General features: G+C 38.4%; 4 protein-coding genes across 6 annotated transcripts in view; 2 read left to right on the forward strand and 2 right to left on the reverse strand.

Moving 5' to 3' along the window:
- The first annotated feature begins 25,881 nt into the window (after positions 1-25,881).
- LOC111603532 lies at positions 25,882-44,923 on the forward strand. Its single transcript, XM_023321165.2, is given in 7 exon segments — positions 25,882-26,255; positions 29,159-30,120; positions 36,917-37,119; positions 38,085-38,220; positions 42,564-42,826; positions 43,304-43,430; positions 43,555-44,923. Coding segments are annotated over 6 exon segments (1,134 nt in total). The 5' UTR covers positions 25,882-26,255; positions 29,159-29,990; the 3' UTR covers positions 43,830-44,923.
- Positions 37,226-37,876, forward strand: LOC111603533 (PH domain-containing protein YHR131C). The gene has a single exon (XM_023321166.2). The coding sequence runs from the start codon at positions 37,310-37,312 to the stop codon at positions 37,799-37,801; it is 492 nt and encodes a 163-aa protein (XP_023176934.2). The 5' UTR covers positions 37,226-37,309; the 3' UTR covers positions 37,802-37,876.
- Positions 44,924-55,836: 10,913 nt separating the features above from the next.
- Positions 55,837-56,399, reverse strand: LOC111603537. Its single transcript, XM_023321173.2, has one exon. The coding sequence runs from the start codon at positions 56,298-56,300 to the stop codon at positions 55,917-55,919; it is 384 nt and encodes a 127-aa protein (XP_023176941.1). The 5' UTR covers positions 56,301-56,399; the 3' UTR covers positions 55,837-55,916.
- A 15,671-nt stretch (positions 56,400-72,070) lies between these two features.
- LOC111603535 overlaps positions 72,071-72,089 on the reverse strand; it is a 970-nt gene continuing 951 nt past the window's right edge. For all 3 annotated transcript variants that reach the window (XM_023321169.2, XM_023321171.2, XM_023321168.2), the window contains exon 3: positions 72,071-72,089. This exon is cut by the window's right edge. The gene's annotated coding sequence lies outside the window, so the exon portion shown is untranslated.

Raw genomic sequence — 72,089 nt, forward strand, 5'->3', positions numbered from 1 at the left:
GAAACTTTGCACAAGCCGCTTATCTCCCACTGAAGCGAAGTTCAACAAGCCCGCAAGTGTGTGGCATTAAAAAGTTTTTAAATTTACGCAAAACGTTTCGCAATGATGCGACTTAATTGTTAGCTGTTAAGATTTAAAACACACACGCATAGTGCTCGAAACAGCGACAACTGGCAGAGAGTATGAGATAGGCAGAGAGTGAGAGAGGGAGAGTGGGAGAGGGAAAACACATGCATACACTAAAAGAAATGTATTGTTTAAGCTTTGTTATATATGGATTTTATATGAAAATCTTACTTGAGTGAGAGAATAAATATCAAGAAATATGAAAAATAAATTTTAGCGAATATAAGAAAAATTAATCAAAAAACTAATAAGAGAAATATTGAAGTTAAATAAATTGATAAGCTAAAAAAACTAATTTATATAAAATTTATAGTACTGTCTGAAAATTGGTCCAATGAAATAAAACTATAAAAAAATATATATATTTATTTTAAAAATAAATATAAACAAAACTTAAAATGCCTAAAAAATATTTCATATAACGAAAAATAAAATGTGCTAGAATTCTTGTAAATTGAGCTATGTAAATACGAAATGATAATTAATATATCTAAAGGATTAAAATAAATAAAAATTTAAAATAAAATAAGAAAAATATACAATTTTAGCAATAACATTTTTGAAATATTTCTTTGAAAAAATTTAATTTAAAACCAAGCCCATTTTTATTTACATACAACAAATTTAGAAAACAATATATACAACATTTTTCAATATATTTCCGAAATATTTAACAAAAAAATATTTATATATAAAAAACAAGGGGAACCATATAAATGTAACTCCATTCGAGTAAAATATGAAATAAATATTAAATAATAAACTAACTAAATATCCCATTGCATTTTCATGTCGTTCAGTGTATTTATGCTGTTATGTACTTTATGCCTAGCGGGTATCTAAAAACTTTATACAGCAATTCTGAATATTTTTAATATTTTACATTTTTTGCTCTTAACAAGTATTTATTCTTTATATTGAACAATTAATTTTGCATGTTAAGAAAAGATTTATAAATTAAAAACCAATAAGCCAACAGAATTATAATAAATAAACAAAATGTAGCTTTATTTAAATAAATTTATTAAATATTTATATATATATATATATATATATATATTAAATATTTATATCTTAATTAATATATTTATGCTTTATATATCTATAGATATATTGTGCTGCTCTGCAAATATTCTGATTGCTCTTCAGTTAAGGCTTATATTTAGTTGCCAAATTTAATAGCTCGTTAAATGCGTAAACATGAAAAATGCTGCGCACACGCTTTTAAGCTCTTTGTATGAATAATATTTGCGCGAACTATAACAAAGGGCGGGAGGGTGAGCTAAAGAAGAGGAAGAAATACGAACTGCTCTAAGCCTCAAGCAAAACAATTGAACAATTTTTGTGCGCTGTCAACGGGTTTTTCTGGTTAAGTTTTGCTGTTTAAGGATACATATGCCAGCTGCACTTAACTATAAAGTAGCTAAGGCAAACAATATTAAAAACAAACACGAATAACGCACACAGAGACATGTATTAGCTGAAATATATGCACAGCAGGTGCCGCGAGCTACATGTATATGTGTGTGTGTGTGTTTGGCTGTGTATGCTCGTAAGGTGCATCCGCTTTTTGGTCGAGTAGCCGCAGCACTCAGCGCCAGCGCCAGCTTCAGCTACAGCTACAGCTACGGGCACATTAATGTTGTCCAAGTGCTTTACTAAATTATGTATGTATACGTTTCTTTCGCGCCGTATGTGTGCGTGTATGCTTGTATGTTGGTGTGTGTATCTATGCGCAAATAGTTTTTCAAAGTGCCTGGTAAAGGTTGGCTGGGTAAGTTTTTACTTGCCGTAGACACCAACTGTAATTATGTTGAAAGTAAAATGCTTGTAAAATATTAACTGCTGCATGCCATATGCTGCACACACACACACACATATAGACGTGTGTATGTATGTGTAAATTTAATATTTAAAATGAGTTTTACGCTGCTGCTGTTGTTGTTGCAACATTTAACTAACAGCGATTTGCCTTGGCCGCAGCCAATGCGCCTGCCCCCATTCCGTTCGTTCATTGAAAATTGTTTTTGCCCACAGTTCTTTTTTCTGTTTTTTTTTTAAGCCCGCATATTTGCCATCACTCGCACTTGCATGCCGCATGCCGTTTGCCGCATGCTGCACTTTTCATTTGGCGAGTCGGCCAACTGGTTTGCTAATAGAAATAAAAACACAAACTAAGCCAAGCTAAATGCTCAAAGGCTTCAACGGGTGCCCCAACCTCCCAGTCTCTCTCTCTCTCTCTTTTTCTCTCAGTCTCTCGCTCCTCTACTCTGCTCTCTCCATGCCAACCATTCGTCCTGCAATGAAAACAAAAAGCGATTTGCAAGTTTTCTATTGCGCATAAAAGTATGCTGTGGAAAATTTTTTCCCATGACGTTTTGCTCAACATTCTCGTTTTCTTTTGGTCTCTCTCTCCCTCTCTCTCTCTGTGGCACGCTTTCCATATTTTTGTTGTTGGTTTTTCTTTTATTTTTGACGTTGTTGTTTTTGCTTTTCATAAAACCAAACTATTAAGCCAAGTGTTAAACTCATTTAGCGCGGATTTATGCGCCCGAGTGCCCCATACAAGATGGTTTGGATGAAGGCTAAGGGGCGAGGCGGGCCTTGCTATTAAGGGTCATGCATATATGCCATTGAGTGTGTGTGAGTGTATTTGTTGGGCTGTTTGTGCATATAAGCGTGTGCGGCTAGCACGTGTGCGTGTGTGCGCCTGCTTCGTAAACGTTCCGTTTTCTTTTATGCGTTTTTAATAAGCCTTTTTGCAGCGCTTGTTGTTTTTGTTTTGTGCCTGCTTTTACGCGGCTTTATGCCATTTTTTTTTCGACAGCACACACATACTCATATATTTCCATTAACAGCTATGCATTTGGTTAACAGCTAGCTATTTTTGTTTACCGGCAATCTTCGAGCGTGAAATGGCATTGAGTTCAGCATTTGCTGCTGCTGATTACGATTTCATTAGTGACTGTCGTTGCAGGTCGATTACAGGTTTAAGCTATGAACTTTTTGTATTTTATTGTATCTACTAATAGAACTAATTTATTGATAATGTCACTTAAGAGAGTAAAAAAGTAAGATCAGGCAAACTCAAGCAACTCCGGAGCTTTCTTGTTTCACGCGTCAACGTTTTCTTGTTTTATTTTAATACCTCGATTATCGAGATTAGTTTTAATCGGCTTGTATCAAAAAATTAACTTTTTGCGAATCTTCTCAAATATTTAAGCAAATATTTAAGCAATGTCTTTAGCAGTTGCTGAAATAAAGTTATCCAAAAAAGTTTCACTCTAGTGTGGTCACGTTTAATATTAATATAAAGAAGTAAATGCAATTGCCGAATATTTATTTGAAATTCAAAGTTAAGTATATATATTTCCTTAAATTTAATACAATTTTATTTATAGCATTAAAAATTGTTTTATTTATTTTTGTCTGAAAACGCACATTTTTACTTTTTTACAAATATTTTTAATATTTTATGTTAACACTTAGGTAAAATAAATACATTGAAATGCTTTCGGAAACTGTTAAATTCGTAAATTATTCTGAAAATCTTAAAGCTTTTTTGTGTAACTTTTTCATGGTTTATGGTTTATGCAATTGTAAAACAATACAAAATTCATTAAACTGAATGTGTGTGTGTGTGTGCCGCTGTGTGAGTATGTGTATGTGTGCTGGGCAGAAAAGTCATTATTTGCTTGATGTCGTTACCTGATATTGTCGTATTAATTTTTGATATGTAATCTGATTTATTGGCAAATTTTTGCCAGCCAGGCCAATGTGTTTGTTAGTATGCATATATTATGTATGTGTGAGTGTGCGTGTGTTCGTGTCTGTGTAAATTGACATGCCTTTCTGTTGTTGATTCACGAAGTGAAATAATAAATCCCAGCTGCTGCTCTGCTCTGCTTAAATTTAGCTCGGTTACAAAATTTTTGCCTGCCTACACGATTTTTGCATAAATTCTCAAGTGTAAAAGTCTATCATTTGAACAGGTCTGTGGCCCAGACTCCCAGAGCTGAGTAAACCGCAGCAGTTTCCATTTATATAGACAGCCCAGGAAGCTGGATGCCTCTGTCGGGCTCTGCTAGCCAGTGAAGTGTATAAGGAAAAGTGCCAATCAAAGTTAATTGAAAATTCATTGAATGCTGTATATTTAAGTCAGGCATAGTATATTGTTGCTGTTGCTGCTACTGCTGCTGCTGTTACTGTTTGCTGTTGAGCTTACAATGTAAACATTTTGATCAGCACATAAATAGCTCAGGCACAGACAAACTGTATAAATTAGTCAGACTCTCAGGAAATTTGAATCAATTAAAATCCAAAAACTTTCTAGGAACATGTATTAAAATCGAATATCTTTATTTAAAATCAAATTTGTGTATATTGAATTTTATATTTAGAAATTTGTAAGACTTCAATTAAATAGTTTGCTTTCCAAAATGTTATGTCTGCATGAATAAATATTTATTATAGCTTAACAGAGATTTTGCTTTATGTACTTGGCTTAAGCTAAGAGCTGCATTTAGCCAAATGTAAGCAAATAGGCGCAATAGGAAGAGAAACTCCAATACGTTATTATTGATGTTACTTAGATGCTACAGACATGGAATAACTATTCAAATGTCTAACTGGGCTGTGCTTCACAAGTAAGTTCGAATTATGGATGACTCAGTTCGTTGGGTTCGGTTACCTTTTGTCTGAAATAATGGGCCTATATGGTTAGACGTAGCTGAAGACTTGACGTAGCCTCAGAGAAAATAGGCGAAAAGCATCGAATCACATGATCAACTGATGAACGCTTCGTGCGAAATGAGATGGCTGAAGCGGTCAAATTTCACTGACACAATTTTGAGCGTTCCATTGCGATTGAGTGAACACATATTCTATATGAAGATCTTATGAACTTATTGGGCAACTGTATAAATTAAATTTAATAAATTTTAATTTGATTAATAATAAAATTAATTTAATTATTATAATTTAATTATAAATTAAATACGACATTTTTTAATAGTACAGTATATATGAATTATTTTTTATTGTTATTATTTTTATTTCTTAAGTCTAGTATATACTAATTATTTAATTTTTTTTCATTATTTTATTGCTAATTTTTATTATTAATAAATAATTTATATATTCGCTTTTAATATATTTATTATTTATTTATTACTTTCTTTAATATATATTTAATTGTAGTATTTATTCTTTATTTATGTATTATAAATTTAATATTTATTTATTATTCATTTTTTATTATATGTTTAATATTGTTTTATATTATATTTGTTGGTTTCTTATTAATTAATTATTGGCTAACTAATTTCTTTTTTATAACTATATAATTCTTATTGCTATTTATTTTTTATTGTCATTTATCTATAATATATTTATTATATTATTTTATCGCATGAATATTTCATGTTATTCAAAGACTTTCAGTTTATTTTTTTCCGTCATTTTAATCTTGAATATTTTTCACTCAAGCAGCTGTCTTAAACTGAAGTCGAATGTGGTTGCTTGACGCCATGAAATGGGCAACATTAATACTCGCCTTACGCATTACGTGTTATGTACTACGTATTACGTATTACAGCCATCAATAGCTGTGCACATTACGACACATTTTGGCATACAATGTGTGCTTAAGCGACTTCCTCTGCTCTGGAGCCCAGCCGCAACTTGTAATGCGATTCCGTTCTTTTGCAGTGTAAAATCAGTAAAAATGTTTTTTTATTTTCCATTTGCTTTGCACAGCACAAATTGAACTGCAAATAGTGAAAGTGTGGTTGAGTGGTGCAGAGTGGTGGTGCGCACCAAACTTGGCTGTGTTGTAAAGTAGTCGAAGAAGGAGTAGGCTGCCGTTGACGTTCAGGCCAAAGGCCCGCTGGCCAACACCGCCTGCCACATCGTCTGCCAATGTCATTTGCATTGAGCTCGAGCTGGCTCTGGCTCTGGCTACATTTACTGTGTAGCCGCTAAAAGTGTTTACCTTTTACTTAAGAAATTACACTTGGGCAAACAGAATTTGCGTACGCTCTGCGGTGGTGATGGTGGTTCGGCTGCTTGCCAAAGGCAAGTCCAAGTGGCTGTGTAAATTTTTCAAGGAATCAAACGCAACATCCGGCGGAAGGTGTAGAAAGTACTGAGAAAGACCCGAGTTCCGAGCTCCAAGTTCCAAGTTCCGAACTCCAAGTCCCAAGTCCCGAGTCTCGTTTGTGAAGGCGGCCTATAAAATTGAAAAGTTTTCTTGCGTTCGGATTATTTGGTTTTGTTTGATGTGCGCCCGCCTCGAATTCAGTTGTATAACTGTGATTGTGGATGTGTGTATGTGTGCATTAAATGTTGACTTTTGTACGCTAATAGCCAAAAGCGTGCACCCAGTCGTTGGCCATTGTGGCTCACAGCAAAAAGTTCAGAAACTTTTGCACTGTAGATAATTTGTGGCTCTTAAAGTTTTTAATAAGGGGTCAATGATTTACATTTACTCGACAACTGTGAACTGCTTTGCGGCTGAAATTCTATACCGACTACATTTGCTGATTGTCGGTTGAATGTGGCGTATGCTTAATATTGGGCATATTGCGCATACGCCAGGGAAGCCAACAATCGTTGTAGAATCTATTGCTTATTCTGTTTCACATTGCTTATCGTTAAAGTATGTGTAAATTTCCCGAAACACTTGTCGATTGAGCATGGCGTATACTTAATATTGGGCATATTGCGCATACGCCAGCATAGCAGGGTAGCAATCTATTATTTATTCCCTTGCGGGTGTGTTTAAAGTCGGCATCGAGCTCATATATTTGCCTGATCCATTGCTTATCATTAAAGTACTGGCCAATTTCCGCAAACACTTAATGTTAAGCCTCCCAGGGGACTCATTGTGTCAACTGGCCAAGCAATATAAACGGGTTTTATTTTTAATGCGCCACCCACGAGCTGACTTGACCCATTGACGAGGCGATGGATGGCGATGGATGCATAGCCGAAAATAAAAATACCCGTCAATGGCCGACACTCTCGATATTTATGACCATTTGAACCGCAAACAATTGAAGCTTAAAAGCCAAACAATGAAATTTGGAACTTCCAATTAGAAGCTGACCAAGCAGCGCCAGCAACAACAACAATAACGAGCATAATAAAAAAATGTTTATGGCAGCACAAAAGGCGTGTCGTGTCCAACAACGACAGCAACAACAATAACCAGGTCGTAAATTTTTTGCTTACCTGCAGCAGCAGCAGTAAATAGCAATGAGCATGCTTTAAGGAGCCAACCGAACCGAAAGCAGTTAAAGGCAATGTCAAAGGGCGAACGCCTGATTGAGGCCCGATGCCATTCGACAATTGCATAGAGTATGCATAGAGTTCAGCCGCAAATTGTTATTTTTTTTTGTATTCGTGCTCCAATTGGAGTCGGTCAAAGCGAAATGTGTGAGGCAGCAAAACATCAACTGGAGTTGGTGACTGCAAAACCAAAGCCATTACATTCAAATCAGAAACTGCAGTTAGTTAGTGTCCATTGTGTACGATTCGGCACTCGACCAGAAGAAGAGGCGCAGCTGAAGCAACAAAATCATGTCGAAACTGTATTGAAACTAGCAGATGACCTGTATATTAAAATATAATATAAAACAGCTGCTAAAAGCAGCCAGGCGGAACCTTAGTCTAATGCTCATACATTAGACCAGGATTTAAGAAACCTCAAATTTTCAACTTCAGTTCATCAGTTGCACAGAAAGCTGTACTCCCTACCCCAGCTTTTACAGGGCATGCCAGCTAGCAAGGCAACTTCATACACGCATCCGCACACACACATACCCACTTACACCCTCACGACTAGGCACATATTCACGCATATCAAGTATACGCAGTGTGTGCACAGTTTATGCTCCGCACTTTTGTGGGCTTCAGTCAGCCCGTAATGGCCACATTTTATTGATGCCACTCCTGCACATGAGCCTCTGTCTGAGACTGAGCCTCGGCCTAAGCCCAACCCTGATCCAGAGCCCAGGCTCAGCCCACACTAAAAATTGTCAGAATTGTCTGGGTGTCTGTTAATGCAGTTGCATTGAGCTTGAATATTCAGTTAAAATTTTGTTATTTTTGCCGAGGCAGGGGCAGACCATTCCATTCGATTCGCTCGACCGGCACACAGTTCAATTATAAACTGCCAGCATTGTTGTTGTTGTTGTTGTTGTTGCTGTTGTTTGCTTTGGTTGTTTGTGGCTGCTGTTTCGCTTGTTGTTGCTGCACTTTTCAGCTTCAGTTCATTGTTTGGCAAATGGGCTTGTAGTGGATATCTTTAAAGAGACTTTCCGCACTCTATCTCTATGCAGCATATGCTCACTGTGACATACCCCCAGAGCAGAAAGCTACCAAATGATGCTGCTGCTGCTGCTGCTGCTGCTTGCCATTGGCAAGCGGAAATGCAAATAGTCCCGAGCGCGCATGTTGTTACAAATTCAAAATAGCGCTGCGAGACGCTCTAACTAACCATGCAGTCAAATCGAAACAGGAGTAGCTCTAACGTTGCTCGACTGGAGCATACCCTGCAAAGATTTTTATAAATATATGAGTAAGTAAATAGTGGCATTTTAAGGCCTATTACTGCTAGAAGATAGACGGTAATTAAATATATTATTGCATTAATCTAATGCATCATTACATTCATATACATTTTAGAAGGAGGACACCCTTTGAACGTTGCATAATTGCAGGGTATTAGAGATACTTGTATGACAGTCAAGTGCGGCAATTTCTCTGCATTCTTTTTGGCATTTGTCTTTCTTTTCGCTGGTAGCATTTGAAAATTAGATAGAGTCAGCTGACAGCAGAAAAAGCTTGACTATTTCCTTAACAAGGCAACTCAGCGGCAGGCAGCATTAACATTTATTTGCTCGCAACTCGACGAGATTCTCATTTATTAAAATTTGAAGTTGAAGAAGAAAAAAATGCGACTAATCTATGCATAGAGTTTTCCTACGCTCGCTAAACGCTGGCATCTTAAGCTCTGCGCATGCTGGAAATTATTTTTCTTATGGCTTTTTTCGGTGCAGCAACTTCGCGGCAAGTTGGCAGCCAACTTGACTTCAAGTTGGTTTAGTTAATGCACATTTCTCAATGTACTTGGCCATATTTTGTATTTTTGCAGCGAGTCCTGGCAATTATTTTTGCTGCTGCTGCGCTGCTGCAAGTGGACAGTAATTATAAGGCCATTAGCAGAGCTTTGGCATGGCCGTTCGCATGGTTATTGTGTAAGTGCATTAAGCGTAATGTTAAACAGAAAATAAGCAAGTGCTCGCACAGCAATTGCCACTCGAAATCGCTGCGAGTGCGCGAGCAGGAATAAAGCTGAATTTGAAACCAAGTGATAAATGGATAAATGCGAAAATGTTCATATACCAAACAACATGTGTACATATGCACATAAATAAGCTTGCATGCGCGGAAAAAGTGGCAGCAAACGGAAAAATTATGTTTCAGATAGAAAAAGAAAATTGTTTTTGATATGCGGAACTTTAAGCTGAGCAAAGCTGATTGGGCTATATTAAAATAGAAATTGCTATGCATGAATTTTTTTGTAGTAATCAAAAAACCTTTGCCTAAAAGATACTTGTGTGGATGATATTTGGCAATCTAAAACATCTCATCTCAAGATGCGTTCATCAATATTCTAGCCCAACCATATAATTTGACACACCTATGACTATTTTTCACTGTCCAGTTCCTAGTTAACGCCACGTTGGCAGAGTTCATTATTTGAGCTGCGTTTGTTTAAATAACAGTGCTCAAGTCTAGCTGAATTACTCTACACTTAGACATTCCTACTTGAGGCGCTTTGAGCAAAGTTTATACAATTATTTATTTTATTTATTAATTCCCATATAATGGCAAGAATATGGCATCAAAATATAATCGAATAAATTGACATATTTCAAACCAAAGTTTCACTTCTTTTCGTATTGCTCTTAAATTAATTTTATATAACTAACTTTCCTCTGCAAATATAACCAATAATATTTTCACCTTTCCATCACTGCTCTTTCCATCACTGCTCTTTCCTAACTTTCTACGAACCCATCTAACTAGCTCAAGGTCAGCAACATGTTTACTTTGCACAATTTCGCGTTAAGTTTCATGCGTCATTAAAACGAACATAAAAAGCCAACAAAAGCAAACATGCAAATTAACTCTAGAAAGAGACGTAGCTACGAATAGAAAGAGTACACAAGTAAGAGAGAGACGTCAGTATATGTGGGCAATCATTATCAAAAGAAATGACTGCAGTTTGGGTAAACATAAAAATCACTCCAATGACAATGCGCACATGTGAGAGTTGACTTGGGACGGGACGGAGTGCTTCTAATTGCCGCATTAAAGCAAATAAACGAGTTGCACACAGTCATTATAGTTTCCAACCATTTCGTAATTGTCATCAAATTTCCAGCAATGTTTCGTGTTATCCACAATATAAAACTGAGCTAGAACCAAGCACAGGCAGGTGCCTCAAACTAAACTTGGCTTGGCGAATTATTTTATCTCGCCTAAGTTTTGTGCGCTTCAATTAGCTCAAGAAAGTTTCGAGGGTGAGAAATGTAAATGAATTGGGAGTTATGACAGTCGTGAGTTGCCTTTAGAAGAATATAATGTAGAGTAAAAAGAGAGAGAGAGAAAGCAATGTAATAGATTTCTATGAGAAGGTCTATATAAGGAAAAAATATATAGAAAGAAGAGCCAGAGATTAAATGGAAAATTTTTGAAATTTTTATGAGAAAGCTCAGCTTTACCTTCAAGTCAAATATTTGAGAATTTTTACAGAAAATATATGAGAGAAGTTTCTGAAAAATTTGTATGGAAGACGGGCTTGATTTAAAATTTTCTTAAATTTTTTTATGACAGCTTAGAGTTTATTTTAAATAAAATATTTAAATAAAGTGAGCTGACAACAATTTCTATATAATTGGACTATTTTGAAAAAAATTTATAAATGAAAATGCTTAAATATTCCCAACTTAAACAGAAGCAAGCACAAGATAAATTTAAATATACAATTGAAAATTTTTTTTATTTTTAGTAGAATAGTAATATTTTAAATCTTAAGTTTGGGCTCTTGTCTTATCCATACCCTCAGCGTGCTCTAGACACGCAGTCAGTCTCTCTAAAACCTGACCCACGCGATCATTTGCAACTCTAGTCGTCTACTCCCTGCAAATGCGATTCAGTTGCCAGCAGGGTATAGAGAGTAACAAAACTTAATATGATATTGTTTAAAATTTATGCGCTTATCAGAAAATGGTGGGGGTTTCGGCTTAAGCTCTATACAGCTTACGCGCTTTCGCTTTGACAATTTGGCCATTTGTTTTGTTGGCTAATTAAACCAAACCCATTTCATGTTCAAAGATAAGCAACAAAAGGAGGGGGAAAACTTGACTTTTTTAATGTGAAAAACTTTGTCAAGTGTGTGCGAGAGTGTGTGTGTGTGTGTAATAAATATGAAGCACAACGTTACCAAGTTGCAAGCGAGCTTTGGTCGAGTGGGGTCCACAGCTGTGGGCGATATAGTGCGGGCAGCCTGGCTTCCGTTTCCGTTGCCATTGCCATTGGCGTTTCCGTTTTCGTTTCCGTTGACTATGACAGCAATATAAAAATTGCATTGCCAAAGTTTGTTTTACTGCTCCGCATCGGACGCTGGCTGTAAAGGATGTTGCTGCTACTGCTGCTGCTGCTGCTTTGATTTGTGCTCTGTTTGTCTTCGCTTTTGTCATGCATGCAAATGCATTTTCTGAGCAAATGCAGCTCAATCAAATTTCTGTGTGCGCCATCTTTAAGTTGGTCGCTTTAACTGCTTCTCTCTGGCTGGCCGGCTGGCAGGCTGGCAGGCTGGCTGGCTGCTAGTTGATTTATGCAGCAGTCCGAACGAAAGAATAACACAGTCAAGTGCATGGCAAACACTTGGCCCGGCACACTAGACTCTTGGCTTTTTGTATAATTTTTCACATAGGCAGCCCAAGCACAAATGCATAAAAAGCCAGACAGCTGAGCATAAAATATTGTTGTTATATGAAAAGCAGACCTCGCTGCCTCTCGCTCCCTCTCTCTTGCACTTTCTTCTCTAACTGCTGCACAAAGGCAGCTGCATTGCTGCTACTTTTACTGCTACTTCCACTGCTTCTTCTTGCTGGGCAGTGTCTGGCGCGTCGCTTTGTGTGGCCATTGAATGCATGAAAAATGAACTGGTCTCCCGAAAACGCGCTTGGCAAGTGTCGCTGGCAGCCAGTTTTAGGCTGCATTTTGCGTCGTCATTGCATATGGCCACTGGCAAACATTACGTATACGCAACGTTAGCCGCCGCCAAGTGCCTGTAAATGCTTGATAAGAGCCAAACTATTGATGCTAGCTCAAGTCTCCCACACTTAAGTGTTTGCTTTTAGTTATATAACAGCCACAAGTTGCACTCGATTCTTTGCTACAACAGAAAAATACTAAAATAGCGTTCGATAGAAGTCTGTGAGTGAATAATGACAGCTTTGTTAAGTATATTAGATATATTTCATCTCAAACATGAATATATTGTGCTTGAATTCAAATATAATAAATAATACAGTAAATGTATCCAAAATATATTTGAATAATGATTTGGATTATGACTTCTTTCTGTTGCTCGAATAACCGTGTTTATGTTCTATAGTGTACTATATAGATACTACAGCTAAAGTTCTTTGCTTAACAATAGATCTGGAATTATATTCCTTCCTTACTTGTCGAGTATTGCGTGCTGCAGCATAAATCTGATATTAAACTTTTGACTCATTTTTATAAAAAATAATCTCTGCTTATAGTAATAAATATACTAATGAAATTTAAAGAAATAATATTCAAAAATCATAAAATATTTTAAGCTTCTTACGGCGATATATGCGACATATCTTACTTCGCTTGAGCTAATTTTACGTTTAGAATTAAAATATATTTTTATAGTCAATGAATAATAATAAAACGTGCTGAGTGCTAAAAATAAAAATAGATTTCTCACTTACTTAGAAAATTTTCTTCGATCAAGATTATGCTGCAGCTTTGTTTGCCTTGGCACAATAATCGTGCCGCAAAAAGGCAGCTCAGCTGACGTCGTGCCGTTAGAGTTTAATTTAGCTGCCAGCATTCGTGGGCGAGCGTTGCTGCAGGTGAAGCTAATGCCGCAACCAGCGTCAAATTGACACGCGCCACTATTTAAGGCCGTCGCAATGAGCTCATTGTTGCTGGCTGGCGCCTCCAAATGAGCGGCATAACTCAATAAATGCCATTGTTGACGTTAGCGGCGCTGCCAGACTGTTGGCATGATGGCGGATATCCAGGCAACCGTGAACATATTAAATAAGCAATATAAACAGTCGCGGCTGCTGCTGTTGCTGCTGCTGCTGCTGAAAGGCTAACCGTCCACCCACGTCACAGCAGGATGATGATGGGCGGGGGCGTTTGGTTTGCCACAACATAAATTACGACCAACGCTTGGCTGCCTCATCAGTCAGGCATCGCGTAGTTTGCAGCGCGTTTTATTAGCTCCGAGCATAATTTTGCAGCAAAACAGCTTAAAAATTTGCATACCCAAACACACACACATGCCCACGCCTACGCATATGTGTGTGGCAAGGGCGTGGCTGTGACGTCTGGCGCCTAATTGAAACTATGCGACTGCTTAAATTGAGACAATTAGAGGCAACACTTACTGAAGTTTCGTACAGTTTGCAGCAGCTAACAAAATCTTGATTGCCTGAGCCTTGCAGATTCTTCAATTTACATTTCATTCCCCAGCTGCGTGTGTGAGCCCAAAATGAAAATAGCAAAATATGGCCATGTAAATAAAAGTAAATTGAGTAAGCAAGAAAAGCTGTCAAGTGCTGCTCACTGCACAGATTTTGATTTGATAAGTCTGAGTTACTCAGCTTTTGGTTTTGTCGGAGCATTTCAAATGAATTAAGTTTCAGCATCATGAAATCAAACTTTGCTGTTCCAGCTGAGAGAATCTTGGCGCAGACTAAGACTTCTTAAGGCAAAAGTTAGCTTGATTAGTTGGCAGTTAATAAAAACTTACAAAAAAGAGATACGAGTATATTAAGTTATATTTCAGAAAAAAAATATAAAATAAAATTAAACATTTAATTTAAATTAAATATTCGGATATTTCTGATTTCTATATATAGCTGTAGCAGCTGAAAAAAAAGTTGGACTGATTAGTTGGTATTTAATAAGTTAATTTATATATGTATATAAATAATATTTATAATATATATAATAAAAATAAAATTTAATTAATAATTTAAAATTTTAAGAAATTAATTATTATTTATTGTTTAATTTGCTGATATCTCTTATTTTTATAAATCTACAAATTAAGTTATTTACTATACAAATATATATTAAACAGATTTGATCATGCTTGTTAGTGTCTGTGATGAGTGATCCGAATAGCAGCTGAGAGAGAGAGAGCGTGCGAGAGTCTATTTGAGCTAGAATAAACTAGGCTGAACTCTCGTCGCTCTGAAGATTTTTTGTCAACTAGGAACATCATTTTTACAAATAAATCTTAATTTTCCTTTAAAACTAGTTTATTTTTATATATTTATATTTACAATTTTCCATAAAATACTTGAATTAAATTTAATTAAAAAATGTATAACTTTTTTATTATTTATATTTTCCTTTATATATATATATATATATATAAATTTCTTTTTGTATTTACAATATATTTATATTTAAAACAAAAATATATTTTTAAGCTACCTCTACTCTAAACTATTCTCACAAATTCACATTTTTAAGCAAAAATCTCTTTGTCAAAAGAAAAGAAAATTCTAAGGAATGTCTTCTCTGATTAGACTGTGCATTCCATGCATTTGTAGTGCACATGTTGTGGCTCGTGCTCGAGCTTCATAAATTATTGAAAAGCCACAATACTTCGGGCATAGAGCTTTGTGGAGAGACCTCAATTGGGCTGTTTAAACTTGTCTACACGTAAGTGGATCCTTAAGAGTTGCCAAGTTAATTTGCCACAAAATTGTCTTTTATTCAAATCACGCACACACACACACACACACGCACACACACTCACTTTATTTAATGGCGTTCTGAACATGCATAAGCTGAGCTCAAAAAACACGCATATTTTGCAGTCGAGTGTGTCTATTTGGTGGGCTCTGGCTTGGCCAGTTCTATCAAGGACGAGCACATTCGAAGGACATTAGCATAAAAGCGTTACTAATACACACAGCTGCAGACAGCTAACAAGAAACACTTAATGAAGCAATTTTTAGCAGCACCAGCAGCAGCAGCAGCAGCCACAAGCAACTGCAGCTGCATAAAAAGCAACAACTCAGCTTCCTGCCAAAGCCGAAAAGCTTTTGCTGCCAACTCTCTCCCTCTCTCTCTCTGAGGTGTGCTTGCTTGTGCGAAAGTGTGTACAGGTGACTTAATCAACATGCAACTCATTTTGTTTTCCAGCCAGGTGAATATATGTCTACGTGTGTGAGCGTGTGTGTGTGTGTGTGCATATGCTGCAGCTTGTTTGCATAGCAGGTTGGCTGCCTGTGAGCTAGTATTTAGCAAATGCTGCTGCTAGTTGCATGCAACAACAACAGCAACAACGATAACGACAGCAACAAAATAAGACACTAAATTGTGTTGAAATCAACAATGAGCCCCAAAAACAGAGCACCCTCACAATCAGGCAGGACCTCTGCCACTGCTGCTACCAAGACAAAGACACCAATACGTACGTGCCCAGCAGCAAGAGCTGCCAAAATCCATACAAATGGTCTAGGCAATAGCACTAGCACTAGCAGGCGACGCAGCAGGAGCAGCCAGCAATGTGAAATTATGCACATTGACAATATGGTATAACCCAGCCAAGGATGCCACTGCGTGCTGCCGACATATCGATGCAGCTAGTTAACACCACAGCTGCAGCAGTCAGCCAGTCAACCAGCAATCGGCTTGATTTCAACTGTCCTCCTGCGGCTGCAAATATATCATCAAGTGAGGGATTGTCCTTAATTAAGGCTACAGCCGAAAATGCCAAATCCAAGCTCCTGAAAAGCAACTGTGGCTAGTTGCAGTGCAGTGAAAAAAATCAAATATGAGTCGTTGAGTGTATGCCAGGCGCTTCAATGATAGCAATGAAATGCCGTCAAGTGTGCTCTTCATGTCAAATAAAAAGTTGTTTCCGGCCAAAGTGGAACGAAAGTGTGCTTGGCCCATTTGTTTTGGACTATAAGCCTTGTCTTCAGCGGAAGAGGAAACGTATCTGGGCTGTTCAAGTATTTTAATTTTATTTACTCTTCTCCTTTGAGTATTATTTGTATTGAATAGCTATTTATGGTACACTTTATAATTTATTTACAAATTAGCATTTGCTTCTGAGAAATTATTTTTAAAAATATATTGTATATACAAGCAATGTTTCCAGCTATAACATTTAATATATGCAAGCAGTTAGGCTTCTATTCTAGTAGAGGAACTGATACTGGCGCTTCGTAAGCTTTCATAGAGACTTAAAACTTCTATAAGTAAAGGATAGAATTGCTATTTACTATTGGAAGACGGGCTTAAAATGTATCAAACATGTAGTCAGCAATGTAAATCTAATTAAATAATTTACTCCATGCTTTTCTCAAAGTAAGAGTTGATTATATAATCGCTTTACCCTCACTATTGCTGGCATCACTTATCCTAAAGCCTAACTAATGTATATAAATATATTTATGTCAACACATTTATTTAATTAAAAAATTAAAAACTTTATTTTCAGTCTAAGATGTATTTATTTACGGACAAAAAATTTTAATAAACTTCATGTGATATTCTAAGCATAAATCATCTAAGCAATAACATAAATTATTCTGCACAGCTTTATAAATAATCTTAATAACTGTTTCAGCTTTTATTTGCCGAATTCAGTTTATTATGCGCTCTCTTTTTCTAATGTCTACAATTTAACTATGATTCACTTGTGCAAGCCTATAAATCTAGCTGCAAATGTAATTTGTAAAGCTGTCCGAGAGCCCAATTGTAAGTTAAAAGAAACACTACAGAGTGCCGAGCATATTAAAAGAAAGTCATGCCACCATACGAGGCAAGTGACAGGCTCATGCCATGCAGCAACGGCAAGTTAACGGCACTCCATGCAACACTTATGCCATTATAAGGCAAAAATTTAACAATGTCGCAAGTCGACTTTGCTCAAACTAAAGCTCTCTCTACCTCTTACTCGCTCGCTCTCTGTGTGTCAGAGCAATGCCACAGGTCATAAATTCAATTTGACTAGCAAATATGTATGCATACATATATACATACTGAGATATATATATATATATATAAAGCAACAGAAATGCATTTTCCTACCTTTGTTTTACGCTTTTATTTATTTTAAAAATATTTTATTTTAATTTGTAAGCTCAGTAAACTAATTAAGATAATTAAACATATTTCTTCTTTTTCGAATTTTTATCCTACTATTTTTTTGCAGTGTAATTGGCAAATAAAACGTAAACTGCACATGCAGTTTGTAAATTCGATATGGAATTGAATTTATTTATATCGCTTGTTGACTCGCTCGCAAACGGAATCTGTGAAAATCTATGGGAACAACAAGTTGTCGAAAACATATAAAAAACTTAAATAAATGAAATGAATGCGCCAAAGGCGGCGGAGGCAGTGCTGGCAGCGCAGGCAGCTACAAATATCCGATTAAATTATGCTCAAAGTCAAAAGCGCAGACAAAATGGCCAGCAAAAATGTACGAAATAAGAAAAGTTTGCAGAGACGCACAGAGGCACACACACACACACACAGAGGGACACACACAGTGAGTAAAATAAATCAAATAATTCAATTTTAAGCTAAACTTATTTTCGTATTAAAAATGAAAATCAAATAGAAGATAAAAAAGGATCAAGCTGTGCTCGCTTCGCTACCGACCCCGGGCCAACTCTGACCGCGCCCGCCTCTCAGCTCTGTGACAGTGGGCGTGGCTGCAAGCAGACAGTCATGCCAACGCATAAAACTGCAACCGCATGCCATCCACATGTGTCTGTGTGTGCGCAAAGTCATATCCTTTAGCAATTTCGTTGCTGCTGTCCACTAACCTCACTCATATAACATTGTGCATGCTCGAGTGTGTGTGTGCGTGTGTGTGTGCTCCTTACAATAAAATTGTTTGTCGTTTGTATGTTGAGCAAACTGCTCGCTGCTTGCCTTAGATTTATGCCCAGTGTCTGAGGGCAAGGGCGCGGCAGGCAGCTGAAAGTAGTTTGCTTTAGCTGTAAATTGCATGAAAGTTAAGCAGTTTCAGTGTCCAGCTTAGCTAATACCGCGCCCGGCTGCACAAAGCCACAAAATTCGAGTGCCACAGCCGAGGGCCTGGCCAGACAAAATCAATTAACAATTTAAACCAACTAAGCTCCAACTTCGGCTTTGATATAAATACTTCAAGCAACTGGACTGCACTTTAGCCAGAAAGTTTTGTCAATTGATTTTATTGCGCATACGCCGCGTGTTTGCAGCAAACTTTTACTCACTTTTATCAGCGGTTGTTTCGAGTTTTCTTTCTTTCCTTTTATTTAACAAATAATAAATAACAATATATGCATAATCAACAATAGCGAAATGTATGCGAAAGCCGGAAGGGAAATAAAATTTTTCATAATCGAAAACGTGACTGTAATTTTGAGCCTAGCCCGAAATAAGCTGTGCGCGACGGTTCTCAAAAGTATTTTCTGCCGGAAATCGGCTTAAGATATTAAATAAATTTAGAAAAACTTTAGATTTACTTATTTATAACTACTATTAATAATTTTCTTTTATATTAAAATTTTTTATATAATTTATTTTTTTTGTACATTTTTGAGAACTTCTTAAATTTGTTGTCTTTTGTCTGCATGAAATAACGATTTATGTTTGTTTCCATCTTCCATTTTTTTATGATTGGCATGTGTTAATAAATTTTCAAGGCTCACGGATTGGCACGTTGTTCGTTTTGCCATTTGCCACATAACATTTGAGCTGACACGTGTTTTCGAGTGTTTTGCTAAGCAGCCCAGCGTGTGTGTGTGTGTGCGGCGGTGTGTGTTTGCTATGTTGCTGATGGCTGCAAATTAACTCACACTAATTTTGTGGTTGAATGAGCAGATAACAGGAATGAGAACTAGCTGGCAACGAGGTGTGAACAGCTGACCCAGGGATTCCCTTATCACAGTTGTCATTGAGGGCTGAGCTTGACACAGCTTCAAAATGATAATGATAATATGATTTGCTTTTTTTAAAACATTTTTATATTTTAAGTAATAAAAATATTTATTTAAGGACATCTAAAATTTGGTTTTCTGCTTTGCTATTCTGTAGCCCCCAAAGCTGTTCCCAGCAGAATTTGGTGTCAACTTTATTGCAATTATCAAAGTATTTTAAAAACTAATATTTTGTGATCTTGTGCAGCTTGTCAATTGATGCTCTCCTTATCTACTCAATCTTAGTGAATCATCGTCTTTTCATGCGCTTCTTCAATTTTGTAATCAAGTAAAAGCCACAGGTAACTAGGTCTGTGGGTGACTGCGGCATCAATAGTGTCTACTATTAAGCCAAAAATTTTATTCAAATTCTTTGCTACATTTTTGAAGAAAAGTAAAAACATATGCAAGCATAATAGCTTTCAACAATTAACTGAGTATTTACAATGGCCAAATTTCTATACTTAACTGAGGTACAGGAGTACCAAAAGCATGCGTCAAAAATGAAAAATAGCAAATATTATATTGACTTAACCCGCGCAATTTCAAATTTTGTAAAATATAAAAAATTTACAAAAAATATCCATATAAAAAGTAAAAGAAACATAAATAAAATTATGTAAATAAATTTATTTCGTCAAATTAAGTTAATATGTTTATTTGTATTTGGGTGAACACGCTTCATGCATTTTGATGTATTTATGAAATTTTTGTTTCTCGTTTTATTTTATTGCCGCATAAAAGTGAACGCCAAACGCTGCACAAATATATTTTCATTTATGTGTTTATACATTTCGATACGCATTCATCAAACATTGACAATTTTATCTGTGTGAATGCGACTGCGAGTAGCAATTCCAGGCAGGCTATCCTGGACCCTAGCTGCGATGGGCGCTCTGGCCATTGGGCAGTTCGCAAAAAAAAAAAAAAACAAAAAAAAACAGAAGAAAATTGAAGTAAATTTATGCCATGAGGCGGGCAGGAAATGCGTGTTTAGCAAATGTTTTAAATTGTATAACGAGAATTTATGACGAACGGCGGCTGGGTGTAGGTAAAAATTGCATGTTAAAATTCGTTTAATATTTTTATTTCATATATTTCCCACCAATTTTTTTGGGCTTCTTCTTTTTTATTATTATTATTTTTTTGTGTGTGAGCGTTTTCGGGTGCCTGGCCGAAAATATCGCATATATAAAAATGACAGCCATAAATTGTCATTTATTTTTGGGTAGCTTCTGGCATTTGAAGTGGGCGTGGGCGTGGTCGTGGTCGTGGGCGTGATATTTGTGCAGCATTTCAATGAGCAAATGCAAATAAATTAAAAATACACGCAAATAGAAGAAGGCAAATGGAAAATATTGATGCTCTTTGCGTTTCGTTTTCTGTTTTTACTTTTTCATATTTTCATATTTATTTTATGCCTACATTTGGTGAACGTGACGAAATGCGTTTCGCTTACCGGACAGCAGTTGAATAATTTGCGCCACGTTCTATAAATTAGATGGCATTTCATTAGAATCCACCGTCGGCTAATGCGTCGTATACGCAATGTCCCAAGACGCACACACACACGCGTGAAGAGCTGTGAAAAGTGAATGAATGAATAGAATACCCAAGCAGCCAGCCAGCCAGCCAACCAACCAGGCTGCCAGGCAGGCAGTGAGCTAGGCTAGGCAGCGACTCGTTGCTTAAATTAAAGACGCTGTGGTTGCTGCGTGTGGTGCAGTGGGTGGCTTGAGTGGTTAGCGTGGCACGCTGATGAATGTGTGCAGACCGCTTAATTATTCATTGAGGGCAATGCATTGGAATGCCGGAGTATTATGGCTCCGGCCGCAAGCTAATAAATAGGCAGCACAAAACTGTACTGTAAACCGTGCAATTGTGGTGCGCATTGCCGAATGCCTCGCATTAATCAGTGGTGCACATTGATTAGAGCGCTCGAGCGTAGCAAAAACCCGCACAATGGCTGCAAATAATCATGAAGTTGTCTAAAACAATGAAGAGAGAGAGAGAGGGCTCGAGAGAGAGAGTGCGTGCGAGAAGTCGATTTTCTCGACTCATGTGTGTCGCCTATGCAACGGCGACTCTCGCATTGTTTTTGTCTGATGAGCGAATCCCGCGAGGCATCTAATGTTATTTTTATGGCAATTTTATGTTTCCTCCCTCATACACACACGGGGTCCTGCATTTACACATCATAAAGCCAACGATAATTGCAGTGAAAAATAGAAAAATTCTTGCATTGTTTCTGCGTCGCTCTGTCTGTCTGCTGGGCGCTGCTACGCCCCTTCGAGTCGTCTGTGTCAAGTAATAATAAGTCTGCAATCATTAGACGACAGCGTGCAATGACTTTCCATACACACACACACACGCACACACACGCACACACACGCACACACACGCACACATACGCACACTCTTTGACGTAGGCTACAGTAATCATCATCCGGACATGCACACAGCCTGCATATAGTTAATGCCGACAAAAGTTTCAAAAGTGTTTTATTATATAAGAAAAGTCTTTCTCTTCCTATAATTCTGATTCCTTTGAGTCTTTGAGTGATGTTCGTTATATATATAAAAAGTGGAAGAGCTGCTTTAAGACAGCACTTCAAATCGCTCTTGAAACCTTTGTCGCCTGTGCCAAGCGGGTGTGTTTCTTGGCGTGAATGTGATGTGTGCTCGTATGCGTGATATTCCCTTCTTTTTTCTGCTTTCGTTATAATAAACATGAACAAAAATGCGAGCGTGCTCTGCCTGCGTTTTGTGAACCCAATGACCGACTTCTTTGTTGAGTGGTTGAGCGGTGGCAGGGCGTGTGTGTGTGAGTGTGCGGGTCTATGTGTGTGCTTGTGTTGATGTATGTGTCCAGACGAACCAACACTTTCAATTGTGCCCAGCGAAAGCACAAAACAAAGAGAAATTTGGGCTATTAAAAAAGTATAGCATACTTATGGGGGCCCGCTATTTTTAGTCCAATAAGAACTATTAATAATTGCTGTTTGCTAGGCATAAATTGTATGCATAGAAAGACAGAATAAATAAATAGAACTAGTGGAATTTCACATGAATTATATATAAACATAAAGCTGTCAAAGTATTTGAGCTTTGCCTCACACTCTGGGCTCGAACTAGTTGATGGTCTGCTTATCTGTTGATCTAGTAAAATGCATATTTTTATCTAGCTAGTGAGACGCAATTAAACTCGAAGCCAGTTTTAGTCAAGAGCACACAATTTGTAATCAAATGAAACATTTAAATTATTTTGTAGGCAGCTGAAGCTGGAGCAGCAGCCAGCAGACAGAGTCAGAGCCAGAGTCAAAGCCAGAGTCAGGGCAAAAACATAAAGAAAAGTAATTTGTATGCAAAATAGATGCGACTTGAGTTAAAGGGGGTTGTGGAACGGGCTGTAGTGTAAAGGACTTGGTGTCTCACTATTTGCCAGTGGCTCACATTTACATGCTAAATAGCTGCAACTGGCTAAAATCCGTTGATGGCTATCCACACTCAGACTGTGACTGACTGTGTCTGCCTGTGTGTGCGTGTGTGAGTGCTGGCACCCATTGTCTTGTCTGATCTGCCCGAAATACAAATTTGATTTTGAAATGCCTTCGTCTCTCGAGCTTCTTACGGCACTTCTAATTGAAATGTTAAATAATGAAGCCTGTGAAGCGCAAGAGATTCAATCAGTTCATGAATACGGCCATGCGTACGCCAATTAGCTACGAGTTACATGGATTTAAACGAATTGTACTTGCTTCAAAGGACGACACGTATTACCTACCTACGAGCTCTACGAAATTCGATAATCAAATTTATGCAATTTGCAAACAAGCCGAAACAAAGCCACGCACACACATGGGTCGATGTGCGTATTGAAAAAGTTGACGCAATCAATTTCCGTTAATTTGCCAGCTCTTTCTCTCTCTCAGTCTTTCTCTACATGACTGTCTCTTTCCCTCTTGCTGCTCCAAATTAGCGCGCATCGCAACCTGCCGTGGCAAACTTTTTCGCTTAAGTAAAAGTGCAAATTCTTAATTCAACTCGTTGTCTCCCTTTCTCTAGCTCGCTTTGTGTCTCTGTCTCTCTCTATCTCTCTCTCCCTCTCTTTGTCTCTGAAGCCCCTTTTGAGTATTATGATTGCCAATGAGCCGATGCTGTCTGCCTCAGCAGCACTTGTTGTTGCTGGTTTTTGGCCAAGTTTCCAGCTCAGTCAGCACTTTTTCGTTTTGGCCTAATGATGCGTGCGTATTGTTGTTATTGCTGCATATCAATGAAAGCGATATTGATGCAGGCCCACGCGCTTCAGCTACATATTTATGTAAGTGTTGGCATTGAATACTCTCAATGCATTTGAAGTACAGCTATTATTGAAATTGAAAGCTGATAGCTTACAACTAAGCAGTCAATGAATTGTTTTAAATGAGACACAATAATAAATTATTGCTGCACATATTTATCATGAGCCAAGAGCTCTACAAATTGAAACTATTTACTTTAATTATGCATTTTATGTTAATTTCGATGGAGTTGGGAATTAATGGACTATACATGATGCATATATAAATGGAATTTATATAGTCAATGAAGATATGTTATTTATGTATTTATGATTCATGGCGGTTGGTTTATATGCTGATAAAGGTAGATAAAGATTGTGTTTATTTGAATTATTTTTTGTATATTTTTTGACTTGTTTTTTTTGCGTCTTTTGCATTGCGTTAAAATTTACTTGGAAATGCGATGATAAATATATCGAATTGATCGATTTAAAGACTTCACATACTCAGTAGGAGTATTTCGAGCTGCTTTATATATATTTATCAGCTACTTCATATGCTGCAGCAATTTGCCATCATATAAAAATAGTTGTCAACAAAGCGAGCATAACTCCTCCGCAATACTAGAAAGCGTGAGGACTCTTAGTCCACTTCTCTATAAATAATCAATCACCATAATTATCATTTCACTAACAAAGTTACCAACGCATTCAACTAATCTAACTATAAATAACAGCTTAGGAACATTTGTATTAATTATTTTTACTAATTTTTACAGTTCTGTTACGAAAGTCTAAATCATAATATATTAAAAAATTGCATACTTAATATAAATAAAATGAGATTCCTTACATAGAAATGCTTTTGACAGTAATGATTTAATAAAATTTTGGCCATCTAAATCCAAAAAATTGTTGCTGCATTTTCGGCAGTCGTAGACAAAGTGACATTATTTCTAAAGAATATAATCCAATGGTGCTTAGTCCCAGAATGTTGTTGACCAGTTAGACAAATACATTAAAATACATCTGTCATGAAAAGTTTATTTGAGTAGGTCAATTGTTTTTATAAGTTTGAGGAATGGAATTAATAATTTGATAAGAAATTTAACAGCGCTGCCTGGCTGCAAGTTCATTCATATGAATAATAAAATGTTAAAACTTTCAATTAAGGTTGATTTAATTAATTAATGCAAAAAGCAGCAGAAATCAAAATTTCATATTTATTTTTAATATTTAAAACATTAATAAATATTTAAAAATGATCAATCAAACTAAATCAGGGTTCATTTAGCTTGTTGTGTTTGACAGCTTTAAGAATTATGTTAAATTCAATTTAAGGTTACTCTGCTCAAGCTCATTCATATATATATATATTTATTATAAAAAATATCATTTTATACTTTCTTCACTAACTTTATTTGAATATTTAAACCAGCGCCGTATATAATTTCCCATTATTTTTCAAACTCTAACAGCCAAAGAGCTGTTAAAAGCTATGCAACGAAATGGAATTGAAACATAGGAGAGCAGCAGTAGAACACAGTCGACACACGCACACACAGACAGACACCAGCCGAGCACCCACACTCAGCTTAAACGACCTTTGCTTCGTGCGTATTCGCTCAATTGAACGCGCTCTCTGCTTAGCCAACGCCATCTCGCTCTGCAGCTGTCTCGCTTTGTGCGCCTTCGCAACCTCAGACAACGCGAAACAGAGTTTTGGATGCGAGCGCACACATACATATATACACACACACATATATATATATATGTATGTAGTTTTTGGGCAAGTTGGCTCGGCTTTTCTTAGCCTCACATCCGTTCGGCTGGAAGTCGTGCGTGCGACCCAAGTGGAAAACCAGGTAATGAGGAGAGCAAAGCTTTTAGTCTTGGTCGGTTATTGGTGCTGTGTGGTTGAGACGACGACAAGCGCTGCGAATACCGACAGAAGAAGCGACGACTGCGACGACAACGACTACGACTACGATTCTTAGTGTCTCAGCATGACTGCGTGTGTGTGTGTATGTGCGGGTGTGCGTGTGTGAATTAGCAGTGAAAAGGCTAAATTAGGTGTGTGTGCATATGACGAGGCAGAAACAAAACAAAAACTAAAGCAACAACAACAACTGCTAACTGAAACACGTAATAAGAACTCTATGAGTGAAGCACTGCATTAAAAGTAGACGAAAAAGTAAAAAACATTCGCATTCACGTGTTGGTGGCTCGTCGTTTGACAAATTAAAATGCATAAATTATGAATGAAAGTACCGTTACGTGCGTGACAACTTATAATTTGTTATTATTCTAAACGCACGTGGCCAGCGCTCGAAACACTTCGCGTCAACTCTAACGTGGCAGACAAGGCCAACAGCCAACAGTCCTCACCTCCTGCCAGCAGCAACTACTCAATAAGCCGAAACAAACAAAAAAATATGCCAATTGCCGGCAGCAGCTCAGGGGCAAAGCTGCCTTTTCATTGCCAACATCGTCGACTTCCTGGCCACAAAGCATAATAAGACGCAACAGCAGCAGAAGCAGCAGCAGCCGCAACAAAGCCTCCGCAAGTGAGTATTAGAGTGAGTCGCACAACTTAAGCCATATTTCCCTTGAGGGGGCACTCGGCTGGGCAGGATGCTCTGCACCATTTTTATTTTGTTTTTTTTTTTCGTTTTGCGTTACAAATTTCTGTTGAACTTTTGTGTGTTGCGAGCGCGCCTCAGGTGTCAAACATAAATTACAATAATTATGAAATTCTAGCTATAAAACGGCCAAAACACTGCCCATTTATCTAGCCTCAAATTGAGGCCATTTATGACCAAATTAAATATAATTCTAAAAAAATATTTAATGATACCTAAAGTAAATGAACGAAAAATTTGAGTTGATGTAGAAGTTAAAACTTTTGATAGAATTTTAAATTATTTAAATATATAAATAAGACAAAAATTGTGAATTTTAATGTTGAAGAGATTTTGAAATTTATTTTATATTTTTAAAATATATTTTTTAACTGGAATTTAGTGAAAATTGTAGCTAAAGAAATTTGATGAAAATGTGTTTGCTTATATATATATATTTTTTGTTTATTTAATATATATTTATGTATTTATTTGCAGAAATATGAAGCATAAAAATGCTTTTTCTTTGATAGAAAAATATTATAAAATAAATTGTAGAGCCGCGCAACTGTGCTTAAAGTTTGAACGGAAAAACTTTCTAAAAAAAATATTGCATAAATTTAAATAAATATCCTTTTGCTTACTCAAAATTCAGCTGAAAATGGTCAATATTTAAATACATTTTATATCCTTATTTAGCAGCAGCAAAAAGTGTTAGTTATTTGTATTTAAATGCTAAGCATTTCTTTTATGTAGCAGCTAAAGCTTACATTTTAAAGCAATAGCTGGCTTAAAAGCCTGCCAAAGGGACAGCATTGGCCATGGCCACACACACAAGCACACGCACACACACTTAGGCTGGCAAAAATAAATGGCCTGGCTCAGGCAGCCAGTCAGTCAGTAGGTTTGTCACTCAGTCAGACAGTCATTTAGTCACTCGAGCGCTCATTTCTTTAGTGAGCACACAGCCAAGCTTGGCCTACATAGCAGCACGCGTTTAAACTGCGTGAGTGTGTGTGTGTGTGTGTGTGTGTTTGCTGCATGCCATTGAACACAATCGACACATAGCTGCCTGCGTCTGTTTCGTTCAAATAACTTTAAGCGAAATTTAAAATGTGAGCTGTGATCCACGTGGCGTATGGGTAATTCAATTTAATTAAGTTGTGTAGCCAAGGCAGTAGCAGCAGCAGCTACAGCATGTGAGTGACCTCTGTGCGGCTGTGTGTCCTTCGTCTTGCGTCGCATTCTTGGTGCTCTCGCTGTGCTTCGACTATTTGCATATTTAACAAAGCGTCGCCATTCTAGCCACATAATTAATTATGCAAAAGGCTGAGAAAAACAGAACTTGACTATGCAAATGGCTCGAGGTATGCCATGTTACTTGCTTATATACACCATGCCAAGCTGTGCAATGCTCTGTTGAGTATACGCACCGTGGTACAACAGCAACTATTTTGCATAAGCCACTCCATTGGCTGGCATGTGCGTGAATCTTGGCTTAAATAGCTGACAACAAGGTGCTAAAATTATTCATGGCCTCTAATTACATAACATGATTTCATTTGAAAAGTTTATTCAGCCTCTGCCACTGTGTAGGCGTCTGGTTGTGTGTGCGATTTCTTATGTTTGTTTAATTGATTTTATGTAAATTAAATTTCAACCGAGCAGACGCAAACAAAACAAATGCCCAGCAAATGTTCTTGTCATATTTCGCTTTTGAGACTTCCAGATTTTGAGATTTGCCAACAAATATGATTAATTCATGCACTTATTTCTGTGTGTTTGCCTGTCATTCGGCTCTTGAGCAGCTTAATTGAGTTTATATCATAGCATTTCGCATTAGTCGCCAGCCAAGCAAAGGTTGCTCAGCCGCAAAATATATTAAGTGCCACCGAATGAGTTGTGTGGTGGGTGATATTAATTGAATTCAACAATCAATTGATAGACTCTTATTGGGTATCAAATTACAGGTAGCAATACTCTTAGTAGACTCGGCATTTGAATATTTTCATTTGGGAATCGATGTGAATTCGTTAAGCTATCTATTATTATTTAAGATGCTTCTTATATAAGAACTATACGTGTTTTAATTTAGATTTACACAAGCTTAAGTCATAAAAAAAAATATCATAAAACATATTTTCAGTATTAACCAAAGAGGTTGTATTAGCTTAAACAGCGGATGACATTAGTGTGTAAATATGATTTTGGCCATGTTACTACCAGGGATGGCGCGTACAAGCCGTATACTGAAACACCAATTTTTTCAATCATGACTTTCATTGTTGTTGAAGACATGTAGACCAATGACTCACCAGGAGGACTCTGCACTTGACTCTGGTCATCTTTTGTGGCTGTAATTCGGTTTCGGCAAAGCCTTCTGTTCTTTCCTCACTCTAAAATCGACAATCAAAAATGAGCTTCTTTAATATAAAAATCATAAAAGGGAACGAAGTGCGCGATAAATTAGAAGAACAAAATTATTGTTTTGCTATGAAATTTTAGTATAAGTATATTTATAATAAATGTAAAGTTAAATAAGACAGAATGCAGCTTGATCTCTTTAGCTGTATGTGTCATAGACTTTAACTGCTGACAGCAGAATTTGATGAGCTTCTCTACAAGATATATGGATTTATCAATGTCATCTTTACTTTGCCTAAATCAGCAGCTACACATAGCTTAATTCCTGTTTGATTGACTATTCAAATATTTCTGAAATTTGTTTATTTTATATCTCAAAGCCATTAAGACACAGATGCCTAACATATATTAAGCCTTTTTCTTTAATCTTAATGCCAAAATTAAACAGAAATTATGAAATGTCTCCAAACTCTGTTTCCTTGCAGCTTAGCTGGCATTGAAAAGAGGCGAATTTCCTGGAACTGAAACTGTGGAAATTGTAATTTTTTGGCGATGCTTCAATTAATTTAACCACACGCATTAGAAACGACAACAGAGTAAACTGTAATGGAAAAGGAAGCAAAGACAAACGCGGGCAAATAACAGACAGAAATACAAATTGCTGAACAAACACTAGAGCGACGCATGTTAATGTAACTGTGACTGTAACTGGGAAGGTGTATGCGTGTGAGTGTGTGCATAGAGCGCATAATAAGAAGAGCAAATAGCAAGGAGCTGCGTGGAAAATAAAAATAAATAGCAAACGACAAAACGCAGGCCAAAAGGAAGCAAAGAGGCAGTGGAGAAGGGCAGAAGGAGGTGCAGGACATTGGATCCTGGCTGGGTGACGCGTTCCCTCGTTGGCGGTCAAGGGAAATTTATTGCAATGCGCAAATGAGACAACAACAACAACAACAAGAACAGCAACAACAACAACGACGACAGCGACAGCAAAACTAAAACGCAAAGCAAACAGCAGTAAAAGCAGTCAAAGAAGAGGAAAAAGAAACACGCTTGCTGCGTGCCCCAAATTGTGGCAAAAGAAAAATAACCGAAAAAATTTCGCAACAAATTGAAAAATTAAAGTTTTACCAGCGCCAACGCCAGCGCCAGCGTCAAGCAACAACCGACGAAAGAAAAACTTACCCAAAAGTGTTACAAACAGCCACCAAAAGAAGAGAAACCAAAATAAGTACACAGCCAAAGGAAAGGAAAGAAAGCGTGAGAGAAGGAGAGCGGGGAGAGAGAGCGGCGAACGGAACACATTAATGCAACAAAATGGGTGCAACTTTGAATAGACGACGACGTGGCCGGTGCCTGCAACTGAGCGCCGGCTGCTGCTCCGCCGCCCACACATCGTGTGGCCTGCTGCTCGTAGTGGCGCTCGCAGCGCTGCTCAGCCCGGCTGGTGAGTAGTCGAGGGGGTGTTGAATGTTTATTTAATTTATTAGCAACTTTGGCGAACGGCAACGGCAACGCCAACAAAAATTGGCCAAGAAGTTTTGCCGTTTTTGTCGCCACGCCCATTGGGCCAGTGTGGGTGGACGTGGCAAGATTTTGGCCAACAATATTAGTTTGTGCCCGACCACAATTTGACGGCCTCTAAGAGCATATGCTGCCGCCGCATGCTGATACTTTACTTACGAGCACTTAATCGATTTAAGGCCTTCGCTCTGCACTCTGCCAAGCAACTTTGACAGTTGACAGAGTCAGCGCCGCAGCGATTCTTCGAATCCTGCGCAAATCTCGGCAGACATTGGCAAACGATAAACTTTGTGGCATGTTTTAACCCTCTTCAGGACCTTCGTTCGTTACGGCGACCGACTTGACGCATTAATCTGAACTTTGCCTTACTTATTTTTAATTAAGTTCATCAAACTACTTGAAAATATAAACAAAATTAACTGCCAACTGTGCCATAAAGCCACGCGATTCGATTGCTATTGAAACTGAGTGAACTTCCGACGGCGCATCTTATTGAGAAAACGAAGGCAGAGTAACTAAAATATGCAGTCTTAAAAGCTAAACATTTTAATAAGCATTTATATTAAAGCCTTGTGGCGCACGTGACGTATACGCAATGCAATGTTTTACAGTGAGTGCAATCAGCTAAATATAGAAGAAATATAGCAGCAGTATTTAGCTTCTTTATATTAAGCTTTATTTATCATTTTCATTTGTGAATGCTTTGTATTAAATAATAAGATCTGTAACTAGATTTGTTTGTTTGTGTAGACGAGGATTTAGGCTGGGGAGAGGCGTTATTTTAGTACTGGGTATGAATCGAATCAAGTGAGATGGGTGTATTCCCTTGAAACTTTGACGTCTTCTGCTCTGACGCAGTGATCTGACTAGTATGTTAAGGTGACAACTGATATGTTGTTGATTGCATGTTTATTATGTCTCAGATAAGGGATAAGTTGAATTCTACTCAGCACATTTGACACATCTGTGGCCTGTGTTGTGCAGAGATAACTTCAGCTCAGCTGTATTCCATATCTGCATATATCATAAATACTTAAAATTAAATTTAAATTATTAAAAAAAATTAAAACTATTTAAAAATATAATAATAATAATATATATAATAATAATAATAATAATAACAGCTGAGAGCTGGCGTATGGAACGTATGCGTAATGTTAATAACATAAGCAATACTCTTAAATGCAATTTAATGCACTTTAAAAGCATCATACCTGAAGTATCAATTGATTACGTATGAAAAGAAAATAAGTTACGATACTTTTATTTAATTTATATATTTTAAATGTTTAAATAAATTATGTTAGCTCAAATCTGTCATACGCAACATATAAACAATGCCAAAAATAAGCAAAATTTTAAGTGTTATTCTTTTTTCATTTCAATATAAATAGAGCTGAAGCTTGGCTTTCCCACTACGTTCGACGTGACGTATACGCAATGCGAACTATGCGCTTTAAGGCTTAATGGCTTGCCTTTGCTCTAACAGCCAGCCCCTCATTTCGTATATATATATATATATGTTTTTTTTCGTGAAACACTTAATTAACTGTATTGCTTGGCCTGGCTTGTTAGTTTTTCGAGCAGTTTGGCAAAAGTTTTTCCGCCGCGGCATTTAATTAAATAAATAAAACTGCGCAACTTTTTGCCCGCAATATTAATATTTTCTTTTTTTGTTTGTGCTGCCTTTGCCTTGCAGTTGTCAAAGCAAATGTTTGGCAACGCACTCGAAACGTATGTTTTTTCCAACTGACAAATAGAAACTCGTCTAGACAGAGCGAAAAGTAAATGGGAATGAAAATGACTACAACTGCGGCGACTGGGCGACTTAATTGCGTCGGAAAGCGCGTTCACTGAATTATAGATACAAATCTTACTTACAGTTATTACGGGGTCACGTACGCATGTCCAGCGAGTCCGGCGTGCAGAGAAGTGAGCAAGAATAATAGAATTAGGCAAACGTGGCTGGCTGGCAGCAAAGCGAGAGGCAACTCTGCTAAAGGAAACACATTTTTATTGGCAGCACATGAAACTAATGCCAAAGGACACGCAGAACTCTATTAAAGCAAATTCGATTGAAATATGCGACAGACTGTTAGCAAGTATTTTGATAAATTAGCTTAATCAATTACAAGAATTTAGGCAAATTAATTGCGTTCATATGACGAACTGAACTGTGCTCAACTCGTAAACGCAATAAGTTTTGCGTCGGCTTCAGCTAATTAACGCCCGAAAGCAAACAACAATAATAATTTAAACTTTGCCACAGACGTGTGTCAGGTGTCCGATGTCTGCAGCTGGACGTGTAATTAATCATAAAACGTAAAATTGATGTTTTCAATTTAATTGAATTAATCGATTTCGTTTGGCTTGTTTATGCTATAGAATGGAACTGGCGGTGTTTTTGCCCACAGCCAATTCAAAAGTCGATATGAATTTTAATTATATTATTACGGCTCTTCCATGACAAGGCGTGTGTGTGTGTGTGCATGCTTTAATTGATACACTAATTAAAGAAAATAGGTTCTGTTGTATTTGGCCGTCAGGTCATTTGACAATGATCAATTCAGTTCATTGTTACAGCTGCTTTGATTTATTTTCTAGCCCATTTCGCATGAGCCTCTTGGGTTTTGCCATAATAATTCATATTAATTATGCCCGCTTAGCTGGACACTCTATCAATTAACGTGCCGAGGGAATAGACAAACAGAATGTGTTGTTCAATCATTCGCTTAGGCTGAAAATACAGGTCTGGCAACTGAGTCCCTCGTTTTTGCCTTACCGCCCAGAGCAATTGTCCTGTTCATGCAAAAAATGACAAACATAACTGCGCTGCATTGTTAGTTTTTCATTTTTTTTTTATGCTGGTTTTGTGTTGCTGCGTTTAAGTTGCTGGCTTTGGCCATTTTCATAAGCTGCCTGCAAATCGATGACAAAGTTTCCTCGACGGCTGGCGCCGTCAGCCGGCAAATATGCAAATGCAAGTGCGCCTGCAATGCAGCAAAGCAGCGAGGAACGTGCTCCATTTACAGCAACAACTGCAATAACAACAACAACAACAACAGGAACGGGCATGGGACACAACAGAACGCACTCATCGTCAAAGAAAACGAGCCTGACAGAGAGATAAACACACACGCACAGAGAGAGAGAGAGAGAGAGAGAGAGACTCAAACATAGACAATGGACAGCTTGTCCTCGTTTTTGTTGTTCTAGCCGACGCTGGAGACTGAGACAAACTTCCGCCTCTGATTGCAGATTAAGCACGTTTCAGGCGTCTGCCTCGGCCGGCACCCGAACGCCTGCCAGGGGTCTAAATTGATGCGTATTGATGCTGCAGGCGTTCCGAAACGTATATATATATATCTATTTGCTCAAGGCTTTGCATCCGGTCCAACGGATCCAACCACCAAATCAATCTAAATTATCATCTCAGCTGCATTACGTTTATGGCTCTCGAGTTTATCATAAATTCTATATTCATATTTGAAGCCATCACAGCTATGCAAATATATTGCCAATTAGTTGAAACTTTGACCTCAAGGTTGATTCAATTTGGCATTCGAAAACTTAAAGCGTGACTTGGATTGTTTTCTCTAGTCGCTCAAAGTATGCTAAAATATTCGGTTTAATATTCAAAACAAATAACTGTTAGCGTATCGCTGACTGCTGCGTTTGACACTTGCCACGCTCACATTCACGTTGATATCATCGTTGCAGAATCGTTGGAGTCGTGCAGCTAACTTGAATTTATTTGACTTTGCCTGCGTCTGACATTTGCCTGCGGGCTGTAAATTTAATCATTTAAAAATCAACAATAATTAAGCACGAAACTTGTTCCGCAACTTCAGGTAGTGGTGATTAGATCGTAACTCTGGCATTTACACGACATCAAATGGAAAACTTTTCCGGTGAATAATCCATCTCCCCTCCCACCAAACCCGACTACGGCTACGGCAGCTCTTAATTAAGCACCGCATTTGATGACAAAAACTTTCCATGTTGCACAGTGTTGCTCGTCTGTTGCTGTCTTAATAATTAGTCGGGTTGACCCTGAACGGCAGCAGCCGAAAGAAAGCTTGTCATCACGACTGCCTTGCCTGACACTTATCAAATTTACTTTTGAATCAAAAGTGACAACAGAAAAGTAAATGTTAAAGTGATAAAACATTTGTACAACACTTAATTGGAGTCGAGAAGGGGAAGCGTAAGGGAAACGTACATAAATTGCTCAATTAGAAATTGTTGCATCAATTTTTGAAGATTGAGCAGATAGTGAAACTTAACATTGAGTATTGACTACATTTAATAATAGAAATTGAAAAGTGTTGAATGGCTTAAGCGGCAGGGCTCGTAGTACCCGTGGCAGCGTACGAGTCAGACTCCAAGAGATGATCAAAAAGGTCTCGAGTGACAAGTTGTCACCCAAGCAGATTGGGTAGGCATTATGTCTCGGTGCAGGTACTCCCACATAGGTGGTTAGGTGAAGAAACAGACATCAATATCCTCAATACCCACTAGACCGTGCCTTCACTTAAAAGCTATCAAATATCCTTTGAACTCTGAACTTTCAACTTTCAACTTTGCTTTGTGATTGTTCCACCCAATAACTCTTTCTTACCCAAAGCATTAAAAATATATTTCATCAATTTCAGCATAGATTAAGTTGCCTTAAAGTAGCAAAAAAAAGTTGCAAAAAGATTTAATAAAAAATGTTGCCTACTTTAGAGCGCTATAGGAAATCTTCATTGAAGAAACTAATATTGAACTGAGCAGAAGCAGGCACAGACAACGGAAAAATGTATATAAAACAAGATAAATTCTTATGAATTATATACTATGCTCTGTTAAAATTAAGCAACGATTGCTCTAGATAATAACATTTAAAAAATAACTTATAAATACACCGCAGTAACTCACCAGCAAAGCAACTGCGACGAGTTGTAAAAAGTGTAGCATACTTTTGTGCGCCCTTTGAAATTTCTTTGTTTCGCTTGGCTTCCACAGCTATTTCTGTTCTTTACGTTTTTAATAAAAAATGACATCAAAATTTAATTGTATTTATTTTGGGTGAAACAATAACTCAAATTTCTGATTAGTTTTTATGTGTCTAAAAGTAGCAACAGTTCAAGGCTGGATATATATAGAAAAAAAATTTGTTTCTACCATCCAGCACAGCAAATGCTAGAAAATGTGTATAAAACTTGGGTTTATTTGAAGAGCAATTGCATTAGACAATAAAAACTCTAAGAAATGGCCAAGAAAATGCTCTAAAAAATGTCTTTCGCCCATAAACGAGCTCAACAAAGTGCGCCTCACGCAACGCACTTTGTTCGAAAGTTGGTAGTTGAGAGTGCATAATACTAAATCATACTTATGTCATAAATACTTGGCTCAAAGTGTCCCTCACACACATACATATACACAAGCAAACGACGGCGATGCCGCCGCCGACGCCGCCAAACGGAAGCGGCATTCAAAGGCCAGCCCACAGTTGGCACTGCAGCCGCTTCCTAGCTTTAGCTTCACTTGGAAGCCTGACTCTGGCGCTCAGCTGCCTCAGCCACCGGCGTCGTCGGCGCTTTAATGGCCGCGCTGTTTGCCTTTGTGCATTGTGCGACTCGCTTAGCTTTTGTACTCGTTTGTTTTGCCGCCAAAGGCGAATGGCTGCTGCCGGCTGCTGCTTTGGCTGCTTTATTTTGACACAACACAAAACAGCACAAAAAGTCAAATGTCTTTAATGCCGCCGCTTCCTGGCGCTTAATGAAAATCTCTCGCTCTGTGTGTATGTGCAGTTATTTTTAGCTAAATGCCAACGCACCGCATTATGTAATATTTATAGAGCGCTCTCCTCAAAGCGCATTCTATAAATATGGCGCATACGGAATTCAGGCTGAATCCCCGAAGTTCAATTGCCCTTTATTTGTGGCTTACTTCAGTCGCACTGATTCCCAAATGACGTCATCTTCAGGCTAGTTGTCAGCGCTGACTCGCTGTCTAGTTCGGTAAATGAGTGAGCGAGCTGGGAGTTCAATTTGGAATAGGATCAAAAAGTGTAAAATGAAGTCATTTTCGTAAAAGCTTTTCTGAAAATACAGCAACTGCAATCTCTCTTATATATAAAGCAGAAACCTTAGACTGCTCTGCAGTGTCTAGAGGCTTTCCACATTTTATAGGAGCTGCGTTTCTCGCTCAGCCTTCGTGCAGCATTCATTTTGGTGCAATATTAATTTCATATCTTGATTTTCGTGCCATAACTTTGACCCAAATTGTCTAAGTCTACCTATGCAGGCCTTTTGTGTACGTTTAAAAGTCGGCAACTTTTCGTTTCGTTACGTTTCGTTGTCTCGCACACAACTTCTTGGCAGCCCCGTGGCCCTCCGCCAAGCACAATCCTGTTCAACTGTATGCCATAGCCAGGGCACGTTTTGCACGTCTTCAAGTTGGCCGCTTTCATTCTTTGGGTAGCTCGCATTGTGCTGGGGCTAAACAAAAGCGCATTGTCTTCGGGCCGACTAGCGAATTTCTTTCGATTTCCTTGACTTTTATGCACTTGCTGCGAGTTATTTATGGTGCTGGCATTGATCGGAGCACAGTCCGAGAGCTGCAACGCCTTTGTCTTAATGTCTGTTAAAGGGGCTTTAAAGTAACAACGCCTGGTTAATCGAGCAGTCTCTCGCTTTAAACAACTCTTTATCTATCTCTCTGTCTCTTTTTAGTGGAGAGTCTGACAATGACTGAGATTCGTATACCGAAGCACATTATGCGACATGAAGACGCAGTGCTGGGCTGCAATTTCGACTTGGATGGCGAATCGCTGTACTCGGTGAAGTGGTACAAGGATGGCTTCGAGTTCTATCGCTATGTGCCACGTGACATGCCGCCTGGACAGGTCTTTCCGCTGCCCGGTGTCGATGTGGAGGTGAGTCTGTCCTTCAATGTTAACTAATCTGATTCGATACGAATTCCATCGAGTAGGCGCTTGCTTTTATTCTCTATCTTTCCCTTGCAAAGCGTTGTCAAAGTCAATTACGAGTAGCCCGTTGAGCAGTATTCAACTGGCAGGAAAAATATTCGTTCGTGAACATTTTCGGAAACTCAACTCGGTTTTAATGTACTCCAAGAATAAGTCGAAACTGCTGCAGACACTGGAGGAGTGTGTTCCGCCGCTCAGCCACGAAGATGCGGTTGAGATGATTGCCCAGATGGTGCGTCAGCCCATTAGCAATCCAATTGAAGCGGGCCTGCGTCTGGGCAAGATCGAAAAAGAGCAGAGCATCATGCACCTGGAGAGTCAGAGGAAGCTACACGCAGCCATGGAGAGCTTTGATACCACGGCCCTGAACAGTGCGCTGCCAGTTAGCGATATGGAGCTGACTGAATTGGCCGAAATGAATGCTGCCTTGGATGATGATGACGACGACGACGACGATGACGACGACGACGACGATGATGCTGACGACGATGACGACGACGATGACGATGACGACGATGACGACGATGATGAGGATGATGAGCTCGATAATGACGACGTCGAAGGCGTCGATAACAAGCTTAAAGCCGATCCTCTGACGCTATTTAACTTACAAGATCGCATCCAATGAGCTTGATGTCAAAGAGAAATTGTTGTTTAACTGATGGCGGTAGTCGCTGAGTTAATGTTAGATGGTGTATAGAGTTTCAAAATTGTCATTTAAATTATATAAATTATGTTAAGCATTAACAGACCTTTGTCCTTTTGTATTGCTGCAGCATCTTTTTTATAGCCAAGCTTGAAATGTCGCTTTCTATAACCCAGACAAGCGCAATATTTTCTGTAGCCACTCTTTACTTTTACTTTTAACATATTCGTTTATTTTGCAACTGTTTGTGTTTTTGCTTTTGCAGTTGCAAAACTCGACGGACATTGCCGTTGTCCTGCGCTCGGTCAGCCTACAGTCGACGGGTCGCTATCGGTGCGAAGTGTCCGGCGAGGCGCCTTCGTTCCAGACAGTTTCCGGTCACGAGGACATGATTGTTGTGGGTAAGTGCAAAAGAGAGGGCACGAGAGAGAGGACCAGATATAGAGCAAGATTAATTGCTCAGCATGGGCAAAGCGATGAAAAGTAATCTGTTTCTTTCAGTGGAACTCGAGCAAACAAACAAACAAAACACACACAGACTCAGCTCATATATATGTATAAAATATTTCGCATTTATATAGTTTATGCTTTGGCATTGTTTCTCGCTGCGATTTACAAATTCTCAAGCATGAAACCTGTGCCAAAAAAAAGAAAGCAGAGGGAAAAGATAACCCAGCAGGCAAGGCTACGCAGCCAGCCACTTGGGCAGTTGGGCAGCGTTCAACAACCTTCACACACACACACACACACACTATACACACGTCTGAAAGTCTGTGTGTGCGTGTGTGTATTTTGTATTATTCTGTTGGCAAATTGCCCATGTACGTGATGCAATTCAGCTGCTCACTTACAGCTCCAGACCTGGATCCAACTATGGCTGGGCTCCGAATGGGGGTCGGACGAGCGGGGGCATTTGACTGGCTGTGCTGCAACTTAATTTGAAATTTTTGCGCAATCCAACAAAACATGGCGCAAAATATGGCAGAACGCAATATGAAAAAGTGCTTTGGGGAAAACTTAGAATAAACGTGTTTAATAACAGCCGCAACGGCCGTCGAAATGCCAGCAGCAACAGCGTCGTGAATAAATCCCAGTTGCTTTTCGCTACTCGCTACTTTCGCATTTGCCAGCCTTTTCAAAACTGGGCTGCAGTTATTGCAAACTTGATGCTTAACACACAGACAGACGTGCAAGTAAGAGTAGAGTGTGCTAGCAATGAGTGGAACGACTGAGAGATATCCTAGGCGCAGCTTATATTAGCTTAGCTCTTAACTCTTTACGATTAGTGTGTTCTGTTAGAGAAATCGATATTTATCGTTTGTTGAGAAAAGCCTTAAGAACTGAATATAAAAGAGAGACTGAAGTGCGTATAGCTTAGCTTATATACAGTTTGTATGCATAACATTCATAACAATCGTTATTATTACTAGATTAATCGATATCGATTTTGGGCTAATGAATAACATAGCATGGAAGGAGTTCCACTAGAGTTCCACTATGACTATAAAATATCATATAAAAAATGTTAAATGAGCTGAGCTTGCACTACTACACATATATTTTAGAATATGTCGAACTTAAAAAATCGATATTTATCGATTACTGATATATAAGAACTTAAAAACTGACAATAAACTAATTTTATGCAGCATGAAATGTCCAACTTAGAAATATTAAATATTTATGAATATATCATTCATGATATAGAAATCGATATATATCGATTATTGAGAAAGCAGCTTAGATTTCACTTAATACTTGTTTTATAGAGTAAAGTAAGAGAAAGTTTCTTGAGAGTAGTGCGATTGGCGTGTAAGCTTCCGCTGCATGTATTTATCGATAAATCTTAATTTCTGAGTTAAGTGAAAAAGCAGTCCAAAATAAGCTCGACTTTAATATAACATTCATAATGTACTTACTGAAATAGACACTTGCTAGCTGTGGACGGCTCAATTCATATTCAAATAAAAGTAAAAATAAATCGCTATCAGCGTATAAAATACTTGTGTTTCCTCACTCGCCAGCCAAGTTGTAGGCAAATGTTTACATGGTGCGCATTCCAAATATTCATTTAGTTGAATATATACTTAGCAGAGCGTGGGCGTCAGAGACAGGGCAAGGGAGAGCGTTGGCAACATCATTATGATTATGATTGACATCGGCATTGGGCCTCAATTGTTGGTCCCCAGGCAATTTTGTATTCATTTCCGCAAGGTGGGAGAGAGCTATCAAACTGTGTGTATCGCATAATTAGCCCAACTAACTAACTAACTGGCTCCATATAAATGTGTGTATATGTAAGGGGTATATGGCAATCAGAGCTGCACGCTTCCGCTCTGCTGGGGGAATTACATTATTACTTGACTTTAATGTTTGCCTAGCGATCTCAATCGCAATCTGCCCACGCGCCCCGGCTCAAGTCTAAGCGGATTAAATCAGCTACGTTGCGAGTGCTGCAGATCTATAAAGTTAATGAATCACCTGTTAATGGCAGAAGCCTAAAAAACGAGGAGAGAAAAAAATATCAAATGATTTAAATTGCCGGAATATTGAAATTAATGCGGCAGTATATGAAGGCTTACGTGTGTGTGTGTGTGTGTGTGTGCACGTTGTGCCTGAAATAATTGAATGTGATTACTGGCGCAGAGCTAAATGACGAGGCGAAATACAGTTAACCCAGTTAGGGGGCTCAGATGGCTGCGACGATAGCTTCTGCTCGTATAATTGAAGTGCAGGCGCGGAAATTGAAAACAGAAGCGGAAAATATCGTCGACTGAGCAAAACTAACATTGCACAGTTAATTAGATTATCATAAGCTGCAGGCCGAATAACCAGACCGGAGCTCCAATGTGTTCGAGTGCCTCCGCTGACAAATTGATATATCTTTCTTGGGACGCAGAGTTTTTCCATTGTCAATTTAAGCTGCCGAATTTTGCCGAGGATTAGCAAACAAAGGCTCGAGCAACTGGTTTCGCATTCGAACATTGTTCAGGCACCTCGAACAATAAACGAAAAATGGTCAAACAATTAGAAGCAATTGCAAGAAGCAACCTAAACAAATGGCCAGCACGAAAAGGGTTTTATTTTTTTGTTGTTTGCCATCTTTCGTGGGAGAAAGCGAAAAGAACAAAGCAAAGCAAAACGAAATAATAATAAAAGACAGAATCAACAGCTCAATCAATGTCGCCGCACATAAAAGACTGAAAATAATAATTTATGCAGTTGAATGGAGCTGAAGATAGAAACAAAAAATAAATAAAAAAAAACAACAACAAAATAGTACAGCAATGCAGAAGCCGAGAGAACATACAAAACATGCACAAAATATTCTTTTGCTTTCGCTTTTTGTTCAGTTTATTTGATTTGATTTTATTTTTATTCTTTAGCGTGGGACAAGGTCTTGCATTCATTATGAGAATTTCGCTGTGGGCGGTAGCGCGAGGCAAATATTAATACAAGAGCAATCCGAATTATTATTATTATTATTATCATTGTCGTTATTAAGGCGAACGGAAGCGCAATGTCGACTGCAAAAGGACAAGGTAAAAAAATTTTAAGAAATGCCACAGACAAGCTGCAGAAAGATTATATTTCGAGAGTGTCTCACCCGCCCTCGATTTATCTTTCAACTTAAACTATATCGTTTGGCCAGCTGGCTGCCCAGTGGTTGACTGACCCACTTGGCGCGCTTCCAGCTCAGAGTTCGACACAATGCACAACAGCAAATGCAAAAATAAAACATATTTATTTGGCAATTGTTGCAACTTGAAATATTTAAGTGGCCGAATGTGTAATCTGTGCTTTAATTTCAATTCAATAAACCAAATACTTGCTTTTATGCCTTGATATGGCTTAAATTACTTATTGATTGTGAAGGCAGTGGCTGGCCCAAGAAGAGTGATATTCTATTTGAGTTGCATATTTCAGCAGCTGTTGAAGTTGTTAATAGGTTTTTGTTGTTGAGGTATTTGCTGTATTTTGGCATTCCATATAGAATCATCTTATGGCTATCTAGGTTGGAAAAAAAGAATTTGGCAGTCATCGCGTAAAGTCCTTCAAATATAAGCCTATACTTAGGAAGCTATCACCAAGCTGCAAGTCCGTCTTTTAATTTCTCTTGGTTTTTATAAAGCTTCCAATTAAGTGCAGAAATTTCGTATTATATTAAAGCATGTTTGTTTTATAGGAATTTATTTTTGTATGACTCTTACTTGGACTTGGAAATTATTTGTGTAGAGACTTAAAGTTTGATTAGCAAAATAAAATTTAAAATAAAATATTTTTTTATATACAGCTTAGCTGACAATTAGTCTCAGCTGTTTGAACTGTGTTTATATAAAATAAGAAACCTTATTTATATATATTTATATATTATAAGCAATCGAATATGCTTTTTAGGCATCCGAAATGCGTTCTACTTATACTTTATCTAGCTAGAAATAGAGATTAAAATAATTTATTTATAATATGCCTCGCTTATATTGACAAATAAGATGCCAATGCGACAAACCTGGCAGCAGCTGCCTACGAAAAAGGTTTACTTAAATAAATATTTTCCATTAAAAAAATCATTATTTTCAATATATTTAAGATACAATTTATATTTTCGTCTGCTGCTTAAAGACTTTAATACAGAATAAAGATATCGCAAGTGGCTTTAGCCACGCTAGCCGCGAGTGCGGCTCATATTATTGGCTAATCGATGCGAGCAAAAACACATTGTGCACTTATCTTCCATTTGCAGTGACACCCAAGCATGGACCACAAATCACTGGCGGTCAGCCCCGATACCAAATTGGCGACGTGGTGCGCGTCAATTGCACTTCGGCGCCATCGAAGCCCGTTTGCCATCTCAGTTGGCTGATTAACGGCATGCACGCGAACCGTTCGCTGCTGCGTCCGTACGAGCCGCTGATGGTGGGACGCGAGGGTCTCGAGGTGGCGCGCCTCGGCCTGGAGTTTCGTGTGCGCGGATGACATTTCAAGCACGGCGACATGAAGTTGAAGGTGAGTTATGGCCGGCCCCGGATCGAGCTTTAAGCTGATTACGGCCTCGAAATTGATACATTACATTGGCCATAGCCAGCGCCAAACGGCGGCGCCAACATTTTGATTCAATTTGCGGCAACATTACATGACAGCGCATGTTGATTACTATCAGGGCGAGGGCGAGTGTACATGTGTGTGTTTGTGTGGCTGTGTGGCTATGTGTGTATGTGAGTGTATGTCGTAAAGGCCACAAAATTTCATGCACGACTTTTATGAGGCGACTACTGACCAGCTCGCTTCTGCTGTGGCCGTTTGCATATTGCGGGTCATTTTTGGTTTATCAGAGCTCATCGTGTATATGTGTGTGTGTGTGTGAGTGCCACAGTTAATGAAAGCATAAAACTTTTAGTGTGTGCCGGCAACGCTCAGACACATTTCGTTCGGGCAGAGATTTCATGAGTCAGTAAATAGCAGCGCCCCCGTCTCTCATTGCAGTGTGTCGCCAAAATCTCGTCGGTCTACTGGCAGAGCAACGAAGAGAGCGTCGAGAGTGATAAGCATCAGCGCATACCCGTGCTAGAGTCAAGGGAAACGGTACGTCAGCTGGACAAATCACTGGAAGGTGAGTAGCCGAACGGCTCATCAATCATACGCAGCGCAACAGTTGTCAACAGTGCATCAACTTCTTTCTCTCTCTCTCTCTCTTTCTCCCTCTCTCTATCTCTATCGCTTCTTCTCTTATAAAGCAGAGAAACAGCTGAAGAAGAGTCGACGTCCTGCGGCAGCCACCTCGGTCGCCGCTGCGGCCTCATCGGCAGCCAGCATGTCCGCCTGGCTGGGCTGGTCCAGGATATTAGCGTTCAAATCCATTGCACGCATTTCGCTGAACGCGTTGCCCGTCTTAATAGCATTTCTGTGTAATGCCGCCGACGGCTTGTGCCGCAGCAGTAACAAGAGCAGCTGCTGCCAACATGACCGCCGCCTGTTGGTCCAATTAAGCGCATCCACGCCGTGCAGATAACAATTAACGAAGATGTATGACACCTATACAGCCCGGGTCGACGCTGCCAGGGCCAAACTCATTAAATCTGTGTAAATATTTCAACTACGTAAATGCACAAAACCGAAAACAGCGAGACACAAAATAAACACATCAAGTATACGCCGCGTCCGCCATGCGGTAAATCAAATTTTGCAGCTGCTTAGCTAATGTACATACAAAACCGACAGATAAACAGAAACATACGTACATTTCGAAAGTGTGGATGCTAACTTAAGAGGGTGAAGGAGAACTAGCTATAGCAGTTCCTAGTTCCTTTAATGCTGGCAGAAAGAGAAGTTGCTCAAAGTTGTTACAAAAAGCGAATAGAAAATTCTATAAAATAATAAAAATTTACATGCGAGTACGTAATTAGCCAAAGCCGTACAAGCCTAGACCTAAGCATAGGCTAAGCCAATCTGTTAAAGCAAACCAGAGAATATAAAGCATAAGCATATACTTCAAATAAAGTCTTCATATTCGATGCTTACAGCAAATCAAAAGCACTTTTTGTGTACGAAAAACAAACGCTAAAAAATAAAATATAAATAATATGCATAATTGTTGTAACTATCGCTAAGGAAGGTAAAATCTTCAATAATAAAATTGAGCGAAAAATAACTAAGAGTAAATTAGTCCAGATTAATAAGCGCAGAGTAAAATTAATGCTCAAGCGATTTAATATACCTAAAAATATTTGAAGTTCAGCGTAAACAGGAGGCAGAGCTGCGAGGTGAGCAACTGTACATTTCCACAGCGTAAGCTATTCGAATAGTAGGCATATATTGTACAGTTATTTTCTCTTCTTCAATGTAATATTAAATGTTTCACATACACACACACACATACATATGGAATACACATGTGCATATCTTGTGCAAATTATCCACGGATTGCTGCATGCAAAACTGTTGAATGTTTAGGCTAAGGCAAAATATGCAAGAAATTTAGCAAAATATGTGTTAAGAACTTGATTAACTTAAGTCTCTCAAGTGTTTAGCTGTGTAAATTATTATGTAATAATGAATGTTATTAAGTCTTTAAAAATAAAATGCATTGAAAATCGGACTCGAATGCCACTGCCCTGAAAAGTAGGCAACACTTTTTGTCACTGCTGCATTGCCCTCAAAAGTAGGCAATACTTTTTGCATAGCTGCAACTGAAACTAGATCTGGCACTGGAACTGGAATTATCATTGTCAGCGAGTGTCCTTGCTGCTGCTTTATTGCTGCCCGCCATTGTCATAATATCTCGCCTTCATTTTATTGTTATTATATTTACTTGTCGGATTTGCTGGCTATGCGCCTGCCCTATGCGCAGCCCAACTTTTTTTTATTATTTTTCTGCTGTACACGTCGCTTTTAATGCGCCCCATTTATTTTGACTTATGCGGGGCAGAACTGTACTTAGAGGCCACGCTGGGTGGGCTGCGTGTGGCGTATACTTAAAACATTTGATTACGTGTCGTATATCAACACATTGTATGATTGAATTTCGACTATGCGGTCGTCATCGTGGTCGTTGGCAACCAAAAAGGACACAAGAACGCTGACGTCCCAATGGAGGGCAGCATATCTGTCATTTGCCGAAAGGTTAAAGCACTTACTGCTCACAGCACCTTTGACCTCTGCGCTATCAATCGTACTCATCTCAATTGGTAATTTATGTATAACTGCTTTCAGATAGTTACTAGGCTCGTTGCTCCGCTCTTGTTCCTTACAAGTACTTAAATATTCTTGGTGAAAATTAAACAGAAATTATTACGAATTAAATGCCTCGAGCATTGCGCGTCCTGGGCCAAGTTCTGGCACATTTAAAGTTGTTGTAGCAATTAAAAATTATGAAAGCGCTGAGGCGCCAGCAAGGATTCCGGCATGAGCTCGTGCTTATTTGCTTAATTTCACAGAGCGCATATGCACAAAAGGACATCAGCCAAGCTCGACCAGGATAATACGGAGCAGAGGCTCAGGCTCTTGGCTGCTTTGCTGCCTTTTTTCGCTCTGTCTATGTATATACAAACATATACTAGATATATGTTTCACAGGCACTTGCATTGCATTTTGTTTATATGCTTTTAATGCAATTAGCACGCTTTTCACTTTGATTTACGCCCAGGCGCTGTGGAAGCGAAGTCTGAATGGCAGTCCAACTGACAAACTGTGCCCAAAGGGCGCTTTGTCTATCGAGGCACACACGAGTGGCTGGCAGTTCTGTTTTGCCCCTTTGTCTCTCGCTCTCTGTTTGTTTGTCTCCTATTTGTCAGCGTACATATTTATGAGTGGCAAACGCGGCTTTCATCTTTTGTTGGAACAGACGCTGCTCCTGCTCTGTTGCTGCTGCTGCTGTTCATTATGTGCTCGCTGCGCTTGTTTATGCAACCATTTTCATTAGCAGCGCCAGCAACGTCATTGCCATCAGTCAGTCAGTTAGCTGGCAAGCAGGCAGTTAGGCAGGCAGCAGCTGGTATTGAAGTCGGACTAGCGAGTCCTTGTCACAGCCATTTGAGTACTTTGACCCTCTCTAATGCATATTGTTTGTGCCTTGAAGCGTCATTTGTTGCGTTGTTTCTTTCGCTTGGCGCACTTTTAATTACGATTTGCTCACTTACATTCCATTTTGCTGCTAATACCCACATGCCATGCCATGCCATGCCATGCCATGGCACTCCGCGCCGAACTGCTGCTGATTACACTTCAATCAAACGCGCGTAAATATCAATCAACGCGCCTGGCTAAGAAACGCCCCAAAGCAAAACTCATTTAAAAGTAATCAACAAGTGGCACGAAAAGCACGAGTTGCAAGAAAATGGAAACTAATCAAAGAGTCGCAAAATGTCATTGCCATAGCCATCAAATAATGCTGAGAAAATAAAGCATCTGCTAATTGGGCGGGCACAGCAATGGAAATTACAGAGATAAATGAGGTGATTCTAATTATATTGTTTCATTCCTTATAAAAACCCTCTAAAAAGCAAAGGGTATTTCGATAATTTATGGCATATATAGATGCAAAAGTTATAGCCTCTCTCTCTCACTCTCCCTCTCTCTCACAGTCGTAAAATCAAGTGCATAGAAAATACTTCTCGCTTTCAATGAGTTATGGGCATAAATAAATGTCAGCATCGTCGCTGGACGCTGTTGATAATTTATGTTTATTGCTTATGCAAAACACAGCGTCCAATAAGCACAAAATCAAACAAATTGCTAAAAGTTCGAGATGCCCCTTGGCCCCAAGCTCCATGTGAACCACAAGTAGCTGCTGCTGCCACTGCTCGGTGTCAATTGGGAAGCTAATGGCGGCTCGTTGATAAGCCGCCTCAGCAAAATTAGCAAACAAAATGCGTAGCTGTAAATGCTTTTGCCTTTTATTTTCATTTTCGGCCGCTGTTTATGCCTGTTTTTTCGTTCTGTCTAGGCCGCAAGGTGAAAATGGTGTGCGAAAAGTCGTACGTGCGTGAAAATGAATCAAGGGCGCGTGCACAAAATGTAATTGTTTGCTGGCGGAACTGTGTGTGGTCAGGTGGTTTGGCAAAGATATGGCTGCGCCTTGTATATGATTTAATGTTAATCACTTTTAAGAGCCGCTGACCAGGCCGGAGATGGAGATGGAGATGCAGATGGAGATGGAAATGGAGATGGGGATAGGCGAGCAGTTGGGGCTGCTGCTTGTGCTGGGCATATTGAAAATACAAGCTCGTAAATTAAATTTTACACCGGCTGGCGCAATGAATAGCAAAAAGTCAGTCTCTCTGGTTGGGCCAAATGATGCTGCAGCAGTAGCAGCAGCTACTCCGCCAGCTTCACGACTGGCCCCATAAATTCTTGCTGCTAAGCACACGCAGTGCGCCTGGTCATCCATTGCCAAGCCCGACTTGGCCCCGTTTTCGGGGCCAATGTCTGCTGCCCTTTTTTATCGTTTAATTAAAATTCGCAACACGTAAATCCATTTGAGCCGCTGCTGCAATCTTTACTTTAACCTTAAGGCGTTCGCTTCTTAGCCACAATCCAAGTGCCAAGCTGTATGTGAGCATATCTCGCTGTGTATGCGTGTGTGAGTGTCTGGTAAATCCCATTTTTCTATTTTGTTGCTCCATAAAACCACTTTACACAATTTTCGTCTTTTGTTTTTCGATTTGCTGGCGCGTTGCTGTTGTTGCTTTGGCTTCCTTTTCTTTCATTCCTTTCGACTTTTTACCAATTATTGTGTGCTAGTGCAGCCAGTCAGCCGTAGCGCTCGAATTAGCCTTTGTTGGCGCTACCAATCAGCCAGCCTCCAGCTCCTAATCCCACTTCAGTTCAGCTCGGCTACTGCTGCTTCTGCTCTGACTCGACTGCCTTTCATTACTTTTCTATCAACGTACTTAGGCACCATTGTTGTGCAGTTATTTAGCACAATCAACACCCGATGCCGCTGATAGACCCAACAGCTCTCACGCTCTCTCTCTCTCTCTCTCTCTCTCCGTCGCCCTTCTTCCTCGCTTTGACTTGGTACATTTTATCAATGGCAAACTTATGCTGCTCTCTCTCCCTCACTGCCTGTGCCTGGCGGCAAGTTACTTTGTTCATTTACGTTTCAGCTGAGCTGCACACTGAATTAATGGAAATTACACTACACTCTCGAGCTGAGCAATGCCCACTCAAGATTTACATGCTGGGCAATCGAAAAAATTGATAATTGTGAATCGAAATAAAATTTTTTAGTGCCAATTGAATGGCTGCACATGCAGGTGTGAATGAGTTATGATTCGACGTGAATATGCTACGATCTGAGTATGATACGAGGCGTAAACTTGCTCGCATAGATGGCATCAACTTCAAGTTGTGAATCTTACTATAAATCATGGATAGTTCAAGGCGCGCAGCTGAATGCATAACATGGGATAGGAAGCAGGCTAAGCAAAGTGAAAGCGTAAAAAACTTTTGCTAATCGAATAATAAAAAGTTGCAATGTGCATTGTTGCATAGGTGAGCGTTGGCAGCAGCGAACAGCAAAGAAAAACAATTTAATGTTAAAATTTAAGTGAAACTTTTGCCGCCAAACAACTTTTGATAACTTTTCACACTGAGTCAGCCTTTAAGGTAGCCGCGTGGGCGTGGCAGCATAGCTTAATATCGCATGACGGCCGCGACACTTATTAGATTTATCAACGCTGCGCAATGAAGTTCGCTGGGTGACAACAGCCGCAGAGGGGTAGAGGGCGAGGACCGACTGCGACGTGTTGTCGCGGTAATTGGCATTCAGCTGCCGCTTGTTGCATTGGAATTTATGCGAATATCTGTCATGCAACAATCAAAATTCAATCAGGCAGCAACAGTTGTCAATTAAATGCCAGCGCATAATGCGCGCCACACACATGGCGTATGCGCAATATGCACATCAACACTGCGGTCTTGGCTGTTGCAGTTTGCTCAGCGCCTCCACACAAAACTTTGCTTAACGCACTCTGACTATGGGAAAGTAATTACAAATTGTTGTTTATCAAATAATGCACACAAAACGGAGACTGCCAGCAGCTGAAGCTGTGAACATCATTTTAGTTTGACTGTTAAAATAGATAAAAGTGTTTGAGTGCCATATCTTTATTATATTCAAAGATTTTTATATAATATATTTCTTTTGAAGTGAAAATATCTTGCTCGATCAAATAGATGTGGGCGTTTAAGTAGCGAATTTCGAATCACTTTTAAGCCCTCGACATTACTCTTCATTAATTATATGCAAATTGTTCTTGAGGTATTTGCTTAATGCATATATTTATATAATATATTTAACTGTTAGATAAACTGTCTGTTAAAGATACCCAGCCAAGGTCTCTAAGCAATTTGAGCACAGATGCTTTCGTTTGTTCTATTCTGCTTTTGAACTGATATCAAATGCCAAATCGTTAATGTTGCCCCAGGGATGGGCTTGCAGCTGCTGCTGCTGCTGCTGCTGCTGCTTCTCCTACTCCCACTCCTTCTGCTGCTATTGATTTCGAACTGTTGACAATGTTTCGCAAATGTGACGCGTCCAAATCATAAATGAGCAATAAATAACACATTGCCACATGTAAAGCTGCCACACGAGGCTGACAAACAAAGATGAAGATTTCGTTTATATGAGCAGCTATATATATATATATTTATATACATTTATAGATGTCGTTGAAGCTGTTGAACGTGCCTTTGCGCCAAGGGTTGGTCAGGCCAATCGGGGTTGCTGTTGTTTTTGCTGTTGGCTCTGCCTTTGCCTTTGCCTTTGCTTTGTTGCGCTTGTTGATAAAATTTAATCATATTACACATATTTCGCTCTTTATGCTCTGTTAGCCCATATGGCTGGCGGCCCATTTAGCGGGGCCTGCTACGCTATGCTCCCTGCCTGTCTCCCTCACTCTTTGTGCTCCGCTCTTTGCTTGTTTACATGCACACCGACGGCCAAATGGGCAAAAATAACCAATTTGAAAATTAATGCCTTTAGGATATTATTCATAAAACTCGTGTACTGCAATGTTGTAGCTCTTCCCCACTCTCGCTCTCTATCTCTCTGGTGCTTGCTGTTGTTTAAGGCAACATGAGAATGTGTTTCGTGGAGAAGAGGAAACCGAAATCAGTTAGTAGCAATTTTTTGACCAACTCCTCTACTCGCTCTACTGCTCCAGCAACATATTTATGCATGTAGATTTTTGGTTTCAGCTCCATGCCATTTCTCTCTCTCTCATTCTCTCTCTCTCGGTTCAGCATCTTTTGTGCTGTAATTGCCCTGCGGTATTTGGCGCGTTGAAGTTTTAGCAGCGACCGCAAAAGTTTATTGCGCGCTATAAATTTAATGCAAAAGCATTTGACTGAGTCGACGGCCACAGCGACGAGCCGGCGAAATATGCAGCGAATGCCATAATTCAATTTAAGCAATTTTCGCTTAAATGCCACACACAAAACTGAAACTGAAAGCTGAATGGCGACCGAGAATCGTTGCCGTACCAAAAACCTAAAACTAGCGCCCGACTTCCTTTATCTACGAATGTGGCCAATCCCCAAAGAAATGCCTGCAATTTGTTTGAAATTCAGTGGAAAAAGTCGCAGGGCAAATAAAATGTGAAATCAGCCAGCAGCAGCAGCAACACCAGCTGCTGCCAAGGTTAAAGGTTGGCCAGTCAAACAGCCAGCCAGGCAGTCAACCAGCCACGCAGTCAAGCAGTCAGTTAGCCAGTGAGTCCCTTGCTTAAAGGAACCAGGCGCTCTGTATCGTATCAATGCGCGCGGTGGCATAAAATGCTGTAGGAAATGATTGCGGAAATTACACTAAATCGCAGTCAGGCGCGTGTGTCGCCCACACGGACACACAGACAAGCCCAGACAGAAGCAGAGACAGCGAGAGGGAGAGAGCGGGAGGGGCATATGTGTATGTTGGATCAGCAGTTGTTGTCGCCACCAGGCAAATGCCAGCGTATGAAGGCCCAAGCGGCGTATGCGTAATGCAAATATTTTGTTGTAGGCAGCGCTAAGATGTTTTTTTTGTTTTTTTTTTTTTTTTTGATATTCTTACCAACAGGGCATTGTAAATTTTTTATGACACATATAAAGCCAAAAAAAGAGTGCCATATGACAAGTAAGTAAAAAATGAATATATAAATTTATATAAGAATGTATACCAGCTGAACTAAGAGCGTCTGGAAGTTTGAAAAAATTCTATAAATATATTTTATAATAAAATTAATTCAATGATTGAAAAACATAATTGACATTTTGTTGCAATAAAAATAAAAATATATTAATAAATATAAAATATAAAAATTTTAATTTTTATGCATTTATATAAAAAAAGTAATTTTATTTAAAATTGCACAAAAATTTCAAAATTTTTTTTTAAAAATGCATTAATTTTATAGCGTCAAAATATATTATTTTAGATGAATGTTTTTAAAAAGAATTAAATTGTTATATACCATTAAATAAGTTAATATACATATAAATGAATAAATATGAAAATGAAAAGAGTAAAGAGAAAAAAATATATGATGAAAAAATAAAACTTTATTTTTGAGAAACAATTAATAACAATGAAGATGAATAAATAAAAAAATAAAAAATATTTAAATACATATAAATATAAACTTTGATATATAAATAATTTAGTTTTATTTAATAAGCAATTTATTATAACAAAAAGATAACATATAAATAATTTTATAAATAAGTACGAATTTCACTAAATAAATATATGAACAATTGAAATTTATTTATTATTTTAGTTTTCTTCTATGTAACAATTTTATCTGCAGTGCCAGATAGCCATTTTTAACAGAGTATTTCTGGTACGTTCTGCTTTGTTTGTTTAAAATATATATATTTAATTTTTTTTACTTCGTTGCTGTCACAATTTAAGTAAATAAACGGAGCAGTAAATATAACATGTTGCTTCTGTGGTGGTGTTTGCTGTCAAGTGGTTTTTTTGCCTTGGCAATCTGAAAGTTTAATAAGACTTTCACATTAATTCGTGGCACGTGGCACGTGGCAGCACCCAGAAGAGTTGCAAAAGTCAAACATGCCACAAGAAAATAACCAAGAAATTTGACAAAAATAAGAAAATAAAAATAAAGCCCAAAAGGGCAATTTGATACAAAACACCCACTACACACACCATTTAAATGGCTTGAGTTTTGTGGCTGCTGCTGCTGCTGAGCGGTCTCTGATGCCGACTAATTCATGTTGGTCGCGTGCATGTTAACCAGGTTAAATGGCAACGTGGGCGTCGGACATGCGGCTTTTCGCAGCGCCTGTTGGCCAACGCAAATTGGAGCTGCAAATTCGGGGCCACAATAAACGCGAGCTTAATTAATTAAATGCATTTTCGATCAATATATTAATATTCATAAATTGCTGCTCTTTGTTGCCATTTAAAGAACTCTGTTGCACAAAACAACGAATATAATTGCCAAAATATTTGCGCAATCAGAAAAGTTGTTGTTTTTTGTCTATTTTGTGGCTAAATGCAAATTAATAATGCAAGCTGTTTGTTTAAGTTAGCTAATTTGAAACAAATGCATTTAAATTGTGCTTTTTATTTATTTTTTGTTTGTTTTTGTTTTTGCTGCAATTTGCATTTTCATAATTGCTTTATGCATAAATATTTTTTATTCATATGCAGTTTGTATGTTTATTTAATTAAATGAACTTTAAACAAAAACTTTTGTTTGCAAATATTTAAATATATATTTACACGCGGCATTACATTTTTTATAACTCTATGTATATTTGTTTTGTACTTATTTTATTTCTAAATTAGATCAAGGACAATTGGTAGTAACAAATGCATGGTACATAAAGTTTTTATGTTTCGTTGTTAAGGCTTGCCAAGGTAAACTTCACTTTTGTAACTTCACTAAGACTTTGGCTTATTATTGATATGTTTTTTTATATCAGGATTGAAGTCAGCATAGCCACCTTCCTTTCTTATTTTTATACTTTTACAAATATGTGCTTTTCCATAATCACAATTAACAGTGACTTGTCTGCGTTCACTGACAATTATAACGACTCTCATTCAGAAACAGCTCTCTGTGTCTCTCTCTCACGGAGCGACGCTCAGAACTGAGTAGCATGCAGCCAAGGTGCAAACTCACTCGGATAATAAGTGCATAACAACTCTGCCCAAACTCTCAGACTCACATCAGCAAGAGGCTGTCATGAATTGGAAATTTTACAAAACATATTCTGCTGCTAATTTCACAGTAGCACGTCATATTATACTAAAATATGACAGACTTATGCTTTGTTATATATTATTTTATAGAGCTACCTTAAACACTAAAGGGAGTTGTTGATTGAGTACAAAGCATTTCGATGCTTTTCCAGCTGGAGACTTAAAGCTTGAAGCATATATTATACCACTACTATATCAATACTCGTTGACTGACTCAGTTAATAAATCGTTAGGCTAAATAATATATTTTACTATATACTATATCTTTACTATATATCTTGTCAACTACTTTTTACTCTATTTTTTCACACGGATGTGCATTTATTTGGGACTAGAAATTTTATTTAGGCAAGCATTGATTAACATCATTTAGTACATATATCTGCACCTATTTTGGAAGCAAAGCCTCAAGACAGAAATCGCCAAGCTTAACATGTGAACTGCTCCACGGAGAGCCATAAATTGTGTAGAGCGCCCATCGCAGGGTCGTGTCTAATCCAAATATATTGATTTTTTCATAAGTTCAACGGCTACTGCTCAGCTGCAACATTTTTACTTCTTTTAAAAATTAGATCAAAGTCATATCACTGCAGTTAATTGTCTACTACCGAAAACTCTGATAATTCGCAGCTAAAAGTGGTTTAGAGCTAAAAACTGATTTGAAAATTTATGAAATTCAGCGAAAATTCGCTTAAGCCAATAAATTTAATTAGTTTAAGTAACGCGCGGTGGCTTGGAGCTGTAACCAAAGCAGCTGCCAAAGCCACACGCAGTGCAAACCGAAAAACTTTCGCCAAATTAGTTCAAAGTTCAAATTTAGGCCAACACCAGCAGCAACAACGGGATTATACACAAAAAGAAACAAACAGGAACGAGTCAATTATTAAAAATAATTACTTTAGCCAAGTTGCAAGCATTTGTATTGCTGTATGAGCTGCCACACCCACCTAACCAAAGTTGTGAGGCAAAAAGCATTTGTTATTTATAAAAGATTAAGCCGCAAAGGAAAGAAAAAAATGTAAGGAAACGCGGAAATTATAATAATATTTACCTAAATATGCCTACAGTCACTCTGACTCGCTCTATCTATCTCTCTCTCTCTCTCTCTTTCTCTCTCGCTGTGTGTGGCTTATTTATGGCCACGTCCCTAATTGAATTGCAGTTTATTTGTCGGGGGCTACTTACACAAAAGCATCCAGCGCAATGGCCACAATTTTTTAATTAACTTTCGGTGGTGTGGCAAAGGTCAGCTCTGTTGGTGGTTCGATGGTGCCGCGACGGTGCTGGCAACATGATTTAAGCGAAACAATTATCAGTTTAAATGGCTTATTGAAATGCGCAAAACATTTCACCTGAAGCACATTTAAAACTGCAAAAAAAAAGCAACTGGCTAACAGCCAGCGTCAAGCTTTAATTTTATTATTTTTCCAACGTAACAAGATTAAAAAGTTTTCCACGACAGCCGCTGCCAGTATTTTCCTTTTCTGCTGGCAGTATGGACGGGCGTAAAGCTCGCTGCCAGCCAAAGTGTTTGGCGATAGTTGCTGAGCTGCTGCATTAAAAACTTGTTGCTTAATGAAAATGAAAATGAAAATGGAAATGGCAATGGCAAAGGCAAAGGCAGTGGCAAACGACTCGCAGCCCATTTGACCGCACAAAACGAACCGCAGCAGGAACTCAAAGGCAAAAATCCAATACAAATTAAATAAAAGCTAAACCTAAAATCACAGCAAAGCACAAAAGTCACACGAACAACTGCAGCAACAGTTTTCTATGACAAACAACTAACACTCTTTGCGCACAATTGACAGTGAAGTTTTTAGATCTGGCTAAGCTAAAAAAAAAAAATAGAGCCAGAAGAAACACTTATGGTATTTTTTTTGCCTTAGAATTGCTAATATATTCAAGATAGGATTCTTGGATATTTATCTTTAAGTCTAATCTGGCTTTAAAATTTATCTTCAAGTCTAATCTGGCATTGCGACCATTATCAACGATCGAGTATACCATACCAATGGAGCTAAGATATTGTTATAATTTATATAGTTAATAATAAACTTAAGTAACAGTTATCAACATTTTGGCCAAATGGCTTAACTTATCTGAAGCAGAGTTCTTGAGAGTGAAACTCAAATATTTTTTAGACTTGAAGCTAGCTTAATTTTATTTATATATGAAATATGTGAAGTGCACAGATATATACATATATTTACTTATGTATATAATATAATATTTCTGCTCAGAAGATTTGAAGACAATGTAAAATACGTGAGGCATACAGATAGCCTTACGTATTTTACATTGTCTTCAAATCATCTGAGCAGAAATATTTCGTTCAATAAAATGTCCATACTTAATCGCAGCATCCGATGCCGTCTACTGGCCCTAGACTTAGCGTGTGTGTTTTTGACAGAAATGATGATGAGCCGGCGGTATCAGGCTATAATCACCATTTGTGGTAACCGAGGGCTTAATGCCTTGCATGTAGTTCATCGGATAGCACCATTTCTTCTGCTCCGCCTCTCTCTTGCGAGTGTCGATGACTGCAGTGTGTATGCCCCTTAGACGCTTCATGACGGCATATTTCTTAAACTCCTCTTCGCCGTATTTGGCTATACTCTCTTTGTAGATGTCGTTGAAGCGCGAATACTGCTGCGTCTGTGCTTCTGGATACCAGCTATAGTTCTCCTTCCAGTGCTTTCGAAAATTTATAATCTGCTGCGCGATGTGACGATGATGCATTAGCTGTTCGGCGGTAATGATTCCGTGAGCCATTCTGTAAACGTGGATGAAATTTTGTGGCAAATCAATAGAAATTTATGAAAAGCCAACTTTTACAGCTTTTAAGTAATTTCAGAGCATGTCAAAGCCGTTGTAGATTTGGCCAAACGTTTTGGGCTTTCATGTTTTGTTTTTGGGTTTTCCTTTTCGCTTAGCTTTTCAGTTTTGAATCAAAGTACAGCGCATCAATTGCATGCCAGCAGCCAAATATTGTGACGATAAAAAAACGATATAAAACATATTAAGCAACAAAGCCAACAAAATGCGCTGTGGTCAACCGGACAGAAAAAAACAGAGCGAGCAGACAGACAGAGAGTTGTCCATTGTCGATTGAGCGTTTAAAGCGCAAATGGCGTTTGTTTGTTGTTTGAGGCCAGATGAAATGAAATTCTATAAATTGTGTTTAATTTGTGCTGCCCAAGCCCAAAATAATTCAGCGACAAAACAATTAAAGCTACATGCTGAGCGAAATGCAAATGCAAAGTCAAATCTAAATTCAAATGCGAAATCCAAGTTCAAATGTTGTGCATTCGAACACGAAATGAGCTGCTTCCGCATCGATATGCCAGCTGTGTGTCAGTGTGAGTGTGGGAGACGGGTCGAGGGGTGTGGCAGACAGTTATGGGGAGTGTCACGTTTTGTGTGCCATAAATTTCGCATTATTGCGCGCGTATTCGTGCATAGATGCTCATGCATTTCGGTTAATAAAAACCCCAATGCACAAAGCAAAAAAAGCGAAGAGCGAAATAAAAACAGTATGCAACGACAGCAAACTGAATTACAGCAACAACAAGAACTGCAGCAGCAGCATAGAAAAAAAGAAAAACACACAGAGAGACATTTGATGGGCAACATGGCGTATGCTTAACCACATCCGACTACACACTTCCGCGCATTTGGTGTAACAAAACCGCGCGCTGGTTGTTAACAAATGACTCGATGTGGTCGGCGCCTTTGCCAACGCTGCGGATTGGACCCACAACAACAACAACAGCCACAGCAGCGGCTACAACAAGTTAGACTGTTCCAGTGGGGAGTATGCAACCGACAAATACCCTAAGTCAGCATAAATGCAGAAGCTGCGTGTAGCCTATGAGTATTCAACTTATATTGTTTAGTTAGTGGATTGCAAAAGAATATATCATATATGAAAGCAATGAAGCATCGTTAGACTTAAGTTGCCTTTGTAAAAGTTTGTAAATCTTAATTCGTTTATCTACAGCAGCAGTTGTTGCTAAGGCAACGCTTTTTATTGGTAGTCTTTCAGTGGCTTCTCTGAAGCCTTTCTCAAAGTCATTTGTTATAACAGACATTGCGTTGAGTAATAGACGCTACCAGTTAATAGAACTCTCCCAATTGCTAGCTGTCAGTTTCTGTTAGCTCACAACATCATTCCCTAATATTCAAATTTTTTTCTATAAAATGTATCAGGCTGTCTACAGTACTGGTTGCTCCTCCAATGGCTTCCACTCATATGCCAGTAGCTCTGAGGGTCTTAAAGCTTCATTTCCAGTCCCACTGTGTGCGCTTTCAATTGACTTCCAGTTGCTTTCTATATAATTAATAATAATAATTAATAATAATAACATAATTAATTTGCCTTCCAATTGAGTTCCAATAAGCTTGCATTAGCGCTCATTTATTCTTTGCTCTTGCTCTTCTATTCACTTTCAGCACAGCTCTAACATTATAAATTGTATGCATTCTACATTCACCTAAAGTCGCATTCTGTGCTCTTCCAGCATATCGCAGATCTTGAAGCTCTTTTAATAGATTCCAGTCACATTTCAGTAACTCTCAAAAGCACTCGTTGCTCTTCCTATGGCTTTCAGTCATTTCCCATTTAATTTCAGTATCCAAAACTTATGCATTACATGCTCTTCAACTCCCTCTCTCTGCTCAGTCATAAGCTTCCAGTAGTTGACAGTGTTTGAAGCACTTTCAATGGATTTTAGTGACATTCAGCAGTTCAGAGCTTACAACTTTTGTTCACACTGACGGCAGTTGCCTTTCATATTTTCCAGTAATAGTCAGAAATCTGTCTATATCTTTAATCAAATTAATAATATATATAATTTGTGCCTCATCTGCAATCTACACACTTCTACACAAATCTCCTGCAGTCAGTATACCCTATTTATGTGCGCGCACTTCTGTGGGTTCAGGGTATGACAAGTGTATGGTGCTGTGGACAACGCTCTCTGTCTGATTGCAGATCTGTAATGACTCATTTCACATGAACATTTTCGTGGGCTTGGATGGGCGCTTTGCGTTGGTTTTTAGGGTTTGTGGGCTGGGTTGCGCTCTTGGGCGCTGGCTTTCACATTAAATCACATTCAAATAGCGCTCCGCGTGGCTGCTGCATCAGCACTTGGCATTAGCGACGCATCCAGCTAGCTGGCCAACAGTTTTAAGTTGCAAATTAGAACAGCATGTCGTCGTTGTTTTATACCCTAACCAAAGTGGAGAGTCGAGTGCCCTGTTTGCACTTGTGTTATAATGTTGCCTCCCACACTCCCACCTGCGGCAGCTGCGGTCAGAGTGCAGCCATTAGTCGTCGCCAAAAATGAAATCTATGCTGCCTCTAACTGCGCCCGTGCCCCTGGCCCCACCCGCCGCCGCCGGCTCGACGTGCGCGTTCTTTAATTAGTCGCACAGGCAAACACAGCGCATAGAGTCCAGTCCGGCTGGGTCTCGTTCATTCAACCGCACGAGAAGATTCCGTGGACGCTGGTGTCAAAGGGTTATCACATCGCCTCCCTCTTGCTCGCCCAACAGTAATTGACCTAAGTACGCGCACACCTCAGGCTCTAATGCGCCACGCCTTCAACTCTAACGCCCACACGCAGCTATGCAGTTGATGGCAACATGTTTCGTTTATGCATTGCAGCACTGCAGGCGCATGTTCCCATTAAATGGTCCCTGTTCCTAGTCGTGGGGGCAATAATGTCGCCAACTCCAACTCCATGGCCAGTCATGATAGGCAGTCGACGGATAAGCGACAAGTGCATGTCCTATTAAAAGTCATGTTAACTGGAGACGTACAGATGGAGCATGCGAAGTAAACGCTTTATGAAGAATGAAGAAGGAAAAAGGAAAACGGAAAAACGAAGAGGGAAAAAGGATGATAGAAGAAGGAAAAAGGATGATGGAAGAAGGAAGAAGGAAGCAGGGAGAAGGAAGAAGGTAGAAGGAAGAAGGGGGAAGGAAGAAGGGGGAAGGAAGAAGGAAGAAGGAAGAAGGAAGAAGGAAGAAGGAAGAAGGAAGAAGGAAGAAGGAAGAAGGAAGAAGGAAGATGGAAGATGGAAGATGGAAGATGGAAGATGAAATATAAAAGATGGAAGATGGAAGATGGAAGATGAAATATAAAAGATGGAAGATGGGTGGATGAAGGATGAAGGATGAATATTAAATAAATCAAATTAAATTCTATTACTGCTAAAAATACCCAAAATCTCTGTGAGGCAATATTTCGTTCCACTACAATTTCAACTAGCGCAAAATCGCGTTGACTAATTTGGAATGAGACTCGGCTCGATTCAATTCCTGCCTCAGATTGTTAACTGAATATCGAAAGCTGCATTTGGCTAGCTGCAAAATCATGAGCAATGTTCTTCGATCCTGTGCAATGGAAGTCTGAAAAAAAACTCCGAAAAAGTGGATGCTCGTTGGCAGCCTGAATATTCGGAGCCCGCAGCTAATAGTTTTTAATGTGCGGCAAAATGGAAAAACTTTTGCGCCGACCAAAAGGTCAACTACTACATGTGCCAGATAACCGAAAAATCTGGCAAAGTTTTGCGCCGGGCCCACCCCCAGTTTTCCGGCAAAATGCTGACACGGGCAGCCGCAGTCGCCATCGCAGGCAGCCAATTGCAGCCGCTGGCAGCAACAATTTTGAGTTTATCACACGTGCCAAATTGTGCGACCAGCTCCTGCAGCCAAAAGAAAAAACCTACGTGAGGGTTGCAGCAGCAACCTCACACACAGCGAATGCTGTGTCTATGTGGTTGCATGTGTGTGTGTGTGTGCGTGTGCCATTTGTGATTTATGCAGCGGGTTCAATGCAAAAAGTCAACTGGCCAAGGCATAAAGCGCATAATTTATGTCGATTTTTCTGATGGAAGTTGGAAGTGCAAGCAAATGCGGCTAATTGACCGATATGTGTGGGCATTTTTAAGGCACTTAAATATAAAATAATATCCATAACAATACAAGCAAAAGCGTGTTGGTTATTTAACTGTGAGATACCCGAAAGTAAAATGGGTTGAGAACTCTGTACATGTTTGGTTAAAAGAAACTTATCGTGTATGTCCTCATTCTTGAAGTTTGTTACTGTAGGAAGCAGTTTGGTGGATATAGCTATATATATATATATACATATATTAACATATATCCCTGGAATTAGTGACGCCTTTAACTTTATTCAATCTATGACATTTTATGCAAGTGACAGAGTTAAATCAATCAAATTGTAAGTCAAGTAGACTGTGGAATAGTTTTGAGTTCTGCTCGCTGTTCTTAATCTCTCTATCACTTAAAGGTTCCCAGATTAATGCACCCATGAAAGTACGAAAGTTGAAGAAACAGCTAAGCTAATAGATCTAGATCGATTTGAGTATTGATATTGATTTAGACGATGTTTGCTTTATGGTATCATGCCTCTTTCTGCCTACCTCATATAGACACAGGAAAGGACCAATAGATGAACAGATGTTATCGACTTGGCTATTGACTTTGATCTAGATCATGATTTAATGGTTAACTATGCTTCTTAATAATGTCAATAGTTAAGAGTAAAACCATTTGTAGGCAGAGCTGACCTCTGATTTGCTGTTCATTCAATGAGTTGTTTGAAAGGTAAATTAAAACGAATAATTAATATATTTTATTTATACTTGAAAGATCAGCCACAGTATAACCTTTAAAACGAATAACTTGCAAAATAAAGTCTTTAATTAATTAATATTGTTTTTATATAAAAAGTCAGCTTTTCTATGCTCTATAAAAGTTTTTGCTTCACAGTCAAAACTTTATATTTAAAATAATATTCGATTTATGTTTAAATCTGAATTCGTTATGTTTGATTTATTTATGCTTCGCCTGCATTTCTCTTACAATTTAATAAATTAGTTGTTTTATTTTTTATATATTTATGCGTAGTTTAGTATACCTCGTTGTGCCGTATTCAGCCTGCTAGACTTCAGATATGATAGCAGAGTTCTATTTATTTTTGCTTTTTATTTTTTTTTTCGCTTGCCTTTTGGCAGCGAATGGCTTTTAATATGACTCCGTTTGGCTTTTTTATTTAGCCAGTTACATTGTTATGCGATTTTGTGGGCCATATTATTGTTAGGTCTGGCAGTTACCCACGGTTCAATGCCGGCAGCTAGCAGCACTTGGCATCCCTTTTTGAATTGTTCCAGCGAGCGAATTCCGACTCCGACTCACGTAATTTAATTCAATGTTGCGTTTCAAATTGAATCTGTTGAAAGCAGCGCGCTAAGAAAATAAGCTTAAGTTTTTTTCCTTCTTCTACGTCTTCTTTTTCGGCTTCTGCAAATATAAAGCACAGGAAATTTCCATTAGCTGCTTATGTATATAACCAATAAAAATAAAAATGAGCGTAAAGCAGAAAAGCTGGACCTGAAATGCCAAACAATGGGAACTAAATATTTCAGAGGTTGCTGCGCAGCTTAATTGAGCAGTGACAGCAAATGTGGCTGATCTGAGGCGAGGTGGGTGGTTGTAGACCACATGAGCAATAGCCGCAGCTGGACAAAGGTCAATGGAGCGTTCAGGCGACGGCTTATTAGCTAAAACAACCACCCCTCACCCACACACACGTAAAAAGCACTTAAAACTAAAACCGAAAACCGAAAACGGGAAACGGAAAACTGAAACTGAAACTGAAGCTGAACTCAAGAAAATTAATTGCAATAAACGTGGCGAAAAGTTGCGACGCAGCCAGCAGACGGCCAAACTAATGAAGTGTCGCAATGGGATAATTAAGCTTTTAATCGCTCTGGCTGTTCCCATGTCCCGTGTCCGTCCTGCTTCCCCCTTCCCCACACCCTCGCGACCTACACACTCTTGTGTTAACGTGCTTAGTTCGCCGAGTAATTAGTATTTTATGATCGATTTGTGCACACTCACACATAAGACACACATAATTTAATTTGCAATTTCCTGAGGGCGCCGACCGGATGCGACAATGAAACTTTAAATCACGCCAACGGGGCGTCATGTGTGACCAAAAAGTTTCTGCGGCTTGTGCCTAGACAAGAAAGCGCCAACTTAAACAGTCAGCCAAAAGGCAAACAACACAGCGAAACAACAACAGAAATGAGCCAGGCCAAAGCTTCTTGGCAAAGATAAACATTGAAGGCATTCTCCTGCTCGTTGTCGACATCGTCGTCGTCGTCGTCGTTGTCGCCGTCCATCCAGCTAATCCTGCAGTCGTGTGAAAGTAGCAAAAGCCGCAGCCTTGAGGCTGTTAATCCTTTAAATACAATCACAGCCAGCCAAAAAGTGGGTTGCCTTAAAGAAATCAAAATAAATGAATTGGAAAAAAATTAAACTTTAAAATAATAAAACATTTAAGTTAATATTTATGTATATAAATAAAATAATTATTTTTGTTCGAGATATTTAATTCTTTTTTTAATTGTATCATAAAAGTCTAGAAATGGGATTAGCTTAAGAAATCAAATAAAAACTGAGGAGTACAAATTAGAAAAAGTTATAAATATGCATATAAAAATATATATATATTATTTGCAGGAGATTACTTCAGAAAATTAGTGAAATTAAAAAAATGTTTTTAAATTTAGAATCAAAAATTTTAATCATTTAAAATTTATAAATTCACATTGAACAGTTGTATAAAAATCTATAAATATAAATTTAAATAAATACAATTAGAAAGGTTGTTTAAAAATTTTTTATAATAAAATTGTAATAATTCGAAAATTCACATATTTCACATAGCAAAAAAAAATTAATATATAATAAATGTTGTTATTAAAAAATAATTCCATTAAACTAATTAATGCTTGTTGGAAATTTGAAATAAAATTAAACCATTCTCAATTAAACACCATTAAAAATAAAAATTAAAAAAGCAAATAAAATTCTTCTGATTTTACTTTTTCTGATTATTTTATTATATTAATGTAAGATTTTTCTTTACAATAACTACTTCTATTTAAAAATCTGGATTTAAAAATTATTTTAACCTATTTTAAGCTGTTTATATATTTTTTACTAGCCCACATTATATAAACTTCATGAGCAGCCCACGCGCTTCTCCACACTTGCAAGAAAAGGCATAGAGTTTGGTATCTTTGTGTGTTTGTTTGTAAGTGTGTGTTTTGGTCGACATTAAGCTGATTGTTTTGTTTGGCTTAGCATTGAAATGTTGATATAAATTAATTAGTAACAAAAGGGCGACGAACCAGCTGAAATATTTATTTGTATATATTGCTCTGCACACACGCACCCACACATACCCCGACTCACAAAAAGGGCCTGCAGCAGCCACAGTAAAATAAATAGTGCAGAAATATTTAAAAGGTTTACCGCTCTTTTTGGCCATGGCAAAAAAAACTGTGTTTATCTATGGCACTTTACACAACTGGCTTTTGGTACTATTTATATATATCTTAGTTTTTTTGTGCAGTATTTACTTTTGAGTATACAAACAGACTGATTTATGCATGATAATTGCGCACCTGTAATTGGACATTGATTGAGTTACTGTTTGAAATGATTGACCTATTTAATTTAAATTTAATACGATAATAATGTCGAGAGACTATTTGTATTTGTACTCGTATAATAATATCACTAATTGAAATGCGTCAAATTGCCAAATTGACAACTCGGCCAAATGACCGACTGACAACTGCTGACATGACCCGAACGGTGACCCCATGCGATCAATTATCATCATTATTATTTAAATCAATTTGTTTTGCGGCCAGCTCGAAATGCAAATGCTCACAAATTTATGTTTATTTATTGACGCAAATCAAGGAAGTCATAATATGAGCGGGTTTTTGACAAGGGTTTTGCCTGCCAGAAGTGTCGAGTTTCAATTTCTGTTTACAGGTTAACAACTGTTTGAAGTAATATTTATTTATTCTATTATATTTATGGAAACTCCAAATGGAGTCGTAAATATTGTTGTTGCTCAACAGGTTTTGGGTTAAGGCTGCAGATGATACTATTATCTTTTCCCTCCCTTTCTTTCATCTGTTGGCGTGGCCATAGCTTAGCTTTTAAGGTATGTATAAATATATGTATATCTATTCAAAATACCTGTTGTTGAGCTGATTCTGTATAGGACTTTACTTCCCTCCCCTCTCGCTCCCACTCCCCCTGTCTGTACTACGTTTAATTCCTTGATATTTTAGGTTTTAGACAGGTTTAGGCTTTAGGCTTTAGGCTTTGGCTCACTTGTCAAATTAGTTCTTTCTCTCACTCACTCTTTCCCACCTCGCTCACTCTCTATCTGCCGTCCCCTATCTTATCATCTGTGCAGCTTTTCTCTTGTTGCTTTCGGCTTTTACTTACAGTTGAAATTAGTTCTGAAAGCATCTGCTGCCCCTCTTCGCTTTCTATCCCTTTTCTTACTCTGTGTCGTCGCTTCCTCTCTGCTCTTCAGTTAGTTTGGCTTTGCTCGTAATTCAATTGCAGCCAACCAAAAATTTGCTACGCATTTCTTTCATTTTTCACACCATTTTTTCACGCTTCTCAGTTGCAAAACAGAGCTACGCGAGGCCACACACACGCACACACACAGATATACACACATGTAAATTGGACTCTGCCCTGATGAGCGATGCTCTGTCGGATGTCGGCACGTCTGTCTGCTCTCGTTGTCTGTCGCTGCAGTTGTACATTTGCCCGTTCGCTGTGGCAGTTCCATGTTTAATTGCAACTAAAAACTGAATGAAAAAAAAAACACAACAAAAACAAAAACAAAAGCAACAACAACAAATTGCGCTTGCAAGTTCTGTGAACTGTGTCAAAACATAAGGGTAACGGGGCACACAGGATGCTGTGACAAGAAAACCATCAAAAACAACAAGAAAACGTAAGATAGGCGACAGTGCACGACGTGCAGATACCCAGTAAATTATATTAAAGTCTATTCAAAGCGGTGGAGGGTGAAGCGGAGAGAAAGGGATGGAAAGGACTAGATTAAGGGAGACAGAAACTATGAGAGATGTAGACAAAGTCGTTGAGGAAGGAAGGAACAACAAAAAAAAACCGAAAGTAAGCAGAGCGAAGAGGAAAGAGAAAGGTAGGGAACAAGGAAGAGAAAGAAGATGAGAGCAAAAGAAAAGAAGAAAGAGAGATAGAGAAGTAGGGAAAAAGAGAGGGGAAGCGAGGCGAAACAGAAGAAGAAAGAAAGGTAAGGAAAAATGCAACGAATTAGAGCAGCAGTTAGAGGTGCAAATACCTACAACAAGAGAGGGGGAAGGGCAGAAAGATAGAAACTTAGAGAGACATCAAGAATGATGAAAAGAGGGGAAAAGAAAAATAAACAGAGAGAGCGAGAAAGAGAGAGACGGAAAGCGAATGATAGAGGCATCGAGAAAGCTATAGAGAGAGAGAGCAATAGAAAGATAGAATGAGAAATATAGACAGAGAGAGAGAGAGAGAGAGAAAGAGAGAGAGGAGAGAGAAAAAGAGAGAGAAAGAGAGCGAAAAAGTGAGAGACAAAAATAGAGCTATAGAGTGATAGAGAAATATAGCTATACACTGATACTCACGAAAAGAGAGCATTGAAAAGTAAGTGAATGAGATAGGGAGAGAAAGTGATACACTGAGAGAAATAGGTGCGTCAAGCACTAAGCCAAAAGACACAATGGACTCTAGAGTAAGAATCTAAAAACAGAATCTCACCTAGCAGACAAGATCTGATTTCAATTCCAAATTTTAATTGGCACTATTAAGAAAAGTTCAGATCTGAAATCGAAATCTGTAATTAGGAGTGTTACTTAATCTTAATCTTCTGCAGACAAACATATTTATTACTTATCATTATTATACACCTGAGCACATTCCAGGCGTGTTTTCTCACCTTTTGACTACATTTTACTTGCTCAACATACTCCGCCCTAAGTTAGGCCTCTTTGTGCTTGCTTTCCGTTTCAGACCTTATCAATTGGCTTTACTTACACTTGGATATAGTGTCGAGCAAGGGCGTCTTATCTGCCAATGGTTCGCTATATCATGTACGCTTCAATTAAGAAATACGAAACGGTTTATAAATATATGGATATAGATCCATGTAAGCGAGTCATTCTAGTCCACACTTATTATAGCTGCACGACATGGCAATGTCAACTTGGCTGTCATGTTGACATGAGTTGCTCTGGCTAATTCGATACACTGGTGAGTGAAGACCATATACCCTGGTTTTTGGCTGCCTTTTCACTGGGTATAGAAAGCAGAGTGCGCCCAGTTTGTTGTTTAGTTTGCCTTCTGCCAGCTCTGTTTGATTGCCTCGTTTGTTTGTCACTTCTCGTTTCGGTGCTTGCCGTTCGCCGTTGCCCGGTTTCCTGCAATTTGCGCGCAGCCAGCGTTTCCTCTTAAGCGCAGCAGCTGCGCTGCAGCAGCGCAGTTGCAGCAGGTGCCGCAGGTGTTGGCAAAGTCGACTGCTATCTGCTGCAGCGAGCGACGCTGCTTTCCTTTTTGACACACCATTTTGCATGTTGCATGAGCTGTGTCTGTGTCTGTGTGTGTGCATGTGTGTGTGTGGCGCATATGTCACTTGTCTAAATAGCAGCGGCGTTCACCTGTACCAGGACTAGGGCGAGTAGCCGTGGCCACTGGCGAACGTCTGGCCATGCATGCAAATGCAACATTTGCAACTGTTTGTGCGGCCATGTTGTTATCTTCCTCCTACTTTTCTTCTTTTTTTTTTATTTAATGCTCTGCACAACAAGGTGGCAACACTGACACCAGCGACAACAACAACAAGAACAAGAATAACAACACGAACCGGCAGTAATTTGGCCACCTTTTGCGCTATGTTTGTTTTGGGCAGCGAGCAGCGAGACGCGAGTGTCAGCCAGCTGCAGCGTGAACGTGGCCCTGAGGCTTAGGGTCTATGTTTTAGCCGTACTATCAAATTCAACTGACTGAAATCTGTAAACAGGCAGCGACTGAGCAGCGTGTTGAAGTGTTTTAAGCGCATGAATATTGAAATAGCCAACGACTGAGATTAAAGCCTGTTATGCAAAAGAGGAGATTTTATTTATAGGGCAAGAAATTTTTCAATTTGTCTAGCTACTTCTATAAAACTTCATATTCATATTAATTTTGTCATATATTTTAAAGTGGGTTCTTGACACTTTATTGACCGTTTTTCTGTGAATATTATTCATACGCACTGTGAACATATGCCGAATTCAAAGTTTAATAAATAATATATATATAAATAATCGAAATGTATAGTTGACTTAAAAATGGTTATAAAAGAAGTAATTTTTCAATATAAAAAACTTCATTTTAGCACATTTTTATACTTTAGCTTGAGTTTATTTTGAATTACGCATACGCACTGTTTAACGTTACGTTAAGACTGCACTTAAACATTGCACGTAATAAGATATGAATGAGTTAAAGTTAAATGTGTTCGAAGATAATTAATTCTAAGTACATTGTAGAATCTTTTAAGCTTTTAAGCTAATAAATACAATAGCCGCTTTAACTTACCTTAAGATTCATTGGAAAACTGAGAGCTGTGCTTATCACAATTTTGTATATTTATAACAATTGTTGCTGCCTTGAATCGCTCACTAATTTTACAGATTATCCACATGTGTGCAGAGAACACATTTGTATATAAATGAATCAATATTGATTAAATCAGAGATTTCTTACAAATTCCTCAGGCTTAGCTATCAATATTGTGGAATATGTTCGTATATTTCACATTTATTTTTTGCAACATCTAAATCTCCTTCTTATTTGTCGATTATTCATACGTACTGTGCACGCATCGGGGTGAGTGCATTTAGAAGTTGTACATTTCTATAAATAGTACGTTAGTATAATTCATATATGAAGGCAACTGATAGCAAAGTATTTGCTACGCCCTGCCATTTGGAGGGCCGCAGTTACCCTTTTTGCTTTTGCCTTTTGCTCACTCACACGAAATTCAAACAAATGGCAAAGTTAAATTTGAAAATAATAGAAAAACTTTTTACAGTTGCTCTGCCAAACAGCACAAGCAACAACTATAACAACAATAACTAACGTAACAATAACAATAATGCAACTAAAATGAAACTATTTCGAGTGAAATAAATCTGTTAGAATGTGCAAAACTCCGCCAGCGCATTGCGGCGGGCATTTTCGGGTCGCTCCAACTGGTTGTGTATATATATACACATATATAAATACATATATATATGTATAGATGGAAATGGGAAATCGAGTAGTGTTTTTGCAAAGGGGTGGGTGCCATGGTTTGTGGAATCAGTTTTATTGCCAAACGTGTTTGTTGCTCAATTTAACTAAAAGTGCCAGGCATCGGCTGTCTGTCGACAAAAATATATATCGAACCAAGCAGTATAGAGCAGTTGTACGACTGCCAAATACCCTATATAAATGAGAATGAAGCATGGTGTGAAGCTTGAATTATGTTGAATAGTTGTTTATATATTTACTTAAAAGTAATAAATAAGACACAAAATATATTTGAAATATTAAAAAAAATAGAAATAATAAATAATTGAAAATCTTTTTTATATGCAAAAAATTTAAATAAAAAGAAATTTCCAATACTAAAAAAATATATATATGAAAGTATTTTATTTTATAAATATTTAGGTATGCCTTAAAATTCTATTTTAAATAGAAAATATTTTTTTAAACATATTTAAGTATATGCTTACATTTCAAATTAAAATATTAATAAAAAATTTTAAAAGTTTCTCAAATAGATATTTAACTTCTTAAATGTGATTAGAAAATATTTAATATAGAAAATATTAAGAATAAAACATATAGAAATATATATTCTTATAGCATACATATATCCCTGTATATATCAAAAAAGCGCATTTCATTTATATATTTAAAAGCTTTGTTAAAATAATATATGTGATCAGCGAATACAACTCTCTAAATAGATTACTGCTAAACAAATGGAAAACTATTTGGTTATTGAACTGGTTGTCATTTTAACGAAGCGCCACGATATTTATCATGAAATGTATATGTACGTGTATAAACACACAGAGAACTATGTGTTTTTATTCTTAATTTTATTTCCATTTCCATTATTTTTCTATAGTTTTGCATTAGTCACTTTTCGGTCTCGTTTTATTCATTTTCAAGTTGGACAGAATATTTTTTATTTTTTTTTATTTTGCGGTTTGTGATTTGAAATCGATGCATAAATCATGAATGGGGCATCATTGTCGGTTAGCTGCCTGTTGTTGGTAGATTTGCGTTTTTTTCTCTTTAGTTTTTTGCGTTCTGTATTTCCGTGCGTCGCTGTAAACATGCGCTCGATGGCTAACAGAAATATTGGCGCTATGAATATGCATGCGGCGACAAGTTGAACAAAGAAACAAACAGCCAAATGTCAACAATCAGCGTGCGGGCCACCAAAAGATCGCCAACTTTTTGGCCTAGAAAAAATGTGATAGCAGGAGACAGAGTGGGAGGGCGACTCAGAGGTGGGGAAGTTACATTTGCCATGGCCAATTGCCTCGCAGGTGACGTGCTACTTGACAATTGCTACGTTTTCGATTTGCCGAAAAGTGGCAACGAGAAGGAACAGCAACAACAACCACAGCAGCAACAGTGGCAAAGGCACTGGCAACAAGGTCTGACATCAGAAGGTGCCGGCACGCCCATTTCGACCGTGTGCTCAGTTCAACGCCCCCGCAGCGAGCGTCGACGTTTACGTGACTTGTTTCATAAACAAACAGCAGGCAAAACTGCACGGAAATTGCCAGCATAGTCGTAGTAGGTGGCGAACGTACAGACAGTAAGCAATGGAACGGACAGATACAGGACACATTGACAATGGCACAGCAAGGCACACAGGTGTCCCCATTATCTGTTCGTGTGTGTACACTGAGAGAAAGGCGGCTGAAGCGTGTGCCTAAGAATTGAAGGAGGTAAACTAAGTGAGTAGAAATTAAAAACTACTATATATAATAGAAAGAAGCAAAGGAGAACGGAACAAGAGAGAGAGAGAGAGAGAGACTAAGAATAAAGTATGACAACAGTGGAGGAAGAGAAGGCAGAAATGTAAGGAAAAAAATAATAAAATATCAAAAAAAAAAAACAGAAAAAAATAACAAGCAGAAATAGATATAGATAAGGGCTGAGTGCGAGAAACGACAGAGAGGAAAGGTGAAAGAGGAGTAATAAGAAAGAGAGAGAAAGAGTGAGAGAATGACACAAAAATAAAGAGATAGTGAGTGGGATAGACGAAGAGAGATGAAACGAAAATGAGAGATAAAGACAGACTCTGAATGACAGCACGACAAACAGAAAGAGACATATGTATATTAAGAGAGAGAGCGAAAGAGAGTGGGAGAATTATAATGAGAAAATGCATAAGTAATAGAAAAAATGGAGAAAAATTATACAGTAAGAAAGAGAGAGAGAGAAAGAAAGAATGTGGTAAAGAGTAAGAGAGAAAAGGGGAGAATGAGAGAGATAAGAAAGGTTAAAGTCAAGAGAGAATGAGAGAATGAAGAACTACAGACATATTTTTATTAAGGGAGAGAGAGAAAATAAGACAGGCAGAAAGCATAGGAGATAGAGAGCGAGGTAGAGTTAGAGAATTGGAATATTAAACCAAGCTTAATCCTAGTTCCTATGTCATATGCTGGATACTAAGTTGTTAACTTACTCTCAGCACTTTCTAACACAAAAACAAAATACAACTTCACAGGAAAATCAATTTAAGCCTAATTTAAACAGACAAGATAAATTATTGATAAATTAAATGATAAAAATGATCATTTATAAACAATATTTTTATAATTGTTTCTCTGACACCTTTTGCATCTATAGCCCACACAGAACTCTTACCCTTTTTGGCAGAGTGCATGTGAGTGCGTGCGTGGCTGTGTGCCTGACATTGAGCAAAGCTGCTTGCTCGACAATTTGCACTTTTGCATTCAAGTTGGTAATTGTTTCCGCCCAAATAGTGCAGCTGGGCTCACATGGCTGCGAGTGGGCGCAATTATGACCGCGAGCCCCATTTTAATCATTCAAAAGTCAGCGAAACCGTCAGCCGTAAGGGCAGCTGCGTCCACGTTTGGGTCTGTCATATGCTGTGCTGTTGTCGTCTAACCAAGTTGCGCAACAATTCAACGTACATTGCTTTCAGCTCTAAATGAGACATGAAGACACGAAACTTTTCTCATTACGCACACGCACACACACAGGCACAGAGCTTAAGCCACTTATGGACGCCCAAAAACAAAAGTGCCAGCACCCAAGTTAAGAGAGATACAATCGAGGAGGAGGTTGTGGAAGTGCAGTCAGCCTGAGGGCAAAGTCAGCGATGCGGGCAACTACCATGCCATAGCTGCACACAGGTGAGCGAGAAGCCAAGTTTCTGGGTGCAAGCAAATTTTCGCGTCAAGGCAAAACTTTCAATGCATATTCAACATCATTAGGAAAGTCAAGACAAAGTAGCTCGCCCTGGCTGCTGCTGCTGCTGAAATGTCGGCTAAGACACAAGACTTTCGCGAATAAGGGACAAGACGTGGTGGCAGGTGGACAGGCATGTCA

Source organism: Drosophila hydei, unplaced genomic scaffold (genome assembly GCF_003285905.1).
Source record: "Drosophila hydei strain 15085-1641.00,03,60 unplaced genomic scaffold, DhydRS2 tig00000172-arrow-pilon, whole genome shotgun sequence".
Taxonomy (NCBI): domain Eukaryota; kingdom Metazoa; phylum Arthropoda; class Insecta; order Diptera; family Drosophilidae; genus Drosophila; species Drosophila hydei.

Coding starts and splice junctions, on each gene's coding strand:
- LOC111603533 (XM_023321166.2), top strand. CDS start 37,310: ATGTACTCCAAGAATAAGTCGAAACTGCTGCAGACACTGGAGGAGTGT.
- LOC111603537 (XM_023321173.2), bottom strand. CDS start 56,300: ATGGCTCACGGAATCATTACCGCCGAACAGCTAATGCATCATCGTCAC.